Below are 72,089 nucleotides of genomic sequence, written 5' to 3' on the forward strand. Positions count from 1 at the left end.
TATTTGCTGGGTCCTTCTGGATAAGATGAGTTTCATCTTCCACCAGGATCTCAAGTATACTGTTTACAGTTTAGCTTGTGTTGGCATTAAGAATGCCGCTATCATAATTGCGGTTTTCGGTTTCCGGCACTGGTGTAATGATTTCATTGTTTCCTTCCATGACTGTTGGAGGTCTTTTGGACGATAGAAGTTATTACTATCCCCTCCTAGCGCCAATTGTTCCGAGTGAGCTCCGGTACCGTAAGTTCTAGAGGGTTGATAAAGGTTTACCGTCCAATTAAGCACCTACACAGTTAGCACAAATTAGCTAACCCGAGGGATTATCTGGGGATAACCGCTCCGATGCTATAGTTAGTAATTTGATAAGAAGAATAAATGAGAGGGTAAGAAAATATTTCTAGAGAGAGAGAGAGCTTGTCCTTTATAATGAAAATATGCTTGGGTATTTATAGTAAGATAACTAAGTTGGTGCCACCTATCAGTATAGGTGGCACCGACCTTGTAGGCAGCAGGTGCCTACTTGGTCTGGAGCAGCTTTCCACGTGGCCGAGAAAAGGGCCGTTATGGATGTTAAGCCGATATGCTAATCAATAAATGATTAGCATCATACTGTAATTTAGCAACTAAACCTTAACGGTATCGGTACCACCCCGTACAGTTTCTTACCACATTTATTGTTTAAAAATAGTTTCTTACAACATTTTTTTTAATAAGGTAGTTTTTCACAAAAATTGACTTGTATAAGATAATTCTTCACAAAGTGTTCTATAATTAAATACTAGCTTAAGTATCAAAACAAGATACATATACTAATATTTTATCTAAAAGTTCAACAACTAACGTATAAAATACACATTATATAATATTAAACATACCAAATTAACAATATGATGAACCCACTAAATAATTAGTGAGGAAAATTTACTCAATGCATCATATAAACACAAACCCATGTGCAAATAAACCAAAGCCTATTAACCATGTCCACCATATATAAACAGAATCAAACCAAATTAGAGGTTACAATATTCTACAAGAATACGAGAAAACAGTAATTCATTTATTTAATGAAATTATTTTCATCAGTAGTCTTATAACATACATAACATAACATTTCCAAATAAAAACATATCCTTATTAATAGGTCAACATTCACAATTTTGTATAATAAGAGATTCCAACATAACATATCAAGAATCAAATTTCTAGAAGCAATAAATCATATTTTTAGATTGTTAGTAAATAAGCAAATATAATACGATACATACTAATTTCAATGTTGTGTAAACGAAATTGACAGTTGTCGTGTCGTGGTGAACCACTGACCTAAAAGACGATTTTGCGCTACTCCGGTGCAGTAGACATCAAGCAGTCATCCTCCAAGATAAGCACGGCACCAGTATTTGTGTACACTCACAAACACGAGTGGAACTCAGAATACTTGCCCAAAAACCAAAGGGATATTTTTAAGGGAAGGTAAAAGATATAGCTAATTTTTGTAATATGTATTTGGAGAAGAAGAAGGTTGATTTATACAAGTAATGGAGAAGGCAAAACAGCTAGAAGGGGGAAACGATCATCAATCAAGTGTTGTAACATCCACCCATTAATTCCCCATAAGAGCTAGCTTAACCAACATTAAAAAATGTTACAGCTAGTCTTTAAGCAACAACATTAATATCCATTTAAATAGCAATAGTCAAAAGAATAAATACGTAACTTTCCTTGTTTTTATTTCAAGAACTTCCAACGTGCCTATATTATCATACTAGTTACTCTTAATATGCATGTCAAATTATAAAAAGAAAATAAAGATGGAAGATATATTTGAAACGTGAATTGTTCTCTTTATTGACTGGACTAAATAGATAAAATTATACAAATGATATCAGGTCGACTTGGACAATAAAGGAAATCAAGAAGATTAGCATGCAACAAATTCTCTTGTAACGTACTTGTAACGTGATCAGCAGTATTCACAAGATCGACCACAAAGAATCCAAGAAGCTCATCTACGTACTTGTAACGTGATCAGCATTTTTGTTATTTTTGTTTTGTAAATATAATGTATTTCTTAATAGTTGTACACATTGTTTTTTTTTAGTTGTAACACACTATTTTTAGCACTAGGTAAAATGTAAGGTGTAACTCACTATTTCTTTACAGTTGTAACACACTAACTAAGGTAAACGCGCAAATTAATTTAAAAAACTTTTAACATCAATAAAAAAAAAAGTGTTAAGCTGTTAGAAAAGTTTAAATTAATTTGTCTGTTTACTTTCTCTAATCCCTTCCTCCAATAGAATGTGAAGAACATGTGTTACAAGTATAATAAAACGGGGTAATTAATTACTCCGTATAATACTTCGTATTTCTTTAGCTAATGTAAGAAAATGTTCTCGTTATGAATTATTATTTTAATTAGAGAAGGTATTGTGTTAGTCCGGACTGATGAAATGTTTCGTCAGTTCAAACTGACAAAATGTGGATTTTTAATATCCTCAATTGGCGGGATGATATCCTCTATTAGTTATATGATATCCTTTATTGATTGGATGATATTTTTATTGGTTGGATGATATCATCTATTGGCTGGATGATATCCTCTATTAACTGGATGATATCCTTTATTGGCTATATGATATCCTTTATTGGCTGGATAATATTTCTACTAGCTGGATGATATCCTCTATTGGGTGAATGATATTTCTACTAGCTGGATGATATCCTCTATTGGCTGTATGGTATCATGGCTGGATGATATCATATAGCCAATAGAGGATATCACCTAGCCAATAAAGGATATTATAGACACAATCATAAATGATATCATATAGCCAATAGAGAATATTATCCAACCATGATATCAAATTGCCAATAGAGGATATGTATAACTTGTTTAAAAATATGTATAATTTGTTTGATGATATGTATAACAATGGCAGAACCTCCATTGAAGATCTCGTACTCAAGGTCATGGGTATAACATAACTTGCTCATTTCTCAACCAAAATACATGCATATGTTATCAAAATGCTCACAATTCAACATACAATCATATGGGACAATCAATTTCAACAATTATACATCACATACTAAAGCCCCAATTCTATTTTTTGGGCATTTTTCAATACGAGAATATCAAGCAATTAAATTTTCTCTCTCTTCTGCCATGGATGACCTCACTCCTCTCCTTCGTCGTAACCACCACCAACATTTTACCTCTTATAAGGTAGTTTCTTACAACATTTTTTTTATACGGTAGTTTCTCACAAATCTTAGGTTGTATTAGGTAGTTTCTGACAAAAAACCCTTAAAAAAACTATGATGATGAGAAACTAAGCACGGTCCTCGATTGTCTATAGAATTATGCAACCTTCTGTGAGGGAGTCCATCTTCTTGACATAGTTTTGGGAAAAAAATTCATTACTTGATCATGTCGATCGCATCCTCAATTCCAACGCTAATTGCAAACGAATAACAACCCATGAATTCAATCTTTCAGATAAAAACCTAAAAAAAAATTTCAATCTTCCATAAGGGAAGAGAAGAAAGACAAACACCAAACTCTCACAAAAGGAGAGAACAAACCCAAGAATTGGGAAAAGAAAGAAGAAGTAGGATTATTAATGACTAAAATCCTCATAAATTATCTTGAGCTTTAGAACAAAATAATGATTACAATACTTTAATCAATTCAAGATCTATCAATGATGATGGCAAGCAACAAAACGTACAGCAATCAAAACCACTAACGTAAGTACTAATATATAACTATATATCTATTAAATTGTAATAAAATTGATGCATTACACGAGTTTATAGCTAGTTAGACATGCTTTTAAATATTTTATATTTGTTTTAAAATTAATGTAACCCTTTACCTTTGGTTTAGGCAAAAGTATTAAGGTAGATGGATAGTGTCGGACATTTTTGCTTTTTTAGATGAAGAAAAAAAATTGTGTGTGTGTATATATAAGACTATGTACTACTATCTACAAGGCTATGTAATTTCCAAAATTTTGTTTAAAGCGACGATAGCTACGGTTTTGAAAAATTGTTGGTCCTTATCAAAATGTGTTTGCTTCTAATATAGCCATTCAAGATAATATTTTGCTAGTAAAGGATAACCTGAATATATACTTCGTATATCTTAACAAATAAATATAAAAATAAAACAAGAAGCCTAGCGTTTAGGCAAGATATGAAACCGGTTATTACAGATTTGAATGAGATTTTCTTTGTTTTACTACTTTATGTTCATGAATCTTGAATAATATATATATATATATATATAGGTGTAACTAATATCTCATATCCTCCAATAAAAAATCTTACAAAATAGACCTATTCTGAAGGGAGTTGATGGAAGATTGGTTTTGGATCGGAACTAGTGTACTATTATGTGTTGATAATTAGTGTAGGTCTCCTAATAATATATTGTCCTATCTAAACCGTTATCTTATCTACTACTATTGCTAATTTATTACGGTTGACCTTTTCTAACAATATGATCAATCTTGGGATATTGATGCCCTATCTCAAGACTCAAGCACTTCCAAATGTGATTGTGCAACTTATTAGAGGTACTCCTCATCCTATTAAGGATTTAATAAATGATAATTATGTATAGATGCCTGTCATTAAATAAACTTTCAAAAATAATTTAAAGTTGAAAATATAAGATAAAATTACACGTAAATTGATATAACTAATATTTATTTATTCTTAATATTTCATCTTTGGCTTCTTATATATAAACCCGAAGGCTATGTTTATAATTTTCTACTATAAGAATATTACTTTATGTAGGTCAGCTCACGTCGGCCAATCATATTGTATCAAAATCAAGTCGGATTCACTAAAAAAAAGTAGCATTCACTAAACTTTATAGTCAAACTAGTGAATATTTCATTTATTGCATATTATTCCATTTGTTTATAAAGATGTTTTGGCCTTTTCTCTTAATAAATAATACTTCTCAATTCACCCCTTATATATGCTTGTATTATTTTACTCTCAATATTTTTCATGGCCAATTGACCAAATTCGTATAAAAATTAGGAAATTTTCACTTTTGCTACCACTAAAACACACGTGTTTCACTTTTGCTAGCGGGAAAAATTTTAATTTTATTTTACTACCATACAAAAACAAGTTTGTTAAAAGTTGCTACCACTTTATGGAACCCGTTAGGCTTCCGTTATGTTTATTCAAAAAATTAAAAAAAAATAATTTTTTTTTAAAAAAAAAAAAACCCAGCCACCAGTCCACCACCCTTAACTGCCCAACTTCCTCCCATCAGCCACCCTCCCCCCTCCCCCGCGGGTGGCTGGCTCCTAAAGCTCGGAGACCCTACCCACTCCCTTCCCCCACCTACGCACGCAGCCCAGCCCTTTCCCTTTTCCCCTTCTTGCTGCCCCAACCCTAACCCCGAACCGGAAACCACCTCCCTCTGCATTCGCCCCACCAAAATCTGCCCCCTCCCCATTCCCACAACCAAAATCAAACCGCCCTCCCCTTCCCCTACCCTTTTCGATCACTCCTGACCCGAAACCACCAGCCTTGTGGTTTCGGGCTGGTGGTTTAGGGTTAGATGTGCCGGTTTTTGGTGCTGGGGAGTGGCGCGACTTGTTCGGAGGGAAGAGTAGTAGCAGTAGCGTGACGTAGGGAAAATGTAAGTCGTATCACTTTTCTTGGCATGCAATACAAGACGATTTTTTTATAATAATAAAGATTTACCATCTCCGATAAAATCTCCAGTACCATGTTTCATTTATGATAGTTTGTGTACTTGATGAAAAAATTTGTGCTGCTATGTGTCTACGTGCACTTTGTTAAAAGTTTGTGTTGTTGACGCAATTTTGCCTTATAAAGATTGTATTGCCAGGCAGACCAGCTATATTTGGTGTTATTTCATCCACTTTTATCTTTTTTTTGGAAATTCTCTTTGGTAACACTATAGTTTTTAATTTTCTCAGTGGTGAATTGCAAAAATTCTAATTATCCTTGGTAAACTTGAATTTTTTATATTAAGCTAACCATAACTTAAATGATACATTGTAGTTAAATATTTAACTATAATTAGTTTATTTATTTATTTTATAATTATTTTTACTTTAATAAAAAAAAAGAAATAATTTTTTTTAAAAAGTCACCCCTTCCAACACCAACCAGCCACCACTCTCCGCTCCCACCCACGTCGATGCCCAGCCCCTCTTTCGCCGACGCGCCGGCCTCCCCTCCCCCCCTGAACCGACAGTAGCCGCCACTAGGGATGGCAATGGGTCGGGTCTGGGTCGGGTCCACTGAGACCCAGACCCAGACCCAAACTCGGAATTTTGGAGGTGGACTTAGATCTGACCTAGACCCACAATGTCTAAAATAATCAGACCTATGCCTAGATCCATCGGATCTAGTGGGTCTCGGGTCTAAAATGGGTTCAAAACGGGTCCACTATGAATTTTTTGAAATTTTTTATAATCTTTTATATACAGGAATTTCCTAATAACTACTTGAAAATAATAAAAGATTTATTAAAAAAAATAATAATAAAAAATAAAAAATAAAAATAAACTTGTTCATATTTTTTACACATAAATAATTTGTTCATTAAAAAGTAAAGACAACACATGAAAAGAAAATCTTAAAATTAAGTTTCTTGGTTGCTTGTTGTTTTGCTGACTTTCTCTAAAGGCTATCTTGTTAACCTCTAATTATTACTCCAGTATATCTGATTAAGGGGTTTTTTTTAATAATATTAAATCTGATAAGTATTATTATTTATAAAGAAAATAAAAAATAAAAAACGAGCCCATGGGTCGGGTATGGGTCTACACTTTTTGGACCTAGACCCGACCCATTAAACTTAGACCTATACCCGACCCTGACTCATCGGGTCTAAAATTTAAGGAACTAGACCCTAAAATATGGGTTGAGTCCGACTGGGTTTAGGTCGAGTCCAGGACTCATCGCCATCCCTAGCCGCCACTGCCCAGGTCGCAACCGTAAAACTGCATCAATTAGCCAACCACCTTCCCCGCCCTTAATTTTGACCTTCACCTTCAATTTTGCCGGTGTATTTTTTCAATTAATCCAATTCAACCTTCTTTCTCTTCATCGAGATTTGATGGGTGGTTTCTCTGTCGTCGATCTTCCAAATTGGGATTTGCTAGAGAGAAATTGGGGATTTTTTTAGGGTTAGGGTTTTGGGTTGAAATCAGGAATTGGGGAAACGATTGGAGGGAATGGGAGGAGGAGTCTGGCAGGGGAAGGAATCGGGGTCGCCGCCCAGGGGAAGGGTTATCATGTGGTTACAGTTGCTGAAAACCGAAATTGTGGAATGGTCATGGGAAGATCAGTCATCAAACGGAGGTACATCCAAATGGAACGACGTTAAAAAAACAAGTAAGCCCGGAAAATATCTTAAATACATGAATGGGGGACCTCTGTTTCTTCTACCATTCTGGCAACATTGTGCGCCGCGTTGTCGATGTTGTTACCGTTGTTAAGGTAGGAATGTTATGACGACAGCGATGACGGCGGAGTTGCGGTGGATGCGGCAGAGGTCGGAGAGATGAGGAGGCTGGTGGGTTTGGCAGAGATGAAGATGGATGATCGAATGAAGGCGTCAGAGTTTGAGGCTCTAGGTTGGTGGTAGTTGAGGAGAGGTTTTTAAATAAAAATTAATTATAAAAAAATAAATAAATTAACCATAATTAGTGAGTTTATATTAAAATAGCTATTATCTTTGATAATCAATAATTCAGGTTTACCAATTACCAAAGATAATAATTAAGGATTTTTGCAATTCACCGGTAAGAAAAATTAAAAATTACAGTGTTACTAAAGAGAATTTCCCCCCTTTTTTTTTCTTCAAAGGGTACATCATGTGCACTAGGAGGGAGACATCCTAATACAACGTGATAAAAGTGTTGTTTTTCCAACTTTAATTGACAAACCTGTAACATCACCTTTAGTTCTTTACAATACTCTAGCATGCTCAAAGATATAAAGGTTGTCTTTATATTTATAACTATGAAGAAACAAAAAGCTAAGGGTTCTTTTGGCATCGCGGTGGTATTCAGTTTTTGGGTTTTTTGTTTTTTAAAATCATATGATATATATATATATATAATGAATTAAAAATTAGTCAAATTTATTAAAATTATGATAATTTTGAAAACTGAGAATAGAAAAGTGAAAATATCAGGTTTTTTTATTTTTTATTTTTTTGCTTTTTAAAAAACAGAAAATAAAAAACAAAAAATGTTGCTAAACAAGCCCTAAGATAACAATTAGTGTAAAAATATAAAATAAATAAAATTAAAAAAAAAACAAAAAAGTTTAGAAGAAATGAAATAACAATCAATGAAATAAAATCTCGTCAAAGGTTGCAACTAGATATAAGCACTACTTTAAACAATATGGAGAATTTATAAAAGAAAAATTTGCAAATAAGCCACCCTTTGCGCTATTAGCTTAAAATAAGTCAACATTTTATTTACTCAAAATAAGTCAATTTTTTTAGAAGTATTATCTTTAAATAGGCTAAATAACCTATAACCTAGTCAACAAGTCACTTAATTAATTTATTTTAGTTTTATTTTATGGTATTTTTCCAGCCAACTTCCAGTCCCATGAACCCCAACCAGCCACCATCTTCACTCTTCAGCTGCTCAACCAACACATCCCAGCAATCACCCCTCATCAACTGTGCCCAGCCAGTCAACCACCACCATCAAGTCGCCACCCACCATGAATCCCTCAAGAAACCCGGCCCCACCATCGATCCCACCCTTCCTTGTAAAAATCACCCAACCACCTCTTCGAATAGAGAGTAAAAGCGAATGGAGGAAAAACAAGGAATTGAAGCAAGCAAGGGTTGGCTGACGGTTAGGCGAGGGAATTGAAAGAGAAAAGGGCTAACATTGAGGAGAATAGGGGGATTGACAGCCAGTCACGGAGGGGAGAGAAAATAGGTCGAGGTGGGAAGGGAGAGCGAGGAAATGGGTCATGTGTAGGGGGAGTGTGGTTGCCGGTGGGGAAAAGGGCCGACAAGGGGTTGGTGTGGTGGGAGCGACGACGGTGCAAGGGGAAAGAAGATAGTGGTCTAGGGTGGGGGAATAAGCAGCGGTGGCCGATGGGAGTGGGTATTATAATTTTTTTTTTTTTTTTTTTTGAGGCAAGGTATTATAATTCTTTTATTAAATAATAATATAACTTAATTATAATTAAAATTTTAAAAAATAACCAATTATATTTTAACACTTGGCATAATTAACTCAAACAACCGACTACCTATAAAACTAACAGGTCACAACTCATTTTGGGATAATATCATATAAAGGTCGACTTATTTTGAGTTAATCCAAAGGTTGACTTATTTTGAATTAATCGTATAAAGGTTGACTTATTTTCGACAATTTTTCCTTTATAAAAAAATACAAGTAAGAAAAACTAGAATGGAGAGATGGATAAATAATTAGAATACATAAAATAAAGAAGACATTCATATATACCAATATAATGAGCTATTGCTCACTACTTAATAAAATACAAAAACCACAATTAAGATAGATCTAAATAGGTTAAAAAAAACCAACAAAACACATGAGAAAAACCCCCTATCCATTCCTAATTTCCTAATTCGTACCTCCAAACTAACTTCTTAATTATGACATTAGTAGATCCAAAAAATCGCGTTAAAACTAAACATTACTCCATATTACCCGTACATCAACACCTACTTGTCACATTACTAAATTTTATTTATTTTTTTCTAATGTGACAACCAAACTTAAAGGATAATAAGATTAGTACATACCCCCTACTTTTCAACTAAAGCAAGCTAAAATTGATCATCAAAAGGTTGCTCTCTTGAGGGAAGTAAAAGTAATTTTAGCACCTAAAGGAGAGACACCAACATCAATACCAAACGAGTCGTACCTCAAGAACAACTGTATGACCAACAACCTCGAAATCAACACAACAAAATCTTTACCAGCACATTGCTTATTATTAATAGTCGGGCTTTGGGTTTCCGGTCCGTTTGACCACAAAACATGCTTCAACTTTTCTTCACCTTCTTCTCCAACAAACCGATCAGCTACAAACTCTTCAGCCCGATCAAATATCCTCGGATCTTTCGTTGCAAACGGCTGAAACCCGAACAACATCTCACCTTCCTTAACTTCATAGGCTGCGTCGTGGGATTCAATAAGGAGATCCTTTTTAGCCCGCCCGAACTGTAGCGGGACGGGCGGTTCGATTCGGAGGGACTCGTACACTACTGATTTCATTAAGGGCATTTGTTCCATGGCTGACATGGTGAGTTTTCCTCCGTTGGATCGGACAGCGGATCGAATCTCCTCCGCGAGTCGACGGTGGAGATTCACCCCGGCTCGTCCGATTTGCTTGATCATGTTAGGAAAAAAGATCTTCATCCCGCCAAATGAATTAAAGCACGTGGTGAATATAAGGTTGTGACATGCCTCGTCACGTGAGATCCCGAGTTTGGAGGCTTCTTCGAGAAGATCGGTTGAGTTTTGGTAAAAAAAGTTGTAAAGTTTTTTGTAATCTTTTTTGATTAGTGAAAATGGAAGGCGAAAGCTATGAAGTGTTAGTTCTTCGATTGGTTTTGGTAGTCCGAGTGTGAGGATTGGGCCAAGTTGGAATAATACCCATTTTGATATTATTGATGGTGCTGTTCTTCCAAGTTCTGAATCTTCTGGATTAACCCCGTACCACGCCCGGGCCAAAAAGTCAAAAGCGGCTTGATCGTTGGCCTCGTTGAACTTGGCCTTTCCGTGTGTGGCTAGCTCGTTCTCGAGCTCATCGAATAAGTTGGAGTAAGATGTTTCGAATTCGGGGAGAACTCGGTGGCGGGTGGTGCTGACTAGCTTGAACATTAGTTGTTTCAATTTCTCGTGACTCGGCTCGGATGGGTCGAGGTACGAGAGGACACGGTATCCGCCGGTGAGTTCGAGGGAGGGAGTGTAAGTTCCGGTGAAGACGTCCTTCTTTTCGACTTTGGAAGTGTCGAAGAGTGTCGGAAAACTCTTACCATCGAGCAAAACGACGACGTTTGGGTCAGAGGAGATCAAAGGGCCAGGTGGCATGTTGACTCTAAAAACAGTTGACTTGTACTTTTGGACTCTAGATTTGAAAAACTCCTCCCTTCCTTGATTGTAAAAGTAATCGTGGCGATCGTTGATTGGACCGACGATTGGAAGACCGTAATCTCCGGGGATCTTCTTGATTGGTAGGCTACTCGCCTTTGAGGGTTCCGTGGGTGGTTGCACGGTAAGAGTAGCATAGATCCGGCCTCGATCGCCACCACAGAATAATTTGCGGTTAGCAGAAGAGGTAGCGCTATTGTTACTAAGTGGGGGTAGTAGTGATGAAGATAGTGCCATTATTGTGGAAGGCACAAGATTTAGAAATTGGATGGGAGAGGAAAAATAAAAGGAATGGTGGTAAAGGAGTTGAAGTGGGTAGTGGGCTTATTTTTGTAATGGGTGTTAAATGTGGTTTGCTGTGTTGTGTTGGTGATGCGGAGCACTATATATATACTCTAAAGGTGGTCGTAGTACTCGTATAATAAAGTGGGAAAATTAAAACTCATGTTAAATGGAGGGAAATAAATATAGTACGATCACTCTTGAGTATAAAGTAGAAATTATAGTTGGGTGTAGGGTCCTAGGGAAGAAAACGGCAGGACGGTGAGGATTCGGATTTAGTGATTATGTTTTTGGGACTTTAAGGAATTGGTATAAGGACTTATATTAATTCCTCCGTCCGGAAATGTTTGACCGGAAGTCATATATCATATTGTCTCCGTTTGAAAAGTTTGATTTACTTGTTATTTATAGGATTAAAATAAAATAAGTTTGACCATATTTAAGGTTTTATACAATATAAATAAATTAGCATATGAGATCTTATTAGCTTCCTTTTATTATAAATATTTTAAATCTCAACTTTTTATAATTTTACTTATACACAATCGAAAATATTCATGGTCAAAGATGTTCAATGAAAATCGCGCAAATGCAAAGTGAGTCGAAATTTCAGAAACGGAGGGAGTATGAAAAATCTACGGTGTTATCCTTAAATCAAATTACTATTATTATACTACCTCCGTTTCTAAAAGTTCGACTCACTTACTATTCTTGTGGACAAAATAAAATAGATTTGACCATATTTTATGATTTATACAATCAAGATAAATTAACAAGTTTGATTTTATTAGATTCCCCTTTTTAATAAAATTTTATAATTTTTACTTATACATAGCTGAAATTATTAATGGTAAAAAATGTTCATTGGATACCGTGCAAATGCAATGTGAGTCAAACTTTCAACGACGGAAGGAATACTATTTTTTAGTCACTATTTTTTTAATAAATTTTTATGTCAAAATTAATTATAAATGATTTTTTCTTATTGTTAAAATTTATTTTTTATTTTTTTAAATATTTAATAATTAATTTATTTTTATTTTTTTTACCTTTTCTTAATAATAAAAAATGAATATTGTAAATTAATTATGAAAATTGCACAAAAAAAAATTCAAAAATTATTTTCAAAAATAATAATGAATTAGAAAAATAAGTATAATTAAGTTTTACATTAGAAAATAAATCAAAATCAGTGTGATAGTCATTTTAATGGTATTATCGCATTCAATTTAAGTTAAATGAAATTGATAACAAAGAAAATTGTTTCAAAATAAATATCTTACTTTGACTTTTATACTATTTTAATATATAATTTCTGTTAATATTTTAAAAGTTTCGTTTTGAAAAATGTTATGTTCTTCGAAGTTATATTTTACTCGGTACCATTTTTTTTAACACTTAACAAAATAACGAATAAATTCTAATGAAAAAAAAAGGATGAACTAAGACTAACTTTAACGGACGGAAGGTATATCGAGATTTTGATTTGGGGAACAAAGTTGGACCGTAGTGAGGATAGGTTTAGGCAGGCATTGAATAGATGATTGTGAAAGGTGTTTGAGTAAGACTTTTGAAATAGTAAGAAGTTAATTAAGAGTTAATTAAGAAGAGGAATACACGGTATCAACTTTTCAAAGCAGCCATTGTGGAGATTGGTCTTGGGAGGGAAAGAAGCTGACTTTTGTATTTTCAATTCAAAGAGGAGGAAAGGAAATCACTTGGAAACTTGTACCTTCAAGCCTAGGTACTTGGTTAATATGGATGCCAACATCATTTTGTAAGCCACTTCTATTTTTACAATTGGTTCGCATTGGTAATAACTAAGAAGTGTCACATTGTGTAAATCCTACTCCGTACTAAAGCTGTCAAAATTTGACCCGATTCGAAAAGCCGGTCTGAACCGACAATGATCCATATCTGACCCATACTCGAAGAATAGGTGAAATCAGTGTCATGTAACCTGAAGCGAAACAAACCTGACATTAACGGGTAATCGAATAGATCTGATGTTTCATGACCTGAACCCAAACCTGTAATTAACTTTATATTAACCGAAAAATCCGATTTGACTCAACTTGATTATTATCTGTACCCGATTATTACTTGACTTGTTTAGAACCTGAAATGATTATAACCTGTCACAACTTGTTACCAACCCAAATGGATATTGACCGACGACCAATTTGACCCGATCTAACATTATAATCTGAACCCGAAATAACACTCAACTTGATTAAATTTTAAATAATAAACACCTAACATAACCTACTACTTAACTCAACTCATATTTGACTCGAGCCTAGAGGTGTTAAAACCTGACCTGTTGACCCGATCTGAAATCGAATTAAAAAAAAAAATATGTGATTTAGATTTTGCTGACTTGAATGGACCAAATAACTTAGCACGACTTAAGTTTTAAATTAGACTCGACCCTTCCCGACTTGACCTCACCTCATTGAACCTGCCTCGATCCCCGAATTGACACCTTTACCTGCCAAGCCTAAGAATTACATGGCTTGATTGTGCTTTAATCTATCAAAACTTGTCTTTACCCAACCAAACTAATTTGACCCGTGTCTAAGAATGACCTGACCTGAAGTTCATCTGACTGAAATTTACCTGCTTCAAAATTGTGATTAACCTGACTTGACACAAATCGAACCCAAAACATTACCCAACCCAATATTGACTCGAATAGAATCCAAAGTGCAACCGAAAAGATATAAAGCCTGTCATAATCCGAATCGAACTTGAACCAACCCGGCCTGAACCCGACTTCTAAGACAGAAAAAACCGACATGATATAACTTGAATTTAACTTGAAACCTGACATCATCCGACCTGAACCCGATTTGACACCTCTACTCTGTACTAGATAATTAGTCACATATGATGTAAAAATTTAGCAATAAAATTTTGCATTTTTGTTTGTAATGATGCAATTATTTTAACCATTTTTTTTTACTCCATAGAAATTTATTCAATTTAATCATAAAAAACTTTTAAGGAAATGCAAACAAACTTCCTAGTCTCAATCTTGAAAGGGGAAAAAGGAAAAAAAAAAAAAAAAAAAAAAAAAAACTCCCTCCATTCCTTATTTACATGCCTACTTTTCTTTTGGGGGTTTAAAAACTACATGCCTAATTCTGTTTAAAGAATGTATTTTTTGACAATATTCCCTCTTTTTGATAAGTTGTCATCAATTTTTTTTTTCTTTCTTTTTTATGTATAAATAGTTTTAACATCATTTTTCAACACTTTCTCTCTTTATCTCTTCAATAATTACCAACTACATTTTCTTTCTCTTTATCTCTTTCTAACCCTACATGGCTACATGTATGTACTTCCCAATCATGGGTTTTAAGGAATCTCTAAATTCCTTAATTGCCGTGAAAAATGGGAATTAGACATGTAGATAAGGGATGGAGGGAGTAAGTCACTAATAGTTTTTGCAATTTTTTTTTTTTTTTTTAATGAGCAAGCAACATTTGGAAATAGTGATGTTAGCAGTTATTACTTTAGTTATAGATTGAAAAAATTACACTCGGTCATATGTAAATCATCTACATGCAATAGGGTAAATATAATGTAAAATAATGTATTTTTCTTTTTGGTTTTATGTAAGTTACATGTAACTAGGTAAAACAATAACCAAGTAAAGCTTAGTCTAGTGTTAAGGTTTGTTACCTCACAACCATGGGATCAAACCCCACTAGAGGCAATTTGTGGTGGAGATCCCCTTAATCCCTTACCCTTCCCCGCCCCCCCCCCCCCACTCCGAAATTGTCTTGCTCGCTAACCCGGGTTGGGTTGGACCTGTGAAAGGTTCTGGCCAGCAAGGCCCTTTTCCTTACCGTTAAAAAAGTACTTTGTATTTTCATATTCTGTGTGGTGAGTGTATGTGCAAGATGTTAACTAACTGTATTTGTCTAATGCAGGGACTGTTGGAAGCTTTTGTTATTGTGGTTCTTGATGCTGTTATTAGGTTTAGTATAAGGCACACTTGGGCTAACTTCAAGCTTAAATTTGGTGGTGAGGCTTTTAAAGAGTAATTCTGAAAGTCTGCAAGGTCAATAACAAGGGTTTGTGGCTTATATTTTAATATGTTTATTAATATCTTTGTTCTTTGCATAATCATCTAAATTACATCAATACATTCATTGTTAGGCTGATTTTGAGGTGCGTATGACAAAGATTAAACAGTTATCAGAAGATGCATTCCAGTATTTAGTTGGAATTCCTACTAGGCATTGAGTTAAATATGCATTTATGACATATAGCAAGTCTTATATGCTTTCGAACAACTATGTGAAAGCTTTAATGTTGTGTTGAGAGATGCAAGAGACAAACCAATAATCACATGTCTAGAATGGATTAAGAGGTATGTCATCAGAGGATCACTAAGAAATGGAAGGGTTTAGGCAAAGTCATGGAGGCATTTATGTTGCCAAAGTGTTCCAATTTGTGTCACAGTTGGCAAGCAATTGTTATGTTATTCCTTCTAAACTGAACATTTGGGAAGTAGACTACTACAATGACAGGTATGTAGTCAATCTGGTGGAGAAAACCTGTAGCTGTTTTAGGTGGGAGCTCACTGGGATCCCTTGTGCACATGCTTGGGCTTGCATAATAAAGAAAAGACTCAGGCCAAAGGACTTTGTTGATGATTTCTATAGCAAGGACATGTACTTACAGGCATACTCACCAAGTATCAAACCAATTCCTGGTATGAAACAATGGGATAAGAGGATTGACCTGATGCAACCCACACCACCTGTCATTAGGAAAATGCCAGGAAGACCTTCCCACAAGAAAAGGAAGCAGGGACGGGTGAAAGGGAAGAAACTCAGTCAAGCCAAAGAGCTAAGAAAGTGCCTAAGTGTTCTAACTATGGAGTCCCAGGGCATTACAAGAACTAGTGAAAGAATCCAGCACCACCCAAAGAGGTTGATAAAGGTGACATACCTCCATCAATGAACCCTTGGAATGTACTTCAAAGGAAGAAGAATTGGGATAGAGATGTGAAAAAGGTGTGTGGTGATTTAATTGGGCTCCTATATTTTAAGCTTAGTTATTATACCATGTTCTAAATGTGTTTTTTGGTTCTTCTTTTTGTCTGTCAAGGCAAGATTAACCCTAAAACTGGGAAAGCCACAGTCCAGGATGCTCCATCTTAATCAAGCTCACAAAGTGCAGCTTTGGGTCCATCACAACCAAGTCAATCAACCCCAACCACCCAACCCTGCCTCAAACAATTGACAAGGGCAAGTCCATGGCAGCACCATCAAAAGCAAAGCTACCAATCAAGTCAAAAATGAAAAATGCACTAGTTTGGAAGCTACAGATTATCAAGTGATATGGTTAATGTAAGTATTTTATGTTAAAAACAATCCTAATATCTTTGTGGGCTACATGTACTTTAACATTATATTGTTTATTACTTTATTGTAGCCTATTATAATGTAGATGAACAAATTAACTATGGGCTTGTACTTTGGATTATCAAATGCAAGTCTTTTTTACTGTCAATTTGTCCAAAATTTATGACTTAAATTGCATTATAAAGGCCAGGTGACAACACCATTCCATTTCATTGTCATACTATTACAACCTAACTTTGACAAAGGTGAGTATTTGCACTTTGTGAGAGAATATGAGAGATGAGAGAATATTTGTCGTGCCTTTCTCATTGATTAAACATCAATATATAATACAAGCGTACACTAGGTTAACGTTAAGGCTACATTAGTAATTTACAAACTAAATATATACTTGATTATTTACATAATCTAACACAGCCCCGCAGTCGAAACGGGAGGACCACGAACGCTGAGACTGTCTCGAAAATCATCAAATAAAACTTTAGGCAGACCTTTGGTGAAGATGTCTGCAATCTGGTATCGGGAAGGCGCATGTAGGACACGAACTTTACCCCTTTGAACTTTCTCACGAACAAAGTGTATGTCCATCTCAATGTGTTTAGTGCGCTGATGTTGAACCAGATTACTAGAAAGATAAATGGAACTAACATTGTTGCAATATACCAATGTTGCTTTAGGACATTGTAGCTCAAGCAACAAATTTCGAACCCAACATGATTCAGAGACAACATTGGCGACGCCCCTATACTCTGCTTTAGAGCTAGACTTAGATAGAGTAGGTTGTCGTTTAGAAGACCAAGAAATCAGATTATTACCAAGGAAGACACAGTACCCTGATGTAGAACGACGAGTGTCCGGACACCCACCCCAATCGGCATCCGTATAAGATAAGATAGAAGAAACGGATGACTTATACAATTGCAACCCAAACTCAGGCGTACTTTGAATGTAGCGAAGGATGCGCTTCAATGCATTCATGTGCTTTACACGAGGTGCGTGCATAAAAAGGCAAACCTGTTGCACTGCATATGAAATTTCAGGACGAGTGAAGGTCAAATACTGCAATGCACCACACAGACGACGATAGGAAGTCCCTTTGGTGTCGACCGAGGTAGTGGACGGTTTGCAATTAGTCATGCCTACCTTGTCAATAATATCTAGAGCATATTTCTTTTGAGCCAAGAATAAACCATTCTTGTTCAGGATACAGCAATACCTAAGAAATAGCTCAATGGTCCCAAATCTTTCATTGCAAATTCAGAGCTAAGTTGTGTTTTCACATGACGGTGAAGAGCCTCTGAAGAAGCAGTCAGAACTATGTCATCAACATATAGAAGAATGTAAGCAGTAACATTACCATGGTGATAAGTGAACAGAGAATTATCAGATTTGCTGTGAACAAAGCCAATAGTAGCCACAAAATCCGTAAATCGCTTATACCAAGCACGGGGCGCCCATTTCAGACCATATAGAGATTTCTGGAGAAGGCAAACATGATCAGGTCAAGTAGGATCCTTGAACTTAAGTGTTTTGGGTAAAATTACCTTGTCCACGTGGACCAATTAGAGAGGACCACGTGTCAAGCCTAGGCAGGTCCATTTGGGCCAATTTCCAGCTGACACGTGTCAACCTCAGATGCTTCCTGAATTGCGGCCTTCAAAGCCCAATTCCCAAGAACGCCGCAAAACGGCGCAGCCCACCAAATCTAGGTCAAATGACCTAGAAGGGGCACGTTCACCAATGACCCTATAAATAGGGAGATATTTCTCGGATTTGGGGAGATTCAATCATTTGTTACACCTACTTTGCATTATCTCACATCAGAGAAACACCTGATCTCGAAATCTGAGAAGATCTCATTTTCTTTTTCGCACCTTCTCCTACCCATATTCAAGTACTAACTTGACCGTCGGAGGCGAAACTCCAAACACCCGGAGTCTCCGTTGTTTTGTAGGTACAGGCGTAGTCGGATTAGTCCTCGAGCTGTAACTCTCCCAAGGGACAAAAACACCCAAAACATTTGGCGCCGTCTGTGGGGAGAGTACCTCAAGGATGGTTCAAGAGTCTGTACCGCCTCCTGACCCCAAGGCTATCCAGGCAAAGGTCTTTACAGATGATGAGGATGATGATCCTCAGGTTGAAACGCACATAGCCAAAGATGGCTCTCTCATCACTAAGCGCATCCGTCCCAGAGAGACACTAGAACACGGTGAAAGCCAGGCGGGTACCAGTAGGTCCCCTGGTCAGCCGGAAGGGGAAACCCAGTTGGCAAGAGGTCAGGCCCCAGTCACCAGAGACGAGCTCATGAAATTCATGACGAGTTTCAAGGGTGAGATCAAGGATCTGATCGAAAAGAAAATGGCTAGCTCTAGCAAGGGTCAGCCGGCCAAGAAGTCTCCTCGAACTGCGAGGAAGAAGCCAATCATGGACAGGTAGCCAACTCCGCATCCAAAGGACAAGGCAACCGCAACCCTTGACTGGTCCAAGATCCTTCTACCCTAGAAGGGTCCAAGAAAGCCCAGCCGGGAGCAACAACCGGTGGGTAACAAAAATTCTACCCCTGATGCTCGACAAATCATTGAGCGCAGGAGAAGTCAGCAGCTGTCTGAGTCAGCCTCTACTTCGAGCTTTCCAGACAGCTTCAAAAACACATCTGCAGGGAATATTCAATCCCTGCATGAGAGCCATACAGGCGGTAATACCGTCCATTCTGGCCCTCAGATGATTGGGAACGCATCGTATGTACCTCCTATGGTCTACGGTCCGTATTCTCCTCACTTCATGTAGCCGACCCTCTTTGGGGGTCAGGCGGCCTATAACGTCCAGCCTTTAGACTGGCAGCTCCGTCTGCTCAAACTTGGTGAACAGACTTCTGCCTTGACCTAGGAGATAACCGAGGTGGCACAACCGGCCAAGGTTAAGAATGTGTTGGTTGGTGCTTATGATGGTACCACCAACCCGGAGGACCACCTCATGGCCTACTCCAACCTCATGCACAAGCAGGGGCTGGAGGATGCTATGTGGTGCCGATGCTTCTCGGCTACATTGAAGGGCATTGCCCAACAATGGTTTGGCAACCTGCCAGCCGAATGTATCGACAGCTTCAGGAAGCTTGCCTTCCTGTTTGCCTCCAACTTCTCAATGAACATCCCTGCCAAGAAAACAAGTCTTGACTTGAGCACCATCCGGCAGGGAGATAGAGAAGGGCTTCGCTCCTATGTCAGGCGGTTCAACCTGGTGGGAATTCAAATCCAGGGGCTGTCTGACGAGGTAGCCTATACAGACTTTTTCAAGGGTCTGAAGGACGGGTCAACCTTTAAGTTTGACCTTGTCCGAAAAAGGGTCTTCACCCTCCAAGAGGCGTTGATAGAGGCGGAGAGCTTTATTCAAGCCACTGACCTCTGCTCGTCCAGCAACCAGTCGGACTCTAAGAAGTCCGACAGACAAAAGGAGAGTCGGTCTTCTCAGCCGGCTCAGAAAGCTGCAGAGAGAAAAAAGAGAAAAGAAGTCTGGGCGCTTGAGGAACCTGATCAACCGTCCAAAAAGAAGAAGAAGGAATTCAAGTATGTCTCGTGGTATGAATTCAGTAAAGACTACTACACCATCTTTACAGAGGTGAAGGACCGGCTGACCATTGAGAAGCTTAATCCTATAAAGAGTTCCGTTCAGTAGAGGAACAAGAATAAATTCTTCCACTTTCATCAGGAGGTGGGCCATGACACTAACGACTGCTATAGCCTTAAGCGGACGTTGGACCGTCTGGCTAACAAGGGCTTGCTGAAGTCCTATGTCTTGAAGTCCAAAGCGGCTTCTAAGACGAATCCGGGGCAGTCGTAAAAAACTGTCCAGCCTACTAGTAGTTCGGATACCGACAAGGATCCGGTCTACACTATAGCAGGTGGATTCGCAAGTGGTGGCCCGACCATCCGGGGCACCAAGGATCACCTGAAGAGGATGATTCACTCGGTTGATGATGGACAGGCATCCTCAAGTGGAACATTCCCAGACGTCCTCATCACTAAGAAGGATCGGGGCAAAGTTCGTCGATCGCATGACGACCCAGTCGTCATTGAATGCAAGGTCGCCAACTAGCTGGTTGGTCGGATCCTCATAGACACGGGTAGCTCCTTTTATCTCATCAGCTACAAATGTCTGTCCCGGCTTAATTACAAGCAGGACGGTCTGCGCGACGTCTCCCACCCATTAGTTGGCTTTGGGGGGGGGGAGTCGTGCACCCAGTCGGACAAATTGACATCCCCATCCAGCTGGGGGAGAAGGGACAAGGGCGGCACATGGTCGTCCGGTTCCTGGTGGTTAAAGAGCTGACCGCCTACAACATCATTCTTGGCCGACCTACTCTAAACGAGTGCAAGGCCGTCATAATCCCAGCCCTCATGCATCTCAAGTATGAAAGGGATGATGGCACTGTTGGCTCCCTCAACGGGGATCAGAAGACGGCAAGAGAGTGCTATCTCTCAAACGTTAAGCCGACTGTTGCTGCAACCGGTCAGCTGAAGGAGCCAATAGACCTTGACGATGTCAAGGACCCTGATTCACCCCCTCCAGCAGCATCAAAGAAAAGAAAAACTGAAAAGCTGGTGGAGGTCAAAAGGAAAAGAAATAGCAATCACTGACTGGGGAGCGGTCAAACGATCTTCATCCCCAGCCGGCTGGTGAGCATATTGATATTCCTCTGGACGACAGCTGTCCAGAGCAAACTATTAAGGTGGGGACGACTTCCTTTGAAAGGCTTGGTGCAAACTTGCATCATCTGCTGAAGGAATTCAAAGACATCTTTGCCTTTGAAGTGGAGGAGATGCCAGGCATCATCCCGGATCTCGCTGTCCACAAACTCACCGTGGATCCAAAAAAGAATCCCATCCGGCAAAAGAAAAGAAATCACGGCGAGGAATGAAGTCATGCGGCCGCTGCCGAAGTTAAAAAGTTGTTAGACGCTGGGTTCATTCGGCCATGTAACTTCCCTGACTGGGTTGCGAACGTGGTGCTTGTATAGAAGCCGAATGGTACCTGGCGTATGTGTGTTGATTACACAGACCTCAACAAGGCATGTCCAAAGGACAGTTACCCGCTTCCAAAGATCGACAGTCTGGTCGACTCTACAGCCGGACATGCCTTGATGAATTTTATGGATGCCTACTCCGGACATGCCTCATCAAGAAAAGACGGCCTTCGTCACTGATCAGGGGTTATTCTGTTATACGGTGATGCCATTTGGCTTGAAGAATGCGTCGGCTACTTTCCAACGGATGATTAATACAGTCTTCATTAATCAGATTGGAAGGAATGTAGAGGCGTACATTGATGACATGATAGTCAAATCCAAGCTACAGACGGATCACCTTGCTGATCTCCGAGAAACCTTCACCACACTTAGACGGCATAAGGTCATGTTAAATCCCAAAAAGTGTGTTTTTGGTGTTGAGTCTGGAAAGTTTCTCGGATTCCTGATTGACTAAAGGGGGATAGAGGCTAACCCCGAGAAGATACAGGCGGTGATTGACATGAGGTCACCCCGCTCTGTCAAATAAGTTCAGAGGCTTACCGGTTGTCTGGCTGTGCTGGGGAGATTCCTAAGCCGGTCAGGTGACAACTGCCTTTACTTCTTCCAAGCAATCAGGAAGAAGACTAGATTTGAATGGGGAGATGATGTTGAGGCGGCCTTTCAAAAATTGAAAGAACACTTACACTCCTTGCCAAGGCTTGTTAGCCCTCTGCCAAAGGAGATGCTCTATATGTACTTAGCCGTCTCAGATCATGCCCTTAGTTCTGTTCTCCTTGCTGAGAGAGACGACAATCAGCTCCCGGTCTATTTCATTAGCCATGTGCTCAGAAATGCTGAACTCCAGTACCCCATGGTTGAAAAATTTGGCCTTTCTCTTTACATGGCTGTCAAGAAGTTGAAACCATACTTCTTGGCACATCCGGTGGTGATCTACACAGATCAACCCCTCAAGCGGCCAATGACAACCTTGGACTCATCCGGCAGAATGCTCAAATGGGCTATTGAAATGCAAAGTCTTGAAATCTCTTACGAACCAAGGAAGGCAGTGAAGGGTTAGGCGTTTGCCGACTTCATTGTCGAAATGACAAGGCCGGTTGCTTCGGATAACCTTGATCAGGTTTGGAAGGTGCATGTAGACGGGAGCTCTACTATGAACGGTTGTGGTGCAGGTATAATCTGTGAATCCCCGGAAGGGGACAAATATGAGTATGCACTACGGTTTAAGTTCCAGGCCTCAAACAACGAGGCGGAATATGAAGCCTTGCTAGCCGGTATCCGCATGTGTAAGGCGGCAGGGACAACAAAAATTGACGCCTGCTCTGATTCTCAGTTGGTCGTTAGCCAATACCATGGTGAATATGAAGCCACCCATCCGGATATGATCAAATATTTACAGGCGGTTAAGGCTGAAGCTTGGACACTTGAACAATTTCATTTAAGTCAAGTGCCCTGGTCTGAAAACAACCAGGCGGATGCTCTGTCTAAGTTGGCATCCTCCGCCTCTTGCGATACTCCTCGGTCAGTCTTTTGGGAAGTAATGGAAAAGCGAAGCATATCTGATGACGAGCCCATTGGAATTTTGGACCAAAGTTCTACTTGGATGGATGGCATCCGGGCGTATCTCGCAGATGGCACGTTCCCTGATTCACCCCAGGGGGCGGCCGTGCTGAAGAAGCGTGCAACAAACTTCGAGATAAGAGAAGGAAAGCTCTTCAAGGCGGGTTTTCTGAAGCCCTTACTGAAGTGTGTTACCCCGGAAAAGGGGAGAGAAGTTCACGAAGAGTTGCATGCGGGATACTGCGCCTCTCACTCAGGTGGCAGATCCCTAGCTGTCAGGGCCAGGCGGCATTACTTTTGGCCCACTCTTGAGTCAGATGCCTTGGAATTTGTTAAAAAGTGTGACAAGTGTCAAAGATTTGGCAAGATAATCCATCGCCCGGCTATTGATCTGACGGCAATCCACAGCCCAGTCCCGTTTGCTAAATGGGGCATAGACATTCTATGTCCGCATACGCCTGCACTAGGCGGAAAACGCTATATTCTTGTTGCTGTGGACTATTTCACCAAGTGGGTGGAAGCAGAGGCGGTTGAAGGCATCAAGACAAAAGATGTCATTTCCTTCATCTAGAAGAACATTATCACCCGGTTCGAGGTACCTATGTCTATGGTATTCGATAACGGACCTCAATTTGAGACGCCTCAGCTCAAAACTTGGTTGGAAGATCAAGGGATCACACATTGTTTTGCATCGGTCGGCCGACCCCAAGCAAACGACCAAGTTGAAGCCTTTAACAAACTCATCTCAGACGGTATTAAGAAGAAAATTGAAAGAGCCGGTGGTTTGTGGGCTGGAGAGTTGATTTATGTCCTATGGGCCATCCGGACAACTGAAAAAGGGGCAACCGGTGAAACCCCATTTCTCATGGTTTACGATGCTGAAGTCGTCTTGCCCATCGAGCATTATGAGCCGACTCTACGAGTCATGCTATATAATGAAGAGGCAAACTGGGAGGCCATGCGGCTAGCATTGAACTCACTCCCAGAGCGCAGGGGCAATGCTGCCTTGCGTCATGAGATTTACCGTCTGAGAATGACTCGTGCCTACAACAAGAGAGTGCACAAATGACCCTTGAAAGTTAGGGACTTTGTGTTACGAAAAATGGAGGCAACCGGTAGGGCCAATGAGCATGGAAAGCTAACTCCTAATTGGGAAGGCCCCTGCCAGATTTATGAAGAAGTAAGAAACAGCACCTACCGCCTGGAAACTCCAGACGGCAGGCGGCTGCCTAGAACTTGGAATGTAGATAACTTGAAAAAGTACTACTTCTGAGGCCTGTAAATTTTTGTAAATAAAAAGTCCATCAATGAAAAAGTTGCTTTTTATTTTCAACAATTTAATTGCTTTGTATATATACATGCGCAATCCAAGTTACTGTCTACTGAAAACACAGACGAACAACAAATCGAATAAGCTAGGTTAAAACTTAGCGGCTAACACTATATTTAAGTCGGATCTCCGTCTGAGCAGAGCACTGGCGGACCTTTAAATGTGAAATTAAACCAAGTCAAAAGACTTGGTGGCAAAAATTAAAATTAAAACTGAGGCCAATGGCCGGATGCAATATTGTTTTTATAAATTCGTCTGCTCCTATTTGAGTATGGCGTCCGGTGACGCCCCTCCGGGTGTTATGTCGTAGAGGGCATTCTATCGCTTGCTCTACCAACATACGTAGACGGCAAAAATTGAATGACCAAATTGGTCAACTCATAGTTGTCTGACCAAAATAGTTTAAAAGAATGATCAAGCTTTAAATCGGATGTCAAGAGACATCAGCCGGTAAATTGCTGAAGTTCTCTGTTAGACTATTCAAAGAAGTTGTACCGGCTACCCCATTGGGGCAGGCGATTAAGGTACAATGGATTGAAGGTGTCCCAGACGACCTTTAAGCTGTCTGAGATCCATCAGACAGGCGGATAATATGTCCCTTGTTCCATTGATGGCCAAGCGGTAACCACCCGTCGGGCTAGTAATGAAGTTGTGCCGACTACCCCACTGGGGCAGGCGATTAAGGTACAATGGATTGAAGGTGTCCCAGACGACCTTTAAGCCGTCTGAGATCCATCAGACAGGCGGACAATATGTCCCCTGTTCCATTGATGGTCAGGCGGTAATCACCCGTCTGACTAACTGTAGACACCCATTTGTGTCTCCCCAAAACTAAACCTGGCGATGAATGCTTTTCACGTCGAATCATAATCGAATGAAGCGAAAGTGTGGAAAGTCTAGTGTTGCGGTTAGTTTTTATTTCTCTTCTTTCTCTCTGTTTTCGAAAACCTATTTTATGAAAATAGCCAATCCAGTTTAGTTTGATCCATGGCAATGGTCTAATAATAGCCAGTTGGATTGGGCTCAAAAAGAGCTTTCTAATGATATATTATAAGCCCAATTCCGATAAATAATGAGGAAGTTATGGCCAAAATTACTAAACTGGGCTCGGTTTGACCTTTATATACGGCCCAATGATCTAGAGGAGGGCCTATTATGATTTAGCATTCCTAATGCAATTAGGATTGATTATAGTCTTCTAGAATCTTCTAGAAGGTTCTTTTGAATCCTAATGTGATTAGCATTGATAATTGAGTTCTATTTAGAATAAAAGAAGTGTTTTAAATGAAATTACAGTTTTACCCCTTGTACGCTTAATTTTATCAAAAATATGAAAACGTGTGAAAAAACTGCCTGCAGCGCCGCACCACAGGCTGTCGCCTGGCGACAGGCCTGTCACGCGGCGACATCGTCGTGTTTTATTCTTCTTGAAACTCTGATTCTTTTTTATCATATTCCGACTGATTTTCGTTATAAATAGCCTCCTTAAACCTCCGTTTTTAATTATCTACAATCAACAATTACCAACTCTCATCAAGAATTTCTTGATTTTCTCTCTCTCTCTTTCTTAACCAACTTTTCACAAACAAAATTCCGCATTCACAAGATCTAGACACACCTAGCCCAATTCGAAGTTGCCTTCGCCCTAGACGTGAAAGGCTATAATTTTTGAGGGTTTGGTCCCAAATCTCTATTTCAATTATTTAATTTAATTGTTTGATTTAATATTTTCCTTGAAGTTACTAACGTGTGTATTTTGTTATTAGAAAGAGATACGAGGCATCGAAGTAAGTGCTTTAATTGCTTTATTGATCTTTTGATATAGAAATCATGCTTAGATTATTTTATTGATTCCTAGTATCATGTTAGGATGTTTTATTGCTTCCTAGTATCATGTTTAGGGTAATTTTTAATATCAATTATGATTTCTATGATGCTTCCTATTTTCTTTCCTAATATCATGTTAGTATCATGTTAGGGCTAGAGCTTTGATCTTTATTGCTTAGTGACATGCTAGGGTTTGTTATTAATCTTGTTAGTATCATGCCTAGGATCTTGCTATTATTATGCTTTAGCGTGAACATGATTATTTTTAATTATGATTGTTATTATGATTATGATTATAATTATGATGATTGTTATTATGTTGCTTGATATTGATTATTACTGTTATTGCTTGATCACGCCTTTTATGCATGTTTAAAGGGAATTTGTACTTGTAATCACGCTTAATAAGATAATTAATAATCTTGTTTAGGGATGATATGATTATAATTCAAGTGATCGCCAATAATAGTTTTATTTGTGCATTAAATTCAACCAACATAGATAAACAGGTTTAGGGTTAACCTAATGGTTGCATGTTAGTCAGAAAGCGCACATGAATACGAGAAGAATAAAGTAGAGGCCTATTATTAGGGCAGGTTCAATCTCTTTTAGGTTGGATTTGTACCTTTATCACCGAACACCAGTCATGGTTCCAGACCTATTGGAGTTGACGATCTCATAGATCGTTAAGGGGCATAACCTTCACCCTGTGAACGGTTTACAAGTTCCTAAAACTTGTTGGCGACTCTTTTGCTCTAGCTTCCTTACCTTTGGACGCCACCATGCTTAAGTGTATGATCACAGCGGGGTTCAAGTTTGGGGTAATGCTTGAAATATTCCTTACAGTTTTTGGCGACTCCACTGGGGAGGATTTCTATTTTGATTCCTAAAATTTATTTTGGCAATGTTTTAGAATGAGTGGATGAGACTCAAAAAGTTCTAAGTATTTCATGTGCGTAATTTTGATTAACATTATTGTCATATGCATAAAAAAGGTTCTCATTGGAAAGACCATCCGTAATGAGTAAAAAACATAGGATTTTTTACACGTAGGAAATTTGAGGAATATCTTTCACAACTAGAACCGAAATAATGCTGTGAAAAACTGGAAAATTTTACGAACACAGAAAGTTGCTGAGGCATGTAGGAACTGGCGTCTAGAAAACAAAGCCTGTCGCCGAAGATATGGCTGAAATAAAGGGAGGAAGCTGAATCATTGCTACTGGGTCAGCTCCGGCTGGTCCTGACAGGTTGGGAGGCTTGCTACAGTCTGATCACCCGGAGCCTGGACTTGATCATCTCCAATTTCGTCCTGGCCTACAACTGGCTCCATTTCCCCCTCGTCATCGGAGACCTCATAGCCTTGCTCAAGGGCCCAAGCCTTGAAGGGAGGCGGGGCCTCCTCGTTGAGCTGTTATGCGTCGTACACCTCAGTGGTGTAGTCGTATCGAAGCTTCAGCACATCAAACTCAATTTTGGGATGGAGCAGACGCCACGCGATACGCAGCCGAGCCTCCTTGTCCCGCTCGTTCTCAACAACCAGTCTTTTCTGTTCTTGGGCAATTTCGTCCCTGTGCTGGTTCCTAAGGGTGACAAGGTCAACCCCCAAGCGGCTGACGTCTGAAGAGGATAACCCAAACAACTAAAAACTCGAAGATGAGAATAGTCGGGATTCTTTTGGTAAAGAATTTGAGTCGGGGATTTGTAATTAAGAAGCTTTGTAGGCAAGATATTGTGGAGTTAAGTGGCCATTTCCAATGCATAATGCCAAAAGGATGGAGGCAAAGATGCATGACATAGGAGAGTACGAATGATATTGTTTATTGTTTTTATTTTTCTTTCGACCTTGCCATTTTGAGGAGATGTATATGGACAAGAAAGACGGAAAGTCATTCCATTTTGGTGACAAAATTTTGTAAATGAATCATTGTCAAACTCGCGACCATTGTCACATTGGAAAGGTTTGATTTCTCTCTCAAATTGGGTTTTGATATATGTTCTAACACGATTAAACAATGTATAGACTTGAGACTTAGAAGATATCATGAAAGTCCATAAAAAATTCGTGTAATCATCAAGAAAAAGAACATAATATTTGTGGCCAAGAGAACTAAGGACTGGAGATGTCCATAAATCACTATGAACAATATCAAACGGCATAGTAGTATGAGTCAAAGAATCATAAAAAGACATTTTTATTAATTTTCCTAAAGGACAAGAATGACAAAAATGTTTAATAGCCTTATTACAATTGATAAGATTACTACTATGCAAAGAACTTAAAATTGCATTTCCCGGATGACCTAAACGGGAATACCACACACTAGGAGAGATAACTGCAAAAGCTGACGGAATAGAAGCTGAAAAGAGTTGACGATTGGTGAAGAAGGGATAGAGATCGCCACTGCTATTACATCTCACTATTTTGCTCCCCGTCTGTAAGTCCTTCACAGAAAACCCAAAAGGATTAAACTCAATTGAAACATTATTGTCAATAGTGAATTTTCTAACTGAGATAAGATTTTTGACAAGTTTGGGAACATGGAGGACCTTTTTGAGTTGGAGTGTGTTTGGATTCAAGATTTTGTGACCATAAACGTGAATTGGAATTTTGCTACCATCACCAACGATAATAGAATTATTATTATTTCTACGTAAATGAGAATATGACGACAAGTTACCTTGAGAGTTTGTCATATGGGATGTAGCACCGGTGTCCATATAATAGTTCGGGTCGGCAAGAGTCATATTATGCATTGCTTGCTCAATGTTGGTCGGCATATAACCCGAAGCTTGAGACAGATCGTTCACAAAATATGCTGGAGGTGGTCTCGGCCCTACCACACCGGACTGAGAGGACATGGGTCTAGAAGCTGCCCACTACTGCGGACCTTAACCTTGAGAGGGATACGGGCAGGGAGGCATTGCCCACGGTGCTAGTTGCCAATATGCCCAAGGTGGGGGATACGCCCATCTTGCCTGGGGCTGCTGCTGCTGTGCCACAGGTGCTCCATGCGAGGGCTGATGCTGCTGTTGCGTGGAGCCACCACGCTGCTGCTGTCCGGCACCACCTTTCCCCTTGGTGGTACCGCCTTTGCCCTTATTTTTCCGGCCATCAGAACGCGGATTTCCCCCACGAGAATGAGAACTATGGGATTGATCATTGTTGTGTTGCAGTGCTGAGAGAGAAGCATGCGATAGGTGAGCCTCATCATGTGACTCTTAAGATAAATCCGCAGCATTCCCTTGTTCCTCTAACTATAGCATAGATCGGAGGGTATCAAAAGAGGGAAAAGGGTTGAGATGTCGAACGGATGTGCGAAAGGGTTTATATTCCTCTGAGAAACCTTTCAAGAGTTGCAAAGCCATTCGATTATCGGAGACCTGATCTCCTACATTCTTCTAACTATCAGCAAGAGATTTGAGTTGGAAGCAATAGGGACGGACACCATCAAATTGCTCTAGCCGAGTGTTTGTGAATTGGGCATCAAGTTGCAAAGCCCTAGCTGACTTGTTATTGCGGAAAAAAATTTCCAATCGATTCCACGTATCAATCACTTTATCATTCGAATCAATGATGGAATTGAGAAGATCATTGGAAATTGTCCCATAAATCCATTGACGCACAATATCGTCAAGTCGTTGCCAAAGGTCCATGTCAGCTGGTGGAGCTTCCTTAGCGGCGGCCGGTACAACTGGTTTAACTTTAGGTTTAATATGGTCGAGGACCAAATGTGCACGGCAGTGTAATTGAAACAAGGTAGACCAGCTATTATACTGCTTGCCATTGTAATCAAGGACTATAGGAATACAGGCCTTGATATTGGGAACAACGGTAGCAAGGGGAATTTTGGAGTATTCGACCATGGTTAAGGAAGAGAGGAAGAAGAAAAGAAGAAGAGAAGTGAGAAAGAGAACTAGGTCGGATCGTAACCTAAGCTCGTGATACCATGAGAGAATATGAGAGATGAGAGAATATTTGTCGTGCCTTTCTCGTTGATTAAACATCAATATATAATACAAGCATACACTAGGTTAGGGTTAAGGCTACATTAGTAATTTACAAACTATATATATACTAGATTATTTACATAATCTAACACTTTGTTTACATATCAAAATTTGCGACTAATGCCATTAAAACAGTGCAAATGTAATCCCAATCATTACCTAGTTGCCTAGCTAATACATCAATGTCCTTCCTTTTTTTTAGTATTCCAATAACAACAACAATCACCATCTGCATCAATCCTGAAATTTTATGCAAGTCACCTACCATTGCCTTCTTCATAGCAGCACATAGTGTCTTGCATTTCTTGTTAAGTCGTTCCTTTTCAATCTCCACCCTTGCCTTTTGTCTTGAAGTTGGCAAACCTGTTGCGTCAGAATAACAATCTCATTTTTCATCAGCTTTTTCTCTAACACAAGTTGATTAGTAACAACCCTGTGCCACTCAAGTATTTCTTCATTAATGCATTTGAAAAACTTGCATCCTATTATACCAGATGCAATATCATAGAATTTACAAGCCAAGAATCTTATCCCAGATTTCCAGGGTTTTGTTGGAGTCCATGATGTCTCCAATTTTGGTGGAATGCCGCAATTGCACTTGTTTGGATGATATTGCAAAGCGGAGTGGTATGAAGAATTAGACAACCTACCAATTACAATAGTCAATTATTAATTAAAATGCAATTGAATTCAATCTCAAAGTCAATAAAACTGAAACCAAGACCTCAATTAAACCCCCAAACCTTAGAAATAAAAACCCCCAAATATTTTGAACCCATAAACCCCAATCCGAGTCACTAATTTAAACCATAATTATGTTAATTGCATTCAATTAAAATTTGTAAATAAATACAACAAACAATGAATTAAAAGGAAATTGTGAAAGATTACATGAATTACTAAGAATTTGTGTTCAATTGCTTGATTTCTTCAATCGGATATTTTGAGTGAGAATGGAGGGAAAATTAATTAGGGAAGAGAGAGGAGGAGAACAGGTAGTTAGGGGGGGGGGGTTAATTGGAGGGGAATAGTTAAAAAGTGGGCTATAGTAACATTTTTTAATTGGACGAAAAACGTTACTGGGAAGTGCTACCTAAATGATTCAAACTTGCGGGTAATTGTTCACAAATAAAAAAAAATGGACAGTTGTTTACAAATAAAAAAAAAATGGATACTCCATAGTTGTTCACAAATAACCCTATCTTTAGGGTAGTTCTGGATAAAATTTCCCATCATCATCTATTAAGGATTGAATTCAAATACATGTTCTGAGATTGGGCTTAATCCATATTTTGACCCACCCGGCCCTGCATCAAATTTTTAAAGCCCAACATAGTTCAGGAATTAAACAAGACAATATCCTTTTCACCGTTGGCTTTATCTCAAACTCACAGCACTTGCTAGAAATGTTAAACCCTTCTTCAACTGCCTAAAACCCTACCCAAATATTTAAAAAAAAAAAAAATCAATCAATGGGTTTACAATCCATTTGTTGTTCTTTTGGATCCCTGACGATTCCTCATCCCCACTCTGTAAAAAATGTAATATTTTTTTTCAAATTTGGTTGAAAATTGTTCGATTTCATGGAAAATTTTATTACTAATTCTATTATTTTCTGGGTTTGATAGGTTCGTTCGACCGTGATTAATGCAGGGCACCGGAATATCCAGTTTAATAATCTTGCTAAATGTAAGTATAAGTATATTGGTTGTTCTAATGATTCACTTTATTGCTCATTTGATATTTTGATTAAATATAGGCTGAAATTGTTCTGAACTTTGTTGCTTAATTTAGTTTTCTGGGGTCTTATTATGGTGTAATTTGATTTCTTTCTTCAGCATTTGCAATCTCTAATTAGAAATGGGGTTGTATGTTCTAATGTTGTGTTAATTTTTCTTTAATAATTCATTTTATTGCCCATTTGATCATATATTGGCTAAAATTGTTTTGAATTTTCTTGCTAATTTAGTTTTCTGGGGTCTAATTATGGTTTTCTTCAGCATATGCAATCTCTAATTTGTACTGGGGATATAATGTTGCGTTAATTTTTGCTTTGATAATAATAGTAATTCATTTTATTGCCCATTTGATTAGATATACGTAGTAGGCAAAAATTGTTCTGAGCTTTCTTGCTTGATTCAGTTTTTTGATGTCTAATTGTGGTTTGAATTCTTCAGCATATGCAATTTCTAATTTGAAATGGGGAGTTAAGGTATCTCTGTTGCCAAAAGTAAAGGAAGTATCTAAAATATATGCATTACACTCTGATTCGAATGACATATTGGAAGTTCCTTCAAAGAGTAATGCTGATATTCCTGAGGTGCATTCTGATTTGCCTGTGAAATCAAAACTTTCTTCTAAGTATGCTAGTGTTGAACCGTTTGGAGGGAAATCGGGTTCAGTTTCGTTTTATGGGGTAACTCACCATGCTATTGAAGAGAGCAAGCTGTCTTCATCTCCATTTAAGGATGATGGTGGTTCTGTGATTTGGATTTTTGCACCACTTGTTCTGATACTATCTTTGATACTCCCTCCAATAATATTATCTAATGCATTTGATGGTGTTTTCAAGAATGAGGCTCTTGCAGGTAACTTTCTCATGCTATTTGTTCTTGAGTAGGTTGATATATTTGATTTCTAGTACTCTAGTGCTTGTTTCATTTTGTCCATATGTCAATAATAATTTATTTGTGAACTATTGGCAGGAATTGAAATGTATGTATTCACGAGTGCTAGCACAACACCCACATAAGTTTCTAAAATTTGAGCTTGCAGGACTGAACTATTGCAGAGATTAGTGCTAGCACGACACTCACATAAATGTCTAAAATTAGAGTTTGCAGGACATAACTGTTGTAGTCTGCAGATTGTATAAGTATCTTACGGCTCTTTCTTATTACTAAATATTATTGCAAACTGCAAAGGTTTAATTTGATAGAAGTTAATGCAGGGCTGTTGACAAATTTAAGCTCACTTTTTAGAGATAGCTCTTTTCCTTAAATACTTTACCGAACAATATGCTTAAACCACTGTGTCATGTTTGTGTTAGTTGGCGATTTTGCAGACTCTTCACTAAGCTTTCTACTCTCCTTTTCCCAAAGATCTTAAGTTACATTTTGTTGTCAAACATTGCAGTGTTTATCCAGAATAGTTCATCTGCTTGTTAATTTTTTGTCAATTGAAGTGGTCCTTAGTTGTCACGATAATTGACGAGAGACTCTTCTATCATGAATCATCATAGTAATATAGAAATTAATGATCATTAGTTCACGAAAGGAGTTCTTTTTTAGTCGACTCCTTCTCTGTCAGACTTTTTCACATATGGTTTGTGCACTAAGTCCTCACATAGTTGTACACTAATCTCGATTTACTATGGCACACAACAGAGATTGCTGGTATCCTTTCTAGTGAAGCTGTGTTCTATTCTGGTATTGCAATCTTCCTTCTAATAACTGATCGTATCCAAAGGCCATATCTTCAATTTAGTGCAAAACGATGGAGCCTCATAACTGGTCTGAAGGGACACCTATCGACTTCTTTTTTTGCCATGGGCCTGAAGGTAATTGCTCCTATAGCGGTAACTTACGCCACATGGCCAGTGATTGGCATGAATGCTATTGTTGCAGTGACTCCCTTGCTAGTTGGTTATCTGGGTCAGTATGCACTTGAGGCTTTTATTGATAAACGAGGATCGGCCTGTTGGCCTTTAGTTCCGATTATCTTTGAGGTATCTGTTTGCTTCAATTAATTCTCATTTTTTCTTATCTTACCTATTTATTTTTCCTTTATGGTTGTGACTTTTCTTGGCAGGTTTATAGGTTCTATCAACTAACTAGAGCTATAACTTATGTTGAGGGTTTGAGATTTATGATGAGTGGGGTTGAGTCTACCCAAGAAGTGGTAGAGAGAAGCGGAGCTTTAGCAGCAGTGTCCGTGACCTTCTATTTTGTTGCTCTGGTCTGTCTATGGTCGTTATTAACATTTCTCTTGAGACTCTTTCCTTCAAGACCAGTCTCTGAAAAGTACTGATCTATCGTATGCTGTATATGCGACTTTTTTTTTTCCCCTTCCAAAATTCATAAGCAAAATTTAGTAACTTTCAGTTGATGTACATCACTGTCTAGGCAATATGTTGTAAATGTCTTTGAATTTACAGTAGAAAGTTGTATGACATTGGGTCGTCATTTAAGTTGGAGGTTTTTTGTATCTGGAATATCACATATTGTGTTCTATTTTCCCCTGCCTTCATCTGCTGGTAGTGTTACAGAATTTTAAAGATGGGATGGGTTGGGTCGGTTGTGGGCCAAGCCCATAGGCCTTAGGGGTTGTATAGGCCCAGCCCATCAACAAAGGTAGGGCTCAAAATTTAAGCTTTCACTCTACCATTGAAGCTGAGCTTGAAAAAGCATGAATTGATTTATGTGAACAAAGCCAGCTAGTCAAAACATAGAATTGCTTTTATTAAAACACAAATCTCTAGTAAAATATTTACAAACTTACCACTTGATAACTTGTATTTGAGTTTTTCTACGTTATAACCCTTTAACTTTTCATTTTTTACGATATACCCCCTCTTTTTGAGAAATCCACACTATAATCCCAAAATACATTTAGTTTTTATACGGTAACATTGCTGTTATCCGCCGTTAACAAATTTTGTTAGTGGGGCTCACTCTCCCGTTAATAATTATTTTTTATCGATTTGCATGTTGAAAATTGTTCCGTTAAAGGTTTTGGGGGCTATTTTTTATCTTAAAGATCCAAATTGAGCTTAGATTTGGCAAAAAAATAACGTACATGCCTCATTTTGTGTATTGATACGTAAACACACAAATCTGGACATTTTTTAATAAGCAGAAAGAGGCGTTTATGTATTTTTTTTTTCCAAAATTTGAGCTCAAATCGGACCCGTAAGGGCCAAAGTATCCCCAAAAACCTTTAAGGGAACAATTTCTAACACACAAATCGATAAAAAATTATTATTAAGTGGAGAGTGGGCCCCACTAACAGAATTTATTAACAGTCGGATAACGGTAAGGTTACCATATAGAAATTAAATGTCTTTTGGGGTTATAGTGTGCGTTTCTCAAAAAGGGGGCACATCGTAGAAAAAGGAAAGTTAGAGGGTTACTATATGGAAAAACCCCATGTATTTTCTCATAAACTTAGTCAAGCTACATCGTTTTATTTTTTGGGAAAATTCACTTAATAATCCTAACTTTGACTGATTTACTCTAAATAATCATAACTTTCGATTATTCTAGAATAATTCGAATGTTCACATGCATTTTCTTCTAGCATATCCAACTAGTTAACAATGAGTCAACAACCTATTATAACAAGTCACCTAGACACATGGCAACACTGCGTGTGATTGGTCTAAAATAAAAAAAACAAATAAAAAAATCACCAGCCAACCCCCAAATTGGAAAACACTAGTCGTCCCACCCCTACCCATGGAAAACGCCCCACCTCCCATCCCAACCCTCAAAAAAGCCCCCTTCCATTAATTAATCAATAAATCAAACCTAAAAATACTTGGATTTTGTTGCCAGTTAAAAATTAGGAAAAATTGTAAATAATAATCCCAACTTTGCTCTATTTTATTTTAATAATCCTAACTTTGGATTATTCCAGAATAATCCCAACTTTGGGGGCTGTTTACTTGTAAGAGTTTATAGGTACTACGCAGCGGAAATAACATGAATCATATTCATACAGTACCTAATTCAAGGATCTAATGCATAACACATAAAGCACAAATAATCGTACCTTTGAAGCGTGATTCCACGTGCGATCGAGCAAGAACAAAGGGAGATAAAGAACCCCAAGCGTGATTCCTCTACTTGGTCCACGGGCACAGATTAAGACCTCCACTAATGCTAGTTAGTCGTGACTGAACGCTTCAATCAACCTTCAACGGAGAGGAGAGACATACTAACCAAGAACCACCACGATAACCACCACACGCGCCACCAAGGGGTGGCCGGCCGTACGGACGTGAGGGGAGGATGAGGGCCGTGAGTTGGAGAGAAGATTAGGGTTTTGGGATTGGTTGCATTGATGTCAAAATTCACAGTGTGTGAATTATGACTGGTTACTGCAAACCCTAGGCATGGTTCTTATTTATAGATCTCATCTCTAAATAAGAGCCCATGTCAAAAGCCCAAAACCTAATTCCAATCTAACTATGCTAGCCCAATCCAATTCATGATTAGTTAATTGCTCATGAGGCCCATTAATGGGCCTCTTACTTGCTTAACCCAATACCCTTGTGTGTGACCAATATAGGATCCATTCTAAAGGGCTATTGACCATTTGACTAGCCCAAAGATCATCTCTCATAGTCTAGCAACAGAGGATGACGCCCCAATAGAATGAACTTATTATCTCCATAATAGTGATCCTTGATATATCTAGTAATTGCACTTATCGAAGACATAATTCCTTCAATCTCCCACTTGTCTGAGACAAATGCGCAATATTCAAATTCCTTAAGTCAATGTGTGTCGATTTGATAATATGATTGCATCTTATGTCGTGATCATATTAATCTACAAATCTTTTCTTGAAATCTGAGTTAGAATTACAAAACAAATGATTACTATGTAATCCATTTGAGCACGGCCATGCATTTTCTGAATTCTCCCTCTTCAAGGGGCCAAGACACATTCCTAATTAAATAGGTAGACTCAATCCAATCTTATGGCAACCAAAGCTCCCACTCAATTCATGAAGTGACCGGGAAACATCCTTTATAATCCCCATTTACGGCAAGACGTTTGAATGTACCACAGTCAAAACAATCATTGAATAGAAACAGTGTTCCACTCATGTCAAAGGAATCCACTAATATATCCGGAAGTTCTATACTTGAACTTCAAAGTAGGTCTATAGTTCGATCATGCATCATTCATGCATATCCATGTGATTGACCGAGCATCACTACGCTCCTATAGCCCATGAAACTGCGCTATCCAATCAATCTTAACATGCTAGTCCATTATTGGAAATCATTTATGTCCAGTTTAATGATTTCGAACTAGGAACTTAAATAATATATGAATTTAGTTCACCTGTGGGGTTTCATTCAAAAGGTCATCAACCTAGTGAGCCCATCAATTCATAATTATTTTGGACATTTTATTTAATCTTGAAACCACGATTAAATAAGATTGAAACTTTGTTTCAATTGATAAACATAATTCTGCAAGCCAATGTATTTACTTTTGTAATATGCTTTCTCAAAACATACACAACTAAAATTACATAACTTGCTTCAATCCAAAAACCTTAGTATGACTCTCATACCTTGGTCATGGAAGGGGTTTAGAAAGTAGAGTTCATGAGACATTCTCATAAACATGAACTTTGCAATTTCTAAATCTTATAATCATTTTCATCTCCATACACTAAGAATTTTTCTTTCGCCCTTTCGCAAGGAATTTAGGAATTTCTAATTTGTATTCCAACGTTACATTGGATTTTGAGTGAAATCTATCATCACTTGTTCTTTAAAAACACGTGAATCAAATAGGCGAGTATAGTCCATGACATGCATGATGCATCCTTTGCAAATTGCATAAGGATCATCACTCAAAATCTTAATTTCATCAACCTTTCTCAAAGTATTGAATCATTAAGCAATGTGCCATGTTACATGGGATTGAAACTCCTTTCAATATAATGTTGAACTCTATAAGAATCTTATCAATATAAGCTTCTTAACCAAAACTCAAACATCCTTCGAGACCTATCTATATAGATCTTGAATCCCAAATGTACTCATCTTCTTCTTCAAGGTTTTCATACAAAATGCATTACCCACCACTTGACTCTTCAAGCAATGAATAATTGCTCTTTATACTAGACCAAGAAGACTTCATAGCTCCCACTAAACATCTTGTACACACAAGACCTTTCTCTTCATTTTAACGAGAACATCAAACGATTTGATTAACTCACAAAATTAAGAACATTAACTCCCTGATGCTAACTTCAATCCATTATGGATCTTTTATGCATCCCTAGGATTATTGGATCTCCAAACTTTTGATTGTATCATATACAAATCTTATTTCATGAACAATTTCAAGAGAGTATTTTGAAATCCATCTACCAAATCTTATAAGGTAGAAATCACTAAAGTATCTTTAATAGATCTTTGCAACATGACTAATGTAAAGGTTTCATCGTAGTCATAGTCATACTAAGAATCTCTTGAACCCCTTAACAAGTCTTTGCTTTAGTTAGAAAACATTTTTCTTTCTTGTCTGTTTTGCTTACAATGGGTTTCACCCAATTTAGGCAAATTATTCAAGTGTCATACACTTGCTTACAGATTTAGAATCTATTTCAGATTTCCTGGTTTTGAACCATTTGGAGTTATAACTTGTCAAATCATCTTTATTACTTGCATAATCATAATGTTCCAAAATAAATGTTTTAGAACTCTTAGTCAATATGAAATCACATTTCTTTGGCTAAGTTTTACATATGCTAGTCATCACTGTGGGTTTTTATGCAACAATTGAAACTCATACAACAACTTTGTTTAGCTTTCAATGAGAAACGACAATAGAGGATTTGTACTTGGAATGTACTACCTTCGACACATGGTTATTAATCCCATTACACTTAATGAGACCACGCGTTGTCATTTGTAACATGAGGTGAATCATGCTCACATTGTTGCTTTTATTCGATAACTTCTCAAATTTCTTCGAGATTTTCGAAATCACTTTTCTTGAACTCTTTCAAGGCTCTCGAACTTTTCGAGATTCTTATACTCCCACTTGCCTTTTGAGGAGGCATATTTAGCATAGGGTGAACCAACCATGGTTTTGAACCATGTTTGTTTGTTGCTTTTCTCTAACTCTTTTGAGATTTACACTACTCCCACTTGACCTTTTGGAACAATTTCCATAAGGGCACCTACTTAAGCAACAAACATTTTGTGCTAAGTATGGTTTGTGTAGTAGTACCCCGTGCTCTATATAGGAATCGAACGTGCATCAAACGGTTTAATACATGTTTTATTCCTTGCTTTGTAGAAAGACTTAATAAGAACTTTTCTTATCCATATCACATATGAAGCCTTTGCTACATTTGATTTGACCTATGTAATTTTTTGTTTAGTTTTGTAGCTTATCTTAAAAGTATATCCCTTGAACAATGGTTGGAAGATAGGTAATTTACATCCATTATCAAAATATATCTCATATAGATTGATATCTCCCTTCATAAACACTTCATAAGGTTTTCTTTCGGAGTTTGTTGTAAAACGATTTCATAACTCTTGGATGTTTATCAATGTGTTGGCTTAAATTCTCATTATTACGATCATATCGCAATATTTTGAATATGTTGCCAATTACATGTCTTGACTTAAATTTTCACAATTACAATCATATTGTAATGTAATCATTTTCTTGTGATACTGAACTTCATACTGAACATTTTGAACATTTCAAAATTTTCACCCTTATGTTTCAACTAAGCACAAGTAGTGATCATATCACAAATGAAGTTTCATTGTCGTCTCTAACCTTGGAACCTTTGGTTTTCTTACATCGATATGTATTCGACCTTGAGTTCTCATCATCATTTCTCTAAATGGTGACTTAGTCAAAATTTCAAATTAGAATGATAATTACATGTATCAATAGATTCATAATCTAATGATATTGAAAGTCCATCCCTTTGGATCTTTCGCATGCAATTTTCATTTTCATTTGAATTAATTGACATATTAGAGACAATTTATATATATAGAAATTGTTTAATTATTTCTATCATATAGAATTTTAAACCTATTTAGCAATTCAAAACACATTATGACTCAAAGAAGCATAGAATAACATTTATTCCACGTTTTTGAATTTTCGATGCTTACATTTAGTCATTACTAACATTGAATGGTGTTTTGATAATGGCAAGAATGAATAACATTTATTTAATTCTAGCCAATTATTAGTGGTGAAATACTGGTTCTACTTGCAAAGTTGCAACTTTTGCTTCCAAACTTGTAGATTCTACTTGTGAAGTAGCAACATTTGCTTCTAAACTTGTAGATTTATTTCTCCTTTAGCAATAACTTCTTCCTTAAGTCCAATCACATTGTGCAATGAATGATCTAAACAAGACATCATATTTCCAAGAAGTAGCAATATGCCAAATCAATTTCTATAATATAATTCTTAAATTGGAACATTTCCATTCTTTTACCTTCCAACTTTATGAGGTAGTTTCTAATCAATTGGAATTGGTCCATTTAATTTGAAACATTTGTTGTTCATAACAACTTTTAGCATGTAAGTAGTTCTAGGTTTGAGAAGTAGCAACTTGTTTGCAATTCTTGGCCTATAACTTCTTAATGCAATCCTCATATATTCCTAAACCTTTCCCTTTGAGCCACTTAGAACATTTCTCTTAGGTTCAAATTGATGCTTTACTTAACTACTTTAAGCACATTTAATTTTTTATGATTTTGCTAAGTCTATTCTATCATTATTTATATTTGAGTTTAATCACGTATTAAACTCTATATAAAGTAGATGAAGAATACTGTTATTTGATCAACTTTTGATCATAGAGATTTCCAATCACTTTCTTATATTCAATCATATTGAAGATAAGAGTTTTTATTGGACTTGTACACTTGTCTTTTGAGGGATTGTACCTCTCATCTCATTATATCTCTTGAAACATTTTTCAAAATGAAGATGTGTTGGCATTTTACTCAAACATTTTGAATAAAACCAACCTTAGACATGTGACATGAATTTCTAAAACTTGCCTTTTAGAACAATTTTAGCAAAATTGGAATATAGGTTTATGGATTATCTTTTAAACCTTTTGAGAACGTTTCTCAACTTTATTTTCAATCGAGGAGATTAAATATAATAATAAAATTAGAACGACATGTTACTTATTAAGTAAACGCAAAATTCAATTATGTTTATGAAATTTAAAGTACCTTAAGCGATTATTAAATTGGTAACTTTAAAACACTCTATCCAATTTAAGTGATCCCAATTGAATTAAATGATTCCAAGATCCTTTATTCGTGCAATAATTGACCGGACTTTGGCCCTGCCATCAACCATTACATTTTCAAGGTGAGTAAACTCTTTACTGATTACAACTCTTTGTAATTCTTGGTTGAATAAATAACCATCACATGTTTAATTATTACCCTTAGCTTCAAGGTTCTAAACTTTATCTTTAGGTAACCTTGTTGAGTATAACCAATTAAAAGTGTAGAATTTGTCCTACCCCCACTCCCCAATGAAAAATATGATGCCCAGCTTTGGCATGACCCATCATAAATGTCAAAGGTTTCATCGGGTTTTTAATTGGAAAAGCTGCCTCAATATTAATGGGACCTAGATTTATTATGTTGTGATTAAATAGTGAACTCTAGCGCATCATCACAAAACATCAATAAAATCTAACATGCATAAAATACTGAATGCATAAATAAGACATAGCATGGCCCCTAATCCTAAGAAAACTAATAAAGTAAATGCTCCCACTTGAATCATCATGGATCGCATCCATCTTGCTCCTTTGGGCCTTCACTTCATGGGCTTCTTGGATTAACTGCAACCTGTAATTCTATTCTATTCTATCTACTACTTAAATAAAATAAAATAAAATTACAAAATACTTTATCAGTTCGTAGACCGTACTAAGATTACAAAAATACATCACGATGCGCAGATCGTATTTAGCAATCTACTGGGCCATACTAGTCATTATATAGCAATAAACAACATCATATATTATAAAATCGCCACATAATAAATCACTCATCATGCTTTCCTAAACTACAACATCGAATGTTCACAATTAAGGAAACATGGCATCTAAAAATCTCATATTTTAATTAAAGCAATTAGATAATATCATATATTATTCATGATCATCAATAAAATATCATATATTCTAAATTAGTCATGAGATAGAATCAAATCTTATTTTAATCTTAAAAGATAAATCATATTTATCCTCAAAGATTATCCTAAGAAAGTTAGGAAATTCTATCCTAATTACTAGCCAATCACAATATTTTAAATCAATTATATCCAAAAAAGAATTATGGGATAATCACATTATTTAAATCAATTATTATCCTTTTGGAATATGCTCAGAATATCCTAACAAATCTTATCCATAATTAACCACTTTAATTTAGGATAATTACCAATTTAACAACTTAAATATGGATAATATCAAATATAACAACTTTTGAATATTTGATTTTATCCTAAAATAAAAGATCTTATCCAAATAAAACCAATTTTATCTTTTAAAATAAAAGATCATATTTTCAAAATATTTTAACTTATCCAAAATAAAACTGATTTTATCCCAAAATAATTCATAATTATCTTGAAATAAATTTTAAAAACTGAATTTTTTTTTTTTTTTTTGAAAATATGCACCAGCCACCGTGGTGTGGTCAGCCGAAGCCGGCCACGGTGGCCGTACACCGTGAGGTGTACGCTGCACTGCAGCGGTGCACAGCAGCAGCAGCAGTGCCGCGCAACCCTTGCACGGTGCTGCTGTTGCTGCTTTTGCTGACCCGACCTGCTGCCCACCCCACCCCTCCCTCCGGACCACCTGCAGCGGCAGCCGCCGTGGCTGCGCCACCCAGCCGCGGTTGCCGCTGCTAAAATTCCTTTTTTTTTTGTTGTGTTTTAATTTAATTAAAATAACATTTATCCTAATTAAATTAAATCAGTCCATAAGATTAAAGTTAAATCACATTCAACTTTAAAATTAGGGTTCATCATAAAATTTATCCCAATTTAATTCTAACATTTAAAATTAAATCTATGATCATACATAAAACATTTTTATGCATAAATCAACCCAATTAAAATTATGAAACATAAAACAAATCGAATTAAATCAAAATCAAGCACAAAAATCATATTTTAGGGCTAGGATTTTCGAAATTATTCGAATAATTAGGGTTAGGGATTCGAAAATTCGAACATATTAGGGCATAAATTCGGTCCTTTCATGGCTATTTTGAGCATAATTAAATCGCATTTAATATATTCCAAAAGTTTAATCCAATTAAATACAACAATTGAACCATAATTAAATATTCTCCCTCCTAATTGAATTAAAATTGTGGATTATCAAAGAATTATTGGCAATATGCGTAAATGCAATAGGCTAACTGATACCACTGTAAGAGTTTATAGGTACTACGCAGCGGAAATAACAAGAATCATATTCATACAGTACCTAATCCAAGGATCTAATGCATAACACATAAAGCACAAATAATCGTACCTTTGAAGCGTGATTCCACGTGCGATCGAGCAAGAACAAAGGGAGATAAAGAACCCCAAGCGTGATTCCTCTACTTGGTCCACGGGCACAGATTAAGACCTCCACTAATGCTAGTTAGTCGTGACTGAACGCTTCAATCAACCTTCAACGGAGAGGAGAGACATACTAACCAAGAACCACCACGATAACCACCACACGCGCCACCAAGGGGTGGCCGGCCGTACGGACGTGAGGGGAGGATGAGGGCCATGAGTTGGAGAGAAGATTAGGGTTTTGGGATTGGTTGCATTGATGTCAAAATTCACAGTGTGTGAATTATGACTGGTTACTGCAAACCCTAGGCATGGTTCTTATTTATAGATCTCATCTCTAAATAAGAGCCCATGTCAAAAGCCCAAAACCTAATTCCAATCTAACTATGCTAGCCCAATCCAATTCATGATTAGTTAATTGCTCATGAGGCCCATTAATGGGCCTCTTACTTGCTTAACCCAATACCCTTGTGTGTGACCAATATAGGATCCATTCTAAAGGGCTATTGACCATTTGACTAGCCCAAAGATCATCTCTCATAGTCTAGCAACAGAGGATGACGCCCCAATAGAATGAACTTATTATCTCCATAATAGTGATCCTTGATATATCTAGTAATTGCACTTATCGAAGACATAATTCCTTCATTACTTTCTTCAATCCCAAACCGGTCAATGACCTGTTATTACAAGTTATGTAACACGTGTCACATTGTGATTGGTCCAAAAATTATATAAAAAAAAAATTAAAACCCCGCCCAGCCCCTCCCCCTTCTCCACCGAAATCCTAAACCCCAGCTACCCCAATCCCCCTTATCCCACCGGAAAACCCACCACCGACACACCTTAATCTCCACTACCACATCCGAGCCCATCACCCCTCCCTCGCGTTTCCCCCACCCTCGCTTCATCATTTTCCCTGCAATACGCCGACACCATCTTAGCTTCTCCCTTCGATTACAAACTGTAACCTGATTCCGCCATTGAATAAATCTCGCAGCTCATACGAAGTTCTCCGCTTCAATCGTCACGCTTCCGGCGTTGAATTTAAGGCGGCGTATCGAACTCTTCCTAATCATGTTACTCGAGCTTTTTATTCTTGATCGTTAGGGTTCGAAGTTGGGGCTACGGGAATTGGGGGTGGTGGTTCAATGGGGAAGGGGAAGGGGCAACAGGACGGGAGGAGGGCAGCTAGCTAACAGACGGGAGGAGGGGTGTGGGTGGCTAGGGTTCCGGTGCAGGAGGGGATTGGGGTGGCTAGGTTCCGTTGGGTAGTGGGGTTGGGGTGGTCAGGGAAGGGCAGGGTTGGTTTTCTGAAATTTTTATTTTTGTTTTTTTTTTTTTAATATTCTTTTAGCTAATTAGCTCTTGACACGTGGCATTTACTAAAAAAGAAAAAAAATTAACCTTTTCAATAAGTAACCAGTATTTGGGATTGAAGAAAGTAAACAACCTCCAAAGTTGGGATTATTCCAAAATAATCCAAAGTTGGGATTATTAAAAGAAAATGGAGCAAAGTTGGGATTATTATTTACAATTTTTCTTAAAATTAATAAGATTCATGCAGGTAAATTTGGGGATATATATTAGGTTAATAAATAATTGAATTTGGCAAAAATTGCAGAAATCAGAGAACCGACGAAGAAGAAGGATCGCCGGTTATTGCCGTTGTTTTGGGTAATTTTTACCCATGCCACGTGGACCAACCAGCAGGCGACATGTGTAAGCCCAGGGTTAGTCCAAACTGGACTTATCCCTATTTGACACGTGGCGCCCCTAAAGATTGGGAGAAAAGACCGCTTTTAGGGCCCAAATCTCGAGAAATCAGCAATGCGGCGCAGGCCGATCAGAATTAGGTCAGAGTGAACCTAAGAGAGGGCACACTTACCAATGACCCTATAAATAGGGAGATTCCCCCCATTTTGGGGACACGTTCATTTATTACAGCCTACCCTACATTCTCTCACATCGGAGAAAACATCTGATATCGGAATCCGAGAAGATCTCACTTTTACCTTTACGCACTTTTTACATTCTCCAACACGTTCTATCTTGATCGTCGGAGGCGGAGCTCCCACTAACCGGAGTCTCCTTTTTTTACAGGTACAGATCGCGCCGGACCAAGCTTGGTGACGTAACTCTCCCAAGGGACAAAAACACCCAAAACATTTGGCGCCGTCTGTGGGGAGAGTACCTCTAAGACGGTTCAAGAGTCTGTACCACCACCTGAACCTAACCGGCCTACTGCCGATGGGGAGGTCCATACGGACAAAGATTCAGATAACAATTGTGAGGTTGAAACTTATGTGGCCCTTGATGGGTCACTCATCTCAAAGCGCCTCCGTCCCAGAGATAAGCTGGAACGGGGCAACAATGAAGCTGGTACCAGCAAGTCTGCTGGACCACCGCTTGGGAACACCCAGGCGGCACGGGGTCAGGCTCCTGTCACCCGAGACGAGCTTATGAAATTCATAACAAATTTCAAGGGTGAAATCAAGGACCTGAGCAATAAGAGGACGGTTGGCTCTAGCAAGGGTTAGTCACCCAAAAAGACTCCTGAAGCTGAGAGGAGAAAGTTAGTAGAGACAGGAAGCCTACTCCACATCTAAAGGAGAAGACTACGCTTGCCATTAACTGGTCTAAGATCCTTCTGCCCTAGACGGGCAAAAGGAAGGTCATCTGAGCTATTCAGCTGGATGGCAGCAAGAAAACCTTCTCCGATGCTCGACACATTATCGAGCACAACCGGAGCCAGCAGCTGTCTGAGTCAGCCTCTACATCAAGCTTTCTAGACAGCTTCAAAAATACATCCGCAAGGAATTCTCAATCCTTTCATGAGAGCCATACAGGCGGCAAGTCTGCCCACACTGAAGAGTCCCGTATGTGCCTCAGATGCCATATGGGCATTATGTCCCACCATTCATGCAGCCGGCCCTCTTCGGAGGTCAGGCGGCACACAATGTCCAGCACCTGGACTGGCAGCTCCATCTACTCAGACTTGGTGAACAAACCTCTACGTTCACCAAGGAATAACCGAGGCGGCACAGTCGGCCAAGGTTAAGAATGTCTTGGTTGGTGCCTATGATGGTACCACCAATCCTGAGGACCATATCATGGCCTACACCAACCTTATGCACATGCAGGGGTTGGAAGACTCTATGTGGTTCCAATGCTTCCCAGCTACCTTAAAGGGCATAGCCTAACAATGGTTTGGCAACATGCTAGCCGGATGCATTGATAGCTTCAGGAGGCTTGCCTTCTTGTTTGCCTCCAACTTCTCGATGAACATCCCTGCCAAGAAAACAAGTCTCGACTTGAGCACCATACGGCAGGGAGAGAGAGGACTTTGCTCCTACGTCAGGCGGTTCAATCTCGTGAGAATCCAGATATAAGGGCTGTCTGACGAGGTAGCCTACATAGACTTCTTCAAGGGTTTGAAGGATGGGTCAACCTTTAAGTTTGACCTCGTTCGAAAGAAGGTCTTCACCCTCCAAGAGGCGTTGATAGAGGCGCAGAGCTTTATTCAAGACACCGACCTCTGCTTGTCCAGCCATCAGTCAGACTCTAAAAAGTCTGACAAACAGAAAGAGAGTTGGTCTGCTCAGCCGGCTCAGAAAGCTTAAGAGAGCAAAAAGAGAAAAGAAGTCTGGGCGGTTGATGAGTCTGATCAGCCGACCCAGAAGAAAAAGAAAGAATTCAAACCGTACGTCCCAAGGTACGAGTTTAATAAAGACTGCTACTCCATCCTCATAGAGATAAAGGACCGGCTGACCATTGAGAAGCCGAATCCAATGAAGAGTTTCGTCCAATCGCGGAACAAAAATAAAAACTGCCACTTCTATAAGGAAGTTGGCCATGACACAAATGACTGCTATAGCCTCAAGCGGATGTTGGATCGTCTAGCTGACAAAGGGGTGCTAAAATCTTACATCTTGAAGTCCAAAGTGACTGTCAAGACGAATCCTGGACAGTCGTCCAAGACTGCCCAGCCTGCTAGTAGCTCGGACACTGATAAAGAGCCGGTCTACACCATGGCAGGCGAATTCGCAAGCGGTGGTCCGATCATCCGAGGCACCAAGGATCATCTGAAAAAGATGATCCATGCTGTTGATGAGGGACAAGCGTCTGCCAGCGGTATCTTCCCAGACGTCCTCATCACTCAGAAGGATCGGGGCAAAGTCCGCTGAACGCATGACGACCCGGTCGTCATTGAATGTAAGGTCGCCAACCAGCTGGTTGATCAGATCCTTATCGACACGGTTAGCTCCTCTGACCTCATCAGCTACAAGTGTCTATCCAAGCTGAAGTACAAGCTGGATAACCTGCGCGACATCTCCCGCCCTCTAGTTGGTTTCGGGGGAGGGGTCGTGCACCCAGTCGGACAAATTGATTTACCCATCCGGCTGGGGGAAAGGGGAAAAGGGTGACATATGATCGTCCGGTTTTTGGTGGTCAAAGAGCTGACCGCCTATAACATTATTCTGGGTCGACCTACTCTAAACGAGTGCAAGGCCGTCATCATCCCAGCTCTCATGTTGCTAAAATATGAAAAGGATGATGGCTCTGTTGGCTCCCTGAACGGGGATCAAAAGACGGCAAAGGAGTGTTACCTCTTAGACGTCAAACCAACGGCTGCAGCAGTCGGTCATGTGAAGGAGCCAATAGACCTTAATGATGTCAAGGACTCTAACCCAGCCCCACCAGCAGCTAGGAAGAAAAGAAAAGCTGATCAACTGGTGGAGGTGAAGAAAGAGAAGAAATTGCAATCACTGATCGGGGAAAGGTCAGATGAACTCCGTCCCCAGTCGGCCGGCGATCATATTGATATTCCTCTGGATGACAGCTGTCCAGAGCGAACTGTTTAGGTGGGGCGGCTGCCTTTGAAAGGTTGGGTGCAGACTTGCACCTTCTGCTAAAGGAATTCAAAGACATCTTTGCCTTTGAAGTGGAAGAGATGTCAGGCATTAGTCCGGATCTCGGTGTCCACAAACTCGTTGTGGATCCTAAAAAGAAGCTCATCCGGAAAAAGAAAAGAAATCACGATGAGGAGAGAAGTCAGGCTGTAACAGCCAAGGTCAAAAAGCTGTTAGACGCTGGGTTCTTTCGACCATGTAACTTCCCTGATTGGGTTGCAAATGTTGTGCTTGTGAAGAAGTCGAATGGCACCTGGCGCATGTGTATAGATTACACTGACTTGAACAAGGCACGTCCAAAGGACAGTTACCCGCTTCTAAAGATCGACAACCTGGTCAACTCTACAGCCGGGCATGCCTTGATGAGTTTTATGGATGCCTACTCGGGCTTCCACCAGATACCCCTGTGGGAAAAATATCAAGAGAAGACGGCTTTCGTCACTGATCAGGGGTTATTCTACTATACCGTGATGCCGTTTGGCTTGAAGAATGCGCCTGCTACTTTTCAACGGATTATTAATACTGTCTTCATTAATCAGATTGGGAGGAATGCAGAGGCGTACATTGATGACATGATAGTCAAATCCAAGCAATAGACGGATTATCTTGCTAACCTCCGAGAAACCTTCACTACACTTAGGCGGCACAAGGTCATGCTCAATACCAAGAAGTGTGTCTTTGGTGTTGAGTCTGGGATGTTTCTCGGATTCCTGATTAACCAAAGGAGGATAGAGGCCAACCCGGAGAAGATACAGGCGGTGATAGACATGAAGTCACCCCGTACTGTAAGGGAGGTTCAGAAACATATCGATTGCCTGGCGGCTTTGGGGAGATTCCTCAGCCGATCAGGTGACAAGTGCCTCTATTTCTTCCAGGAAATAAAAAAGAAGACAAGGTTTGAATGGGGGAATGATGCTGAGGCAGCCTTTTAGAAATTGAAAGAACATTTACACTCTTTGCCAAGGCTTGTTAGCCCTCTGCCCAAAGAGACGTTTACATGTACTTAGCCGTCTCAGATCATGCCCTCAGTGCCATTCTCCTTGCTGAAAGAGACGGCATTCAGCTGGTCTATTTCATTAGCCATGTACTTAGAAATGCTGAACTACGATATCCCATGGTTGAAAAATTTGGCCTTGCACATTACATGGCTGTCAAGAAGTTAAAACCTTACTTCTTGGCACATCCGGTTGTGGTCTACACAGACCAACCTCTCAAGTAGCCAATGACAACCTTGGAGTCATCCGATAGGATGCTCAAATGGGCTATTGAAATGCAAAGTCTTGAAATCACTTTCGAACCAAGAAAAGCAGTGAAGGGTCAGGCGTTTACGGACTTCATTGTCGAAATGACAAGGCCGGTTGCTCCGGACAATCCTGATCAGGTTTGGAAAGTGTATATAGACGGGAGCTCTACTATGAACGGCTGCGTTGCAAGCATAATCTTTCAGTCTCCTGAGGGGGACAAATATGAGTATGCACTACGGTTTAAGTTCCAGGCCTCTAACAACGAGGCAAAATATGAAGCCCTGCTAGCAGGAATTCACATGTGTAAGGCGACAGGGGAGACAAAAATTGACGCCTGCTCTGATTCACAGTTGGTCGTAAGCCAATACCATGGTGACTATGAAGCCACTTACTCGGCTATGATCAAGTACCTTCAGGTGGTCAAAGCTGAAGCTGGGATAGTTGAAGAATTCCATCTGAGTCAAGTGCCCAGGTTTGAAAACAATCAGGCGGATGCACTGTGAAAATTGGCATCCTCCGCCTCCTGTGATACGCCTCGTTCAGTCTTATGGGAAGTTATAAAAAAAAAGTATAACTGAAGAAGAGCCTATTGGAGTACTTGACCGAAGCTCTACCTAGATGGATGGCATCCGGGCATACCTGCAAGACGGTACGCTGCCTAACTCACCACAGGAAGCGATTGTCCTGAAAAAACGAGCTGCAAACTTCGAGATAAGAAATGGAGAGCTCTTCAAGGCAGGCTTCTTAAAGCCCTTATTGAAGTGCGTTACCCCAGAAAAGGGGCAGGAAGTTCTCGAAGAGTTGCATGCGGGATACTGCGCCTCTCACATAGGCGGCAAATCCTTAGCTGTCAGGACCAGACGATAGGGTTACTTCTGGGCCAATCTTGAGTCAGACGCCATGGAGATGGTAAAAAAATGTGACAAGTGCCAAAGGTTTGGCAAGCTCATCCATCAGTTGGCCACTGACCTGACATCAATTCATAGCCCAATCCTGTTTGCTAAATAGGGCATGGACATCTTGGGACCGTATGCGCTTGCACCAGGCGGAAAACGGTACATTCTGGTGGCTGTGGATTATTTCACCAAGTGGGTTGAGGCAGAGGCGATTATAAATATCAAGACAAAGTATGTCATCTCTTTTATTTAAAAGAACATCATCACCCGGTTTGGGGTACCTATGTTTATGGTTTTTAACAATGGCCCTCAATTCGAAACGCCTCAGCTCAAAACTTGGTTGAGAGATCAAGGGATCTCATATTGTTTTGTATCAGTCGGCCGACCCCAAGTAAACGGCTAGCATTGGACTCGCTCCCGGAACGCAGGGGCAATGCCGCCTTGTGTCAGAGATTTACCGTTTGAGAATGATCAGAGCCTACAACAAAAAAGTACACAAACGGCCCTTGAAAGTTGGGGACTTTGTGTTACGAAAAATGGAGGCAACCGGTAGGGCCAATGAGCAAGGAAGTTGACTCCCAATTGGGAAGGTCCCTACCGGATCTATGAAAAAGTAAGAGATGGCACCTATCTCCTGAAAACTCCAGACAGTAGGCGGCTGTCCGAAACTTGGAATGTAGACAACTTAAAAAATTACTACTTCTAAGAGTTGTAAATTTTTGTAAATTAAAAGCCTATCAATGAAAAAGTTGCCTTTTGTTTTCAATGTTGTTATTTATTTCTTTATATACATGTGAAATGTTTCGAGCACCGCCTGTGCAATACACAGACGGTCGACTTTCACATACTAAAATTAAACTAAGTTAAAAACTTAGTGGCTAAATCAATGTCCAAAATACATGAGGCCAATAGCCGGATGATACTTATTTTATAAATTCGTCTACTCCAATATGAGTATGGCGTTCGGCGACTCCCATCCGGGTGGAATCTTTGTAGAGAGTATCTCCCATCCAGGTGACATAGTGATCTACAAACGCATGCAGATGGCAAGGATAATCTAAAGAATGACTGAGTTTACGAAAACCGGATGTCCAAGGACATTAGCCGGTTTTCGGCCGAAGTTCTAACTTAGATTATTTTTCGAAATTATGCGAGTCCTCCCAATAGACCAAAAGGACATTGAGCATAATTTGATTGCAAATACCCCAGGCGGAGGAGAAGGAAGTTCAGTATAACTATGTCACCGCCTGTGCTAACGGCTGTTTTCTTGTATGATTGGAGGCTATGTACTTGGTTTGGGGCAATCACTACTGTGATTGATTGACTTGGGAACATCTCATACTCCTTAAAGTATCAAAAGTTCCCAAGCCAATCAATCAGCAAAGTATTGAAAATAACCACACAGCCGCCCAGGGGCAAGTACAGCCGGTTTATCTTCTGCCGCATGCTCTCAAAGAATTAGGCAAAAATTCAAGTTTATATATATGAATGCATAATTCAAACGCAAAAAAATAACGCAAAAATTAAAAATGCAAAATTCAAAATATAAAATGCAAATTGAACTAAACCGACTCAGTCTGCACTTTCATTAAAACCGACCAAAGCGGTCGGAGGAAATAGTGTTTACCGGATGACCATCCGGGAGAAATGAAATTGTTAAACTCACATTCAAATACACGGCACGCAGGCCGGAGAAAAGTAATTGGTATACTGCCGCAGAAAAACTTAAGCTGAAACTACTGAGGTGTAGACGGGTGGCCCTGAGCGTCAATCTCAGGCGGAGGAACAGGGGAGTCTTAGACAATATTTTCCTATGGCATATGTTGCTCTCCTTCTCCGCCTGTCCTCTAAGCTGATTCCCCCTCATCAACTTGTTTGTTGGCTCAGACGGCAAACGGCTCAGTCTCCGGTTTTCTTCATCCCGTGCTGATTGAACTTTATCAGCATATTGGTAAGCTAAGGCCCAGATGCCGTACTCCTTTCCCGGATGTAACGTCTTCCAGGCTATCTTCATGCGGTTCTCGTAGTCGGTCTCATTCTCCTTGATGAGGCGGTTTTGTTCCGCCTTCAGGGTGACCTTGAAGTTAGCCTGAGCCTGGGCCATCTGGTTTTTTAGCCGGGCGACGTCTGCTCTAAGGGTGGTGTTCTCACTATCAGCACTCTCCAGAGCCTTGAGATCTGAGTGAGCATTTTTTAGGGCAGCCTCGGAGTCGCTGGCCTTCTTCTTGGCAGTTTCCAGCTCAGCCGTCAGCTTCTTGATGCTTTCCGCCTGTTTCAATTCCACGGCTTTAGTTTTAAGTTCATTTATTATACATTGATATTGGGCAACGTCTGCTGAATCTTTAGCTGATTTATTGGCTCATTTTACCTCTTCTCTCTTCCGAGTGTATGGCCGCTTGAGCCTATCAACCTTCAAAATAGCCTGAAAACACAGACAGTGTGAAAAAACGTAGGCGAAAAAGTACTTAGTGCATTACAAGATACAATACCTCAGACAGGAGGGCCAGGATGCTTTCCAGATTGAACGTCTCAATGCCCGAAATGGCGTCTTTCTCCCTTTTGGGGATGGCAGCAAGCATGGCCTTGGCATGCGCATGTACGTTCGGCCATCGGGGGGATTGATCTGCACCACAGTCAAGAGTGGGTGAGTGAACTATATAGGCGGCACTCATCTGCGAACGGCTGCCTAACATTCCTTAAGACGTATGTTGGGAGTGAGATTTCACTCTCAAGGGCCAGCCAAGCTCAGGCGGAGTGTTGAAAGGGTTAGCCTTACCATCAAGGATCTATAGGCTATCATCGCCTACAATCACTGCAGAACCGGCTGCAGTCTTAGGTGGCGGGCCACCCTTCGGCACCGTTTGGGCACCCGTCTTGATCCCAGATCAATGCCTAGGCCAAAGTCCTTAAGGCTGATGCTTTTACCCCCGATGGCCAGCGGTTTTCCCAGACGAGCCTTTAGGAGTCGTCTGGGCAGACGACGCCTAGTGAGATTTGGCAGGGGTTGAAGTGTCGTCGTCTCGGCCCCGTTTAATCAGCTTCTAGAAGGACCTGGGAGTCTCCCCACCCTGCAAATGAAATGGTTCATCGAACATGCAAGCGGCAAATAACTTAGAAAGCGAAATTTTGTAGCAGGGTCAAGCGATTTTTACCTTGGTCCTAATTTGCGCTGCCTTGGCCTCCGCATTATCCTTGTGAATCTGTGCGGCAGACCGCCTGGGGGTTTTATCGTTTGGGAGCATTCTAAAAGCTTCTTCTGCAAAAAACAAAGGAACAACAGTCAATTCAATAGAATAACAAGATGGTCAGTGCAGCAATAGAGGAGGCAAAGTTTTCGGATGTACAATAGACCTACGCTTTGTAAACATCATGCTTAATCCACAGGCGGAAAAGAACGCCTCGTCCCTTAACCACTCACTCTTCGGAATCCAGTTTTTTGGGACACTTATTATTTCCCTGATTGAGAGGGTGTCTGTTTTGAGCTCGAAGAACCCCGCCTCTATGATCTTTTCATAGTCCTCATCCGGGATAGCAGGGAACTTACACTTTTAACCTAGAAGGTCAGGTTTTTTATTATATCAGCGGAGCTCATAATTCTCACGCCGTGTGGGGGCTGAAACCAGATAGAACCGGTGTTTCTAGTTATCATACTTGGACAGTTTGTCCAGTGTCATCTGATATTTGGGATAGGTGGTCAAAGTGTACCACGCCCTCCAGCCGGCTGGGTTGCGGCTAAGATAGTTCATGTGAGCGAATGCCTCCCAGCCGGGGCGCAGACCCTACATCTCACAGGCGGCGACGTACCCCAAAATATTGACCCAGGAATTTGGGGACAACTGCCAGACACTAAGTCGTACCCCCGTAAGATGGCCTTCACAGCATCATGTAAGGGGAACCGGAGACCAGCCAAGAATGCCGCCTCATAGTAGCCGAAGTAAGCATTCGAATTCTCTTGGTCGTCTTTCCAAGTAATGGTGCCCAACTCAGGCGGCACCCGAATCTTATATCCTTCACCAAGGGGCCGTTTGAGCTTAAAATTCTCAAGTCCCTTCTCCATACTTTCCCTTTCCTTAGCAGAGACGTGGATCTTGAAGGGACCTGCCTTCTCACTCCATTTCTTCCTCTCTTCAACCTCGCTATCCTCAAGCGGGGAAAGGGGAGCATCGTTACTATCCTCGGAGCTAGACCCATAGGCAGTGCTTCCCCTGTCTCTCTCTTGGGAGACCTCTTCACCGTCTGACCCCGAGGTAGACGCAGCTCTCTCCCCGTCTCCATCTTCGGGATCAATTTCTCCAAGTTCAACTTTGGAGATGGCCTCTTCACCGTCTTTACCCTCAGTTTCATATAAAATCCCGTCACTTGGGGTCTTGGGGATCCCAGAAGGGGAGTACTCCCCCGAATCAACTTTCATATCTTCCCCCTCAATCGGCGTCACTTCCTTAGACGGTACTTCCAATGTATCGTCTCTCCTTCGCTGTCTGGTGGCTGTTTGTTTGGTTCTAGCCATTGTGTCCTGCACAGACACGGAGACGGTCGGTTTGGGGGATGTACAAAATTTCTCCATACACCCAGAGCCGGCACCCCCAGTCCTAGACTCAGTCGTACCAGGAGACCGATTAACTGCTGACCTAGGCTGTGCTGTGTGTGTTGGTGATGAATCCATTTATTTGAATATAAATGTACAAACGAAAAAGAAAGAATGAGCTGAAGGGGGTAGAGACGGTACCTTAAAGTCTGACTCTAAAGGGGGTCAAGCATTGGCTGGCTGCAGCAAGCTAGTTGGAAGTGATTCTGCTTGAATAAAGCACAAGCAGTTGTCCACCGGCTGGGCAGACGGGCGAATAAAGGAACTGTTTGTGTTTAACGCAAACGGTGGTCAAAGTCTCTCTCTCTCTAGAACTCTTTGACTTTATCTCTCTTAAACTTTTTGGAAACGTCCAAAAATGAGGGGGGTAAAAAGCATATTTATAGAAGGGTAAATACAGGGGCATTCTTGTAAGTTCCCCAGAATGTGAATAGTTAAAATTCACAGTCAATCCCATTCAACCAGTAGCCGAGTGACACGTGTCACATATGCCACGTGGCATCTGTGAGGGGCAAATGTTTTGGGTAATTTTTACCCATGCCACGTGGACCAACCAACAGGAGATACGTGTCAGCCCAGGATTAGTCCAAACTAGACTTATCCCTATTTGACACGTGGCGCCCCTAAAGATTAGGAGAAAAGACAGCTTTCAGAGCCCAAATCCCAGAAAGTCGCAATGCGCAGCCCATCAGAATTAGGTCAGAGTGACCTAAGAGAAGGCATGCGTACCAATGACCCTATAAATAGGGAGATTCCCCCCATTTTGGGGACACATTCATTTATTACAGCCTACCCTACAATCTCTCACATCGGAGAAAACACATGATCTCGGAATCCGAGATCTCACTTTTACCTTTCCGCACTTTTTACATTCTCCTACACGTTCTAACTTGATCGTCGGAGGCGGAGCTCCCACCAACCGGAGTCTCCGTGTTTTGCAGGTACAGATCGCGCCGGACCAGTCTTGGTGATGTAACTCTCCCGAGGGACAAAAACACCAAAAACAGGGTATCGTTGAAGCTTTAGGGGTCGAGAAGGTAGAGTCGTTATCATTTATTTTTCACTTCCGGGGTGGAGAAAGGAAGGGGGTGGGGCGGTGTTGGGGTTTGAGCTTTGAAGGGGGGTGTTTCTGACCGGTTTCGAGGGTTGGGGTGGGAAGGGGTTGTTCAGGGTTTCAAGTGGGGAAAGGGAGATAGTAGGGGAAGAGGAGAGGATGTGGGCTAGTGTTTTCCAGTAGGGAAGGGGAGGGGATGGGCTAAGAAGTTTAAATTTTGGATTATTACTGAATAATGAATAATCAAAAGTTGAAATTATTCAAAGCAAATCGATCGAAATTGAGATTATTAAAGCGAATTTTTCCTTTTTAAATATTTTTATATATGGTTGGGCACACATCGTGGCCTGTGTTACTTGGTCAGAGGTTACTTGGCCAATTAGGAATTACTCGATCAGTTAGTGTTATAGTGTGTGTCGATTTACTTTCTCACCATTTTTCATTTTTTTTTTTCACCTACTACACATAACTTAAAATACTAAGCCCCATGCCATATATCCATCTATATACCACGTGATGCACTCCTTTAGCTTAGCAACATGATAAACTTAACGTCTATATTCTAGTTTAGTTCCCATGAGATGCACAATTTTAAGCAAACACATTGTGAGATTTGTTTATAATTATAAAATGGAGAAAGAAAGTTTTGTGTTCCATTTTTTTTTATACATGGTAAGTAATTTCTACCGTAGCATATTACTTGGACAATATACAAAAAAAAAAAAAATCACTATAAACAATTTTAAATATTAAAATATTAGTATACCTGTAAAAAAAAGGATTCGGTAGGGACAAAAGATAAAGCAAATAAAAGGTTTATTAGATTTTTTTTAAAAAAAACCAAATTTAAATGTTAAAAAAAAGAAATTTTGTCAGAAAAAACCATCACAAACTATTGGGTGTGGGCACCCGCACCCACTGTTCGGTGCGGCCATTCTACATTTTTCGCCTTTTCACATTTTCTCTCAGAAAATCAGAAAACTGAATCTTACTCTCTCTTCTTTGTTTCACCAATTTACAATTTCACACCACCAATTCACGATTCACGATTAACATTTTGCAATTTTCGATTTGCCATTTACGATTCACAATTTGGGTGCTACTCAATTGCGGTTTGTGAAGGAGGTTGGGTGGGGGCGTTCGCTGGTGCTGCTCAATTTGTTGATGGTGGTTGGGTGCTACTCAATTGCAGTCTGTGAAGGAGGTTGTGGTGGGGGCATTCGCTGGTGGTCGTGGGGGGAATTCGTTGATAGAGGAACCGTTCGCTGGTGGTCGTGGAGGTGTGCGAACGGTGCTTCTGGTTTGCTGGCGGTGCTTCGGCGTGCCTGCAGCAGGAAGAAGAGATATTGGTGGTGGGTGGGGCCTGCGGCATGAAGGAGAGAGTGTACGTGGTGGTGCTGTGGTTTTTGTGTTGGTGGTTATATGATTAGAAGGGAGATAAAGATATCTTTGGCTTTGGCTGATGTTTTATGAATCTGCTAACATGGAGGAGAGAGAAAGAAAAAGAGGAAGAGTGGGAAAGATGGGAGAGAATGAAATAAAAAATACTTTGTACTTGTATATATTTTGTACATCAACTAATACAAGTAATATATTAGCTAATTGATATTTCATATCAGTCAACATTAAAGATACCAATAAAAATTTATAAGCCAACAAAAGAAATCTATCAGCCAACAAAAAATACATATAAGCCAATAAGAGGAGTATATCAGCCAACAAAAGGTACTTATCAGCCAACCGAAAGCACATATCAGCCAATAAATGAAGCGTATCAGCCAACAAATGAAGCATATCAGCCAACAAAAGATACATATAAGCCATAAGAGGAGTATATCAGCTAACAAAAGGTACTTATCAGCCAACAAATGAAGTATATCAGCCAACAAAAGCAATTGGTAAGCCAACAAAATAAAAATATTTTCCAACAAAATGAAACATATAAGCCAACAATTGAAATATACATATCAACCAACAAAATAAATATATCAGCCAACTAAAAAAATATATAAGCCAAATGAGGTAAAAAAAAAAAAAAACAAACAAACATATCAGCTAACAAAAGAAATATATTAGCCAACAAAAAAATCATATCAGCCAACAAATAAAACATATCAGCCAACACATGAAACATATCAGCCCACAAGTAAAATATATCATCCAATCCTCCCGCACCAAACAGTTCGTGCGTTTGTTTGTCGCACGCAATACCTTCTCAAAAACTATTTATAACAACATTTTTGTTGGGAAAAATCTTATAAAATTTTTTTGGCATAGAGAAACCAGGTTGTAAAATATTTTTGTTAAAAATAGCCAAGGGTGACAATCCAGCTTTGACTGGGGCTTTTCGGCGTTGACTCTACATGTGCAGGTCATATGACCTATTTTTTTACTAATCCTACCAATTACTTCTAATTCCCCCCACTAATTTCCCTCTAACTTTCTCATTTTAATTTTCCCCCTTTTTCATCTAATTTCCCTCATTCTCTCTCCTCTCTCATCTAACGAGGTAAGTAATCCTCTTCTCTTCTACGTTCTGCCATGGTGTCACCCCTCAAGCTAGAAATCAATCAAAGAAGTTAATTTCCACCCACCCTAAACAGTAAGTTTAGTTAATTCTTTGTATTTAATTGATGCGGGTTTCCTTTTTTGGGTAACTTTTTTTCTGAATTTTTTTTAATTTGCTCTGAAATGGCGAAGAACAAAGCAAGGAAGGAGGCAAGTGTTGGAGTTACTTCGTGTTCGAAGAAGCTAAAAGGGACTAATTACAAAGTTATACTACCTCCGTTAAATGTTATCTGCAACTTTTGCCATTTTGGGATGATCAGGGTTATGTGCAACTTTCTGTTTTTTTTTACTATTTATAGTAAACAAAACCCTGAAAATTACATATATACCCTTACTTAAAAATTTTAATTTTCTTAATATTACCCTTATCCTATTTTAATCATTCTAACTTAAAACTAAATCAGAATTCCCTAAACTAATTACTCCCTCCATTTATTACCCATTCCCCCCCAACTTCTCTCAATTAATCACATCCCAACCACCTAACATTTAATTAGATGCTTCCCTTCCCCTTTATCTTCTAGATACTTCTCCAGAAGAACCCTAAATTGTGTTCTTCGACTTTCTCTCTCCCCTTCATCCTTACTGTTCTCCCTTCTCACTCTCTAGATCTATCCTTAAAACATCAAAACTTTGATAAAAAAAGTCTCCCCCCCCCCCAAACATGGTAAACCTTGATCCACTCCATGATGCTTACATGGCCACAGAAGACGATGGTGAGGGAAAGTTGATTATCTCCCTCATTTGGTCTATTGAGACTGAATGTCCATTTACTCGCCAGTTTTATGAGTCTAGTGAGGATGGTTTGTACTATAGTTCGACAACTTACAAGGCTCTAGGTAAAGTTCTGGAAAGAGTTGAAGAGGAGGAGCGTTTGCGTCGGGTTGAAGGTCAGGGTGAGTCCCGTGGCAAGAAGTCCCTTGATTTCACTACAGTACCTGCAAATCTTGTCTCGGAAAATGAAGAGGGTAGTTCTGTACCCTCAAAGAAGCCAAGATCTAAAAGGGCTAGGCCACCAACGAAGATCAAGGCTAGGCGAAAGGCGGCTTTGGTGGCTCTAAGGAGGATGCGTGGGCTGCCTGACGAGGAATTGATTGTGCTGTCCTCCGACGATGAACTTGAAATGAAGGAGGGTAGAACATCTCCTTCGAAGATGGCTGGTTGTTCTTCTGTTGATGGTCCTGGTTGTTGGTTGTTGTTGGCTTATACGATTGTTGGTTGTTGTTGGTAATTATTGTTATGTCTGGTTGGTTTTTGCTGGAGTTTGGTGTTGGTTTTGTTTGTTGCTTTATATGATTGGATATTATTGGAAATGATATTGATGCCTTGTGGTATACATGGGAGTGTGATTGATGAACGATGAGGTTGTTGTGTGTTCTGTTTTGGCAGTTTGTCAAATTGGGATTTTATCTCAAGTATGCACCCTACATTGTTCTCAATGATCATTTTTGTAGAGAACTTTGTCAGTCCCTAGACATTGGCTAGTTTGACCCTATAAGAGTCCTTTTGTGTGGCTTTAAGTTGAGTTTGGCAGTTAAATTGTGAGTCCCCCATGTAACTGTCATGTTTATTTTGTTAAATCCAATGATGAAGGGACTCAAATGAATTTCACCATTCACAAGTGTATAGCTCCAACAATAAGTGTAATGCTTTTGTTGTTGAGGTAAACTTGTGGGTTTGTGTAGTATTTAACAAAAAAAAATGCTTCTGATGGATTGATTACCCATAAAAACAACTGAGTCATTTTCATTTCATTTCTAACCAAAATGTGGGTACATAATGACCATACATTGTGCAAAATACCTTACACTAGACTGCATTACATGTTTGCATCATTATAATCAACAAAATACACCTAACCACCTAATTTGTTACTGATTCCAAACAAAGGGAAAAAAAAAACCCCAGACCTAAGTGGTTATGTGTGGCAGTCCATGTTGTGCTTCAATGCTGTGATGAGTCCCCTAATCTGCATCCACCTCCATATCTTCTGTTCCAACCTCAGTGCCTTGATTTGTTGGCCTAAACATAGTGTTCAGGTACTCAATAGCCTGCATTCTACTTCCTTAGGGACTTCTATATGATCTGGTAGTATGCCAAGATTTTCAAGTTTCTTTTTATTCATGTGAGGAATTTTGTACTTGTTCCCCCCTTTTGCAATTAGGATCTTGATCATACATTGTTGCAAATTTACCCATATGTACTTGTTCACTTGAGGATGAAATGTGTTGTAAGAGTCTATCACTTTTTCAACTAGCTCATCTAGGTTGCTAGGAAAAGACTGATATTGCAATGACTGGATTGACCTAAATAAACCTAAATCAAGCACATTCAAGTCTGGTAACTGTGGTGGCTGGAAAACAAATTGAATGTTAAACCCATTTGCTCTTGTTGCTGCCAAAAACTCTTCATCTTTAGGAACTTGGTGAGGCCTTCATTGTTCCATTGTATGACTACATTCTTAGATAGACTTTCTGGCCACTTCTCTGTAATTGCTGGTATGACATTTATGAGCAACATATTTCTGATCACTTTTCTATTTACATTCTGTATTGCCTTTGTTTCCCAAGTACCTGCTGGTCTATTTTTGCTGGATTTCTTTGCTTGATCTTTGATATTGAATGGGAATATGCCATACTTCCCATCATGAAGTAGTTCCCCATCTATGCCATACAATGGCTTCCCTATCACTGCCATAAACATTGCCTTAGAGCTTGAATCTTCTTAATTGTATTGTTCTGTAAGGATCTTCCTCACTTGGTAAAAGATAAAACTTCCTCTTATTAGAGTTCAAGTAGAGCCATTTATCATCTATGTGTATCACATGGTCCATATCTTCAAATGAGGGGTCCTCATTCTTTATAACTAGATTGATATGTGATAAAACCCACTTAAGTCTTGCTACCTTGTGGTTTGATGACAATGCTGGCTTGTTGTTGTTCAAATGTGTTCTCAACCTTTCCTTTTTTTCAAATTGTGAAGAGTGACATGTGATATCTTCAATGCTTCTGCATAGCTCCTTTCTGTCTGCCTTAAATGCAGTGGGATTGATTGTAGGAATTCATTAGAAAATTCCCTTGGCTTTGGACCTGTTCTACCATATTTCTTAGTCCTGACATCAATCATACTCCCAAGTGCCATCTATTTTTTGATGTCTGTGAATATTCTTGTGATAGTCGATTTGTGAACCTTGAATAGCACTGACAAATGCTTCATGTGTCCCCTTGGCAAATTCCCCACACGCATTTTAACCAACATTGCATCAACAATTTCCTTTTTTTTTTTTTTTTTTTTTTTTTGCATTGTTAGCTGTTTTCTTTGTGTAACTTGAGCTTTTTCTTCAGTTTCTTGTTCCATTTGTTGGGAGTCATCTTGTTGTTCTGTTTGTTGTTAGCTTTCTTGTTGTTGTTGGTTGTGTTGCATGTTGTCTTCATCAGTGCCATACCCCTCCAACCTCAGATCTTGCATATCTTCTTCATAATCATTGTACAACTCTGCTAATTCTTCTTCGGTGAGAATCTGATCAACATAAAAAAAACAGACCTTCATCTATTTCTGTCATGTTTTGTCCCTAATTTGTTTTTGCTTCAGATTCTGCTTGATAATATAGGGGTGGCTATGGCTTTTTTTGGAGGAGATGATGGATGCCCTATGTGGATGTGTAGATATTCTAGGATGCTAGGAGTTGAAGATGATGAACAATGAAGATGTGCAACACTAATTTCAGTTTAGGGGACTAATTTTTTGGGTACAAATGGACTAATAAAGGGTAGTTAGTGCTAACTTTTGTCTAAAAACTTCCATTTTGTGAAAAACTTTAAGTTGGTTTGTAATGGAGAAACATTAAATGTTGTACGGATAGTGGAGGCTGGTTTTTATAAGCCTCATAAATGTTGAAAGAAGGCTGTAAATGCTTAAGAAAATTTGAATGTATGTTGTTTTTTTAAAAGAATAAAATTAAGGAGGGAATAGAACCCACCCAAAATTTTAGTAAATTAAAATTTTTGGTGAAATTTTGGGGGGGGGGGAAGCACTACCCTCCGAAAAAATCAGAATTCCCCACCAAAATTGCAAGTGGGTGGGTCCTTCTTTCTCTCTCCTATCCCTTTATTAACTTCCCTAAACTTTCTCTAATCTATACCCACAAATTTTGCATCGTGAACCGCAAAGTGCCCCAAGGTTGCACAAAACTATTAACGGAGGTAGTATATAAACCCCGATACATTTTCTCACCTCCCTGGAATTGTGCGAAGCTGATTCAACAATTGGTAATGTTAGGGATTTATAATTAATTAATTCTCTTTGATTAAAGTAAAGTAATTGAAAATTATCTATTGGGAACATAAAACTCAGACTGCATGTTTGCTTTGTTTGGTGTATTAGATATAATATGACCTTCCTTTTGTATATGCTTTGTTGTTGAATCTGAAATTAGTATTTTTTTTTAATTGGATCAGGTTTAATGGTAGAAATAACATTGTTAACTCTTGGTATAAATTAATGAAGGCCATTAGTATTAGATTGTACTATGGTGGGGAATTTGTTATGAAGAACAGGAAAACTTCTTATGGAAAGGGGAAAAGTGATTATTATGGGGTTCCACTTCATCCTAATGTAGATGAGGTGTGTTATTTTGAGTTTGCTCACTGGATAAAGAGTGAGTTAGGATATAAGGAAGTTGGTGAAATGTGGTTTAGGAAGTATGGGTGTAGTTTTTTCAATGGTAGGAAACAGATAAAGAGTGATGTGGAGATTCCTGAATTTCTACAATCACTAGAAAAGGATGGGTGGTACCACCTGTACTTGGTCCAAACTGAAAAAGAGACTTTTGACACATCAACTTATGGACCAGGGGTGGGGATGTATACAGATTCTGATACTGGTCTTAGGGTATCTAGTGACTTAGCCGAGAGTAGGGTCAAGGGTGATGAGTCAGCAAGCACTTCAAATATGGCCCACACAAACCCTGGATCTAAAGAAAAAAGCATTATACTTATCTTAAGTGATACATCAAACACAGTCTCACTACTACAAAAATTAGCAAAGAGACCCGTCAAAATCTACCTTAGAGACCACTCTTGGACAGATCTCTAGCTCAAAGGTCTGTTTGATTAAGAGACTTGTCCAAATGAGGTGGTCTGTTTGGAAAAAAAAAAGACCGGTCATTGAAGAAATGGTGTCTATTATGTTGATGACGTGAAAAAATTCTAAACATCGAAAGAGATCTGTTGTTAGAAAAATAGGGTCTCTTTAAACAATTAAATAGACTTGTGATTTGAGAAATAGGCCTGTTTGTGAATTAAACAGACCCCATACTAACATAGGGGTCTGTTACATCTTTTTAAAAAATATAGGTATTATGATTTGGAGTACTTTTTAATTTGAATTTGAAATTTGAAATTTCATGCTTGATAAAATTGGTGCAAATGTAAATACATTAAATCAACCAATGTGAAATTTCATTGATAAAAATTACACAAATTATTAACCAATTAAATTTCAATTACAAACTAATTGAAATTTACAAGTATAAACTAAGTGAAATTGAACTTACAAGCTGAAACTAACTTAAATCTAAATTAACAAGTATGGACTTGTTTGAAATTTAAAAGCATAAACAAATAAGTTGTTGGTGGAGTTTCATAGGCTGATTTGTAGTCCTCAAAGCTTGATAAAACCAACCTCAGAATATGCAATGCAAGTTCATTTAAAATTTAGTATAATGAAACAAATGCAATGCGATTCTACAGTACATGCATACCAAATTCATCTCACAAAACATTTTTACAAGGTGTGTACATCATAAATTAAACATAAATCACTCAATAGCGAAAATAATTAAGCAAAAAAATGCTAATTAAAATGCATAATCACTTCACTTCACTCAAATTGAGCCCCATTCTCCTTTAACCAAATTCCTCTTCACATTAAAAGCCAAATCTAAAATTTTTCTCAAATTAAAAATTTGCAATTAACAACAAAAAAAGATACTTTTGATGAATTGAATAAATTAGCAATAAAATTAAATAAAAAAAAACCCAATAATATTAAAGAGTATATATGAAAAATTAATAGTAGTAGTAGTTGTTGTTATATAGCGAACCGGTTGATGCTTGAATCGGCAATGAAACACTAAGTAGATCCTAATCGTCATCTTCGCCAACTCAAATTGGTGAAGAAGTGTGACAAATTCCAGAGGTTTGGCAAGCTTATTCATCGCCCGGCTACTGACCTGACGGCAATCCACAGCCCAGTCCCATTTGCTAAGTAGGGCATGGACATTTTGGGTCCTTATACGCCTGCACCAGGCGGAAAACGTTATATTTTGGTGGCTGTGGATTACTTCACCAAGTGGATGGAGGCGGAAGCGGTTAAAAAACATCAAGACAAAGGATGTCATCTCTTTTATCTGGAAGAACATCATCACCCGGTTTGGGGTACCTATGTCTATGGTGTTCGATAATGGCCCTCAGTTTGAGACGCCTCAGCTCAAGACTTGGTTGGGAGATCAAGGGATCTCAAATTATTTTGCATCAGTCGGTCGACCCCAAGCAAACGGCTAAGTTGAAGCCTTCAACAAACTCATATCAGACGGCATCAAAAAGAAAATGAAAGAGTCGGTGGCTTATGGGCAGAAGAATTGATTCATGTCCTATGGGCCATCCGGACAACTGCCAAAGGGGCAACCGGAGAGACCTCATTTCTCATGGTATACGGCGCTGAAGCCGTCTTGCCCATTGAACATTATGAGCCAACTCTCAGAGTGATGCTCTATGATGAAGAGGCAAATTGAGAGGCCATGCGGCTGGCATTGGACTCCCTCCCGGAACGCAGGGACAATGCTGCCCTACGTCATGAGATATATCGTCTGAGAATGACGAGAGCCTACAACAAGAAAGTTCACAAGCGCCCTTTGAAAGTTGGCGACTTCGTGTTACGAAAAATGGAGGCAACCGGTAGGGCCAATGAGCTTGGAAAGCTAACTCCTAATTGGGAAGGTCCCTACCGGATCTATGAAGAAGTTAGGGATGGCACCTACCGCCTGGAAACCCCAGACGGCAGACACCTGCCTAGAACTTGGAATGTAGACAACTTAAAAAAGTACTACTTCTGAGTATTGTAAATTTTTTGTAAGCAAAAGTATTAATGAAAAAGTGCCTTTTGTTTTCAATTGATTTACTGTCCAAGGTGACATGCGGCCAATGGCCAGATATCTAAACTAGGCACAAAACCACCAAGTGGCTATGCAGCCGGTCTCAAACTAGACCAGAGGCCAATGGCCGGATGGTTGTTTTCATCATAAAATCGCCTATCCCAACGTGGATAACGGCGTCCGGCGACACCCCTCCAGGTGCAATCGTCGCAGAGAGCAGCTTACCTGTTTGCTCTACGTACCCATGCAGACGGCAAAAATTGAATGGCCAAATTGGCCAACTCATAGCCGTCTGACCTGAATAGTCTTTAAAACGATTAAGTTTGCGAAACTCCGGATGTCCCAAGACATCATCCGGAAATCGACAGAAGTTCTTACTTCGGCTTTTTTCATTCTTAAATTACGCACTCTCCTATTGGGGCAAAACACTTCGCGTAATGGCTATGCACTACACCCCAGACGGTCGTTTACCACCTGGGTCAGAGGCTGGAACGCATGTTTAATGGCCGACTGTGCACTTGGTTTGGGGCAATCACTATTGTGATTGATTGGCTTATAAAAATCTCATACTCTCTAAAGTATCAAACGTTTCCAAGCCAATCAATCAATCTCAGATGAAACCAACCACACAGCCGTCCAGGGGCAAGGACAGCCGGATAAGTATCTGCTGCATGCTTTTGATAAGTTAGGCAAAATGTCAAGTATATATGCAAAATTCAAAAATCAAACGCAAATAATAAAAACAAACTGAGTCGGTATACTTCATAAATTGAAATGGCACAAGGCCAAATGAGATTGTTAACCGGAAAAACATCCGGTGCAGATAAAAAAGAAAAATTGTCAACCCGACTCCATAGTCGGTAAAACTACAAACATACTCGGCACGCAGGCATACTGCCGCTGAAAAGAAAGCTGAAAACTACTGCTGAGGTGGCTCCTTCTGTTGGTCCTGGCCGGTTGGGAGGATTCCTTCCGGATCATCAGCCACTTGAGGCTGGCTATCCTTTGTACCCTGCTCCTCCGCCGACTCCTCTTCCTCATCATCGGAGACCTCATACCCCATCTTAGCAGCCTAGACCTTGAAGCGAGGCGGAGGTGCCTCCCCAAGAGCTTGGGCATCATACATCGCAGTGGCGTAATCATACCTAAGCTGATAGACTTCATAGTCTATGGTTGGGTAGAGGAGCCCCCAAGCTATTTTCAGACGGGCCTCGTTGTCCCGCTCATTTTCAGCTATCAGCCGGCGCTGCTCCCCTGCAATCTCCTCCTTATGCTGAGCCTTCAAGGTGGCCAACTCTGACACCAACCGGGAATTGTCCGCCCGGAGTGTTGTGCTCTCCTGGTCGGCTCCCTCCAAGGCCTTGAGGTCCGATTCGGCGTTCTTTAATTTCAGCTCAAGATCGTTAGCCCGGTTGTTAGCAGCATCATTTGCAGCTGTCAAATTTCGAATCAACTCCTCCTGTTTCAACTCCACTGCTTTAATTGCAAGTTCAGACATATAATTGGCATATTCAGCAGAGTTGAGGTTTTGTTTGGCCCTCTGTTTGGCGTCATTTAGCTCATCTTGTTTCCGCCTGAAGGGGACTCGGAGCCCATCCACTCTCAGCATCACCTGTAAGGGGTCATCCGGAAAAGATAAGTACTTAGCAAAATTAAAGAAAAGAAAAGACTAAGTGTTAAGTTAAGATCAACTTACCTCCGCCAGCTGACCCATGATCCGGTCGAAGTCTACCTCCTACCGTTCAGGCACGGAGTTCTTCTCCGACTAGGTGAGGGTCCTCACCATCCTCTTGGCAAAGCCTACCATATTAGGGGGTCCGGATGTAGCATCTGCACCAAAAGAAGTACTTGGTGAGAGAGTGGCAGTATAGTTGGCATTCATTCTTTGCCGGCTGCTAAATGAGCCCCCGGAAGGGTCGACCTTTGTCTTGACTCTCATGAAGTCAAGTGGCCAAGGAATCTCAATTTGCATCTTACCTTGGGCCTGGGGCTTTGTCGTCTCGCCCTCCCCAGTCGCTGCAGCACCACCTGCAGCATCGAGTGGCTCGCCACTCTTCGATGCATGAGAGGCATCCAGCTTTTTCTTCCCACTTAACTTTGAGTTTTCACTCAGAGTCTTCAGAACTGCGGGGGACTTGCCCTCAGTTGTGGGACGCTCCTTGGCAGAGGAGGTAGAGGTGGACGGATTCTTCTTAGCGGCTTTGGTAGCCGGAGCTTTGATCTGTTCGTCCCCAGGCCTCTTTATGACCTTGCCAATGGAGCGAGGAAGGACCTTGGCGGAGCCCTGCAAAGAAAAGGAAAAATAAGTCAACAGCCGGTGAGAAACCTTAAAGTAAGTTCAAAGAAGATAATGCAGGGCAGACGGTCTTACCTCGCCTTTCTTAGCCTCCTTAGCCTCAACGGCTGCTTCCGGGCCAAGATTTGCTCCTTGCGGAGCTGAGCGGCGGACTTATCCGGCGTTTTTTCAGCATCAACCATTTTCCTTGCTTCATCTACAAAGAGCAAAAAGAAAGTTAGAACAAAACAGTTGAAAGAATTGAATTACATAAACACAGTCGGAAATTGCCGGATGAATAAGTATATCTACCCTTGGGAAACATGGTGCTTAACCCACAAGCGAACAAAAATCTCTCGTCCTTGAAAAAATCCAGATGGGGGATCTAGTTTTTTGGCACAACTATGTGAGACCCATCCCCCAAGGGCTCAGTTGTGGTTTTGAAAAACTCCGACTCTATTATTTGTTCCCCAGCCTTAGTAGAAAGCGTGGGAAGGGCTCATTTTCTGCCCAGAGGAGCCGGCTCTTTGTTGTACCGGCGCAGTGTCTGATTGTGCCTTAAAGTAGGGGAGGAGATTAGGTAAAACTTCTCCTTCCACCCAGTCCACTTGGACACCTTGTCCAAGCACATCAAATATTCCGGGAGCGTGGACAGAGTATACCACGCCCCATACCCGCCTGGGGCCTTGCTAGGGTAATGCATGTGAGCAAAGACGGTGAAGCTGGGCTCAATATTCTAAAACTCGCAGGCGGCGATGTAGCTCAGAATGTTGACCCAAGAGTTTGGGGTGAGTTGCCAAACCCCCAAGTCATACCCCTTCAAAAATTTTCTTATTCCTCTGTGAAGGGGGAAGCAGAGGCCGGCTTTTATCACCGCCTCGTAGCAGACTAAGTAGTTGTCTGCGTTCTCAATGGTATCGTCCCAAGCCATCACTGCGTTAACAGGCGGGACGATGATATCCCATCCCCTTCCAAAGGGATGTTGCTCTTTAAAGGCCTCGAAGCCACTTTCCAACAATGAAATATATCCCGGCAGCATCCTTATCTTTTTAGGATCGGGGAGAGCGGCAGCTTTGGCCGGCTGCTTGTAATCAGCAGCAAGGTCTTCTTGGTAAGAGCCGGATGCCTCGGCTTCTGTCCTCTCAGCGGCTTTTCCGCCAGATTCATTTTCTTGCTCAGAAGAGGAGGCGACATTCTCACCGTCTGCCTCCTCAGTACAATTGCTATTTGAGGTGGAGGGGGTACCCTCCTGAGAACTTTCCTGCTCATCCGGACCCTCATAGTCCTCATCCCTAATAACCTCATATGCGGGCACTTCCCTAGCGCGCCGCCGTCTGTGTCGTACAACCGTTTGCTTAAATCTTGCCATTGTGTCCTGCACAGACACAGAGAGCGAGGAATTCGGGGATGAGCAAAGCAGTTTCAACTGTCTAGAAAAGGCACCCCCGGTTCTAGACTCAGTCGTACCAAGAGATCGGCTGAATGTCCTAGGCAGTGCCCTGTGTGTGGATGGAGAGTCCATTTTTTTTTTTTGAAGAAAAATGTATACAGACGGAAAAAAGAATGTATACAGACGGAAATGAAGAAAAAGCTGAAAGAGGGTACAGGCGGTTACCTTACTTTAAGCTCTAAAAAGATCTGAAAACCGCAACAGTCGGTGACCGGGTGACATCAAAGAAATGAACGCAACCGGAATCAGAGAATCTCTCTCTAAAATCTCTCTTTCTCTCTCTAGAAAGTCAAAACAAAGAAAAATAGTGAGAGAAAAGGGGGGGGGGGGTAAAACTCTATTTATAGAAGGGTGAAACGGGGGCATCCCCGTCACACCCCTCATTAATTACTAGCTATTTTTACTGTTCACCCCTCCTGGGGGGACGCGTGTCATAGGCGCCACGTGGCCTGCCACGTCACCCCTGTGAGGGGCAAATGTATGGGGTATTTTTACCCTTAACACCTGGATCAATGAGGGAGTGCCACGTATCAAGGGCTGGCAGGTCACCCCAGATCAATCCCTAACTGACACGTGGCGGTCCCAGATGTTCTCTCTGAAAGGCAACCTTCAAAGGCCCAATTCCCCAAAATCCGCATCTTTGCGGCGCAGCCCATTTGTCCTAGGTCAGAATGACCTAGGGAGGGGCACATTTCCCAACGACCCTATAAATAGGGAGATATTCCCCCATTTTGGGGACATCTACAATCATTTATTACACCCTAATTCTCTTACATCAGAGAACACCTGAGCTTGGAATTCAAGCAGATCTCCACCTAAATTTCCGCACTTTTTACTCCTCTTCAAGTTACTAACTTGTTCGTCGGAGGCAGAGCTCCACCTCCCGGAGTCTCCGTGTTTTTGCAGGTACAACTCGAGCCGGACAAGTCTTTGTGACGTAACTCTCCCGAGGGACAAAAACACCCAAAACAAGGACTACAGTCACTGTTTTTTGTGCAAAGAGATGTAGTTGTCCTTGAAAGAAGGCTAGGGTTCTAGAGTGTAAGTGTAAAGACGGGAGGAAGTGCATATTCAAGGTGTATGCTTGTAAGTTGAAAGATGAACATACATGGCAGATTAAGAGTTTAGATTAAGGCACATATGCAGCCATCAGATTCATTACACCAAGATTTCCTCACAATATTTGGCAGAAAGATATCGAGAGGACTGGGGGAATGATCCTTCTATGAAGCTTCAAGCTTTTATGAAAAGAGCAAGAAGAGAGATTGGGGTTGAGATAGGGTATTACATGGCATAATATGCTAGAGCCAAGGCCTTTAAAATGATTTTTGGAGATGGAAACTTGGAGTATAGTAGGCTTTGGGATTATCTTGCAACAATCATGAAATACAACCCAGGTTCTACTGCAAAGGTGAAGGTTACAGGGATAATCCACCACCTCTATTTAAGAGGTTGTACATTTGCTTACATGCTTGTAAGGAGGGGTTCATGGCTGGGTGCAGACCAATCCTCGGTGCAGATGGGGCTCACCTTAGAGATCCATACCCTGGTATCTTGTTGACAACAGTAGGTAAAGATGCATTCAAGTACTTAAGTGAGATCCCAGATATGCACTGGTCTAGGCATGCTTTTACTTCTACTAGTAAATCGGGTATGCTTCTTAATAATTGTTGTGAGAGTTTTAATAATGTATAAAGAGAGGCTAGGTCTAAACCTATTCTGCAACTAATGGAGTGGATTAGGAGGTATGTTATGCAAAGGTGTCTTGCAAAAAAGGAGGGGTTAAAACATTTTGAGGGTGTCATAGTGCCTAGTGTTGTGAAAATGGTGTATAGGGGTTTGAAAGAAGCTACTGCTATGAGAATTAATAATCAAGCTAACCTAAATGAATTTGAGGTTGATCATGAAGATGACACTTTTGTGGTCAATTTAGAGAATAAGACATGTGGCTGTTAGAGACTCTTATGGGTATACCTTGTTGGCATGCACTAGCATGCATCCGACTTAGAAGGTTAAA

The 72,089-nt window shown here is 39.8% G+C and overlaps 3 protein-coding genes across 3 annotated transcripts; 1 reads left to right on the top strand and 2 right to left on the bottom strand.

The window, feature by feature from the left end:
* Window positions 1-9,499: 9,499 nt before the first annotated feature.
* Window positions 9,500-11,547, bottom strand: LOC145585017 (allene oxide synthase 1, chloroplastic-like). The gene has a single exon (XM_081641783.1). The coding sequence runs from the start codon at window positions 11,415-11,417 to the stop codon at window positions 9,864-9,866; it is 1,554 nt and encodes a 517-aa protein (XP_081497909.1). The 5' UTR covers window positions 11,418-11,547; the 3' UTR covers window positions 9,500-9,863.
* Window positions 11,548-29,982: 18,435 nt separating this feature from the next.
* LOC145583982 (uncharacterized) lies at window positions 29,983-30,447 on the bottom strand. The gene has a single exon (XM_081640926.1). The coding sequence runs from the start codon at window positions 30,445-30,447 to the stop codon at window positions 29,983-29,985; it is 465 nt and encodes a 154-aa protein (XP_081497052.1).
* A 1,530-nt stretch (window positions 30,448-31,977) lies between these two features.
* On the top strand, window positions 31,978-34,801 carry LOC145585018 (uncharacterized). The gene is made up of 5 exons (XM_081641785.1): window positions 31,978-32,132; window positions 32,220-32,280; window positions 32,769-33,179; window positions 33,978-34,318; window positions 34,402-34,801. Exons 1-5 carry the CDS (start codon window positions 32,064-32,066, stop codon window positions 34,618-34,620), a joined length of 1,101 nt encoding a protein of 366 aa, XP_081497911.1. The 5' UTR covers window positions 31,978-32,063; the 3' UTR covers window positions 34,621-34,801.
* The last annotated feature ends 37,288 nt before the right edge of the window (window positions 34,802-72,089 follow it).

This window comes from Chenopodium album, chromosome 16 (assembly GCF_948465745.1).
Source record: "Chenopodium album chromosome 16, dcCheAlbu1.1, whole genome shotgun sequence".
NCBI lineage: Eukaryota > Viridiplantae > Streptophyta > Magnoliopsida > Caryophyllales > Amaranthaceae > Chenopodium > Chenopodium album.

Coding starts and splice junctions, on each gene's coding strand:
- LOC145585017 (XM_081641783.1), bottom strand. CDS start 11,417: ATGGCACTATCTTCATCACTACTACCCCCACTTAGTAACAATAGCGCT.
- LOC145583982 (XM_081640926.1), bottom strand. CDS start 30,447: ATGGTCGAATACTCCAAAATTCCCCTTGCTACCGTTGTTCCCAATATC.
- LOC145585018 (XM_081641785.1), top strand. CDS start 32,064: ATGGGTTTACAATCCATTTGTTGTTCTTTTGGATCCCTGACGATTCCT. Junction 32,133..32,219: donor ATCCCCACTCTGTAAAAAAT/GTAATATTTTTT, acceptor TGGGTTTGATAG/GTTCGTTCGACCGTGATTAA. Junction 32,281..32,768: donor GTTTAATAATCTTGCTAAAT/GTAAGTATAAGT, acceptor TGAATTCTTCAG/CATATGCAATTTCTAATTTG.